The sequence below is a fragment of the Podarcis cretensis genome, assembly GCF_951804945.1.
Source record: "Podarcis cretensis genome assembly, chromosome: 5".
Classification (NCBI taxonomy): domain Eukaryota; kingdom Metazoa; phylum Chordata; class Lepidosauria; order Squamata; family Lacertidae; genus Podarcis; species Podarcis cretensis.
The window spans coordinates 57,881,674-57,936,968 of NC_137174.1; the positions used below are offsets into that span (position 1 = coordinate 57,881,674).

The following is a 55,295-nucleotide window of genomic DNA, read 5'->3' on the forward strand; positions in this document are numbered from 1 at the left end:
TTTAATAGTTAGGTCACCTGCACCTGCTGAAATACCCTCTTCTACCCTGCTATATTGAAAGAAGCAGGAGCCTTGTTGTCTTTTGCACTAGGTGGAGGTGAAGTGATGACACTGGACTAAAGCACTTCCTGGCATGCAGGCAAGACTGAACAGAGGTAAATCCCAACCAGAGTAGCATAGAGTTTTATTGAATTAGTCCATATCAACAGAAAATAAAACAGAATACAAATAGAGTCTGCATAAAAGTAAACTGCATTTAAAACTCTACATGAAAGGAAATGTTGTATTTGCTTTTGCTAAAACAGCTAAAAACCAAAACATTAAAAATAAAATAGAGTTAAATAGGGGAGAAGGACATCATACTAGTTTAGGTAGTCTGTTAACCCCCTGAAATAAAACCTGCCAGGGAGATTAGTTCATGTACCAAACTTGCTAGTTGCCTGTCTCTGATAGAGTGGGCTTTCTCAAGTTGATCATTCAGATGCTCCGTGGACTTCAGAGAGGGGGATAATCTGAGGAATGTGTGATTTGCTTGAAATGCTGGTTGGTGCAATAGGTAGATAGCTTTGCAACCCTCTCTTGTATAAAGGGCAGCTTCTTTTAGCTTCCCTCATGTGTGGGGGCACTTATGCTGCTCTCTCCATGATGTCAGGGTGCATTGGTGGTCCTAAGGCTGGCGGTGTTTTGCAGGTCTTGCAGTAAACTTCAAAGAGACTAGCCACAGAGTGCATGCGGTAAAAGATGCCCAGTGGCAGGGAGATCTTGACCACGATGGCCCATAGTGTGAAGCCATAGAAAGACTGCTCAATCTGGCTCACCAGGTGCGGGCGGGTCCCATAGGCATATAGAATCCACACCTAGTCAAACAAAGGAAACAGGGAAAGGAATAAAACCAAATTCAAACTGTTGGCATAAGTGGCCATTATTTTGGGGCAGCAGCATCCTTTCATGGGAGGGATGGGGAGCATGTGGCCCTCCATATTCTGTTGTTATTGTTGAACTACAACTCCCATCAGCCCCATCCAGCATCTGGTGGACCACCACTTCCCCATCCTTCCTGAAATGTCTCCCATACTTATTTAGCATTTGACGTGCCTATAGTGCACATGGAAAAGCTACGTTGTCTAGGATATACACCTGTTTTTCCACTGTCCCCTGTTCTGCTTTCTCAAGCACATGAACAACAATCAGAAGTTTTCATGTGCCGGATTAGAAGGTACTCTTTGAGCCAATCTACATGTTCAGAGAAAGAACATGGGGCAGCACTCCATGACCTGTTGTAGGTCAGAATGTGAGAGGTGTGTCACACAGCTATAGCTTCCCTTCCCTTTGCATGAACATAAACAAGCAGCAGGTCAGGAGTAAAGCTTGGTTAGAGCCTTTCTTTCTAAAACGCCAGATTTTTTGTGGTGGCAGGAGGGGAGTGGAATTAAATTTTGAAGACAGGGATAAAGTTCAGTTCCACTGCCTGGATTCCAAATTGGTACAGTCCCAGGGAAGTTGTAGCATTTGTGTGCCTCCTGAACATGTAGATCGACCATTATATAGATGGGGATGTTGTTCCACTTCACCCAACTTTCTTTGGCAAGAAGATATGCTTTCCATGCGGTGCCAGAATTCTTCAGTTACGTAACTCAGGTCTTTGAAAATTTCTGTAAGCATGACATTTTAAACAATGATGATGCGTTATGTTTTTAGATATGCGGGTTGTGTTCACTTCTGGATGCGAACGGGGCTCCAGAACGGATCCCATTGGCATCCAGAGGTACCAGTGTACCTACATGGGAGCTATAGGCTGCATAGGAATCCTCATTTATGTCACTGTTGTGCTGTTTCCTTGATACTGTTTGCAACAAAAAAGGGGTGGGGGATTTGCATAAAGGAGAAACTAACAAATATGTACATTTTTGGAATCAGGAGAAAAGGATTTGTGATAGCAAAGTTTGACTTGGTGTTGCAAATTACCAAATGCAGTTTGTTAGGTGACTAGAGTTACAAGCCAAATAACCATTTTATAAGTACCTATGTTAGCTTCCTGCTACTCCAACCATCAAATAGTATTGTGGCACCTTAAAGACAAACAAGTTTTATTATGGCAGAACCTTTATGAAGAAGAGTCCACTTCATTAGATGCATCTGATGAAATGGTCTCTGGTCCACATCTTGAAGGTGCCATAAGACTTTTTTGTTGATCTTGGTTCTAATCCACTACTGCCCTCTATGGGTCACATAGATTCTCTCACTTGGAACACGTTCAAGAACTGATTTTGCAAAGTTAGTTACAACAAATATTATTAGACAATCTTCTGCGTTTTCCATTTCTAATTTGGCATGATTAGAGCTCTAACAAAATCATCAACATCATGGCAAGATTCATGCATGTAACATAATGTGTGGTGGTGGGGTTCTTCAATAAGGAATTTGGTAGAGCAAATTGAAATTTGGCATTGATGAGTAAAAGTCTTCATATCAGCCTGGAAGACCTAAGGCAAATAAGTTCAAAGAAGACTGGGAATTGTTTGGGACATTTTTGAATGCAAAACAGGTTGCTATAAGAGGTACTCCCTTTCTTTTGCTCTGCAGTATCTATCTTGGAATTTCATGGTGTAAAATAGGTTTCTAATGCTGCTTCTTATTTAAAGACTACAATATTGAATTAAGGGTGAATTAACTTTTAATATCTTTTTATACCTTGTCATTAAACATTTATGACATATTTGTAATTTCTTTATGTAACTGATGTGTTGATGATAGCTTTAATCAATTTAATTATTTTTTAGAAAATGGTGTCATTCTATGTTGGTGTATAATGGGGATACCAACATGGTGCTTGAAGGCACCAGCGTTCCCGCCAGTACCTACTATGATGCCCACAAAAGGTCTCAGTAAACACTCTCTCAAAAATCCATAGTTCAAAGGAGACTGTTTGCTCTTCTTGCTCACTTCCTGATTGCATTGGCTCAGCTTCTCCTACATTGAACACACTTACACACCACTCTTAAACATGCCCACAGTTCATTGGATTATTGAATTGGATACCCATCCACTCATCTATTCTGAACACAGGAGAGGTGCAAAGAGCTTCTCTCTGGGGCAGCCCTGGGATGGATGATAAAAAGGCACCTGCATCAGCTACGTCATAGAAAAATCATAGAATCATAGAGTTGGAAGAGACCACAAGGGCCATCAAGTCCAACCCCCTGCCAAGCAGGAAACGCCATCAGAGCACTCCTGACATATGGTTGTCAAGCCTCTGCTTAAAGACCTCCAAAGAAGGAGACTCCACCACACTCCTTGGCAGCAAATTCCACTGTCGAACAGCTCTTACTGTCAGGAAGTTCTTCCTAATGTTTAATGTTCCTTGCAGTTCTCTGTTCAGAAATGAACTGCTCTTGGTGAGTGAGCACAATGTTGCCTGATAAAACAACTTTGCCAGATACACCTGGGTGTAGGACAGTGTCCAGTTCTGTAGGAACCTGTTTCCCATTCATGAGGTGGCTGGTGGTTGTGGACATGCCCTTACCATTTTGCAGTTGTGTCCCTCTTTCTGCTGTTTTAGATGTGGCAGCCATTTTGTGTCATGCCACGTTCCCCATGGCAGCCATGTTGTGTTGCGCCACACCCTCAAGATAGCCATTTCTAGACTGGTATCTGTGGCACTTTCTGGTATGTAATAACTTGGCCTGGGCCTAGTGAACACAAACCATTATTATTCCTACAGTGCACAAGTCTTCACTATGCCTGTGCTAAGACCTGGCATGCTGACATAGACTGATCATATTATCAAAACTAAGGCCAACAGAGACTACTGCCTCAATTATGTCATGGACAGCCTGGTTCCTGGTTGCAAAGGGTCTCCCTAGAAGCCCTTTCCACAAAATCTCCCACCCACTGCAATTTTGGTGCTACCTTTAGATCTGTCTTAAACCAAACCCAACTTACCGATATGTTGTAGAAGATGAGGAGAATTGAGATGTTTTGTAGGACCTTCCTTCTGATACTTTGTTTTTTAGGTTCTCTCTGAATGTGTGAAATCTGGAAGAGGGATGGGTCATCACCATGATCTGACAAGTGCATGGGCAGTTGATTTTCCAAACTGGCCATGATGTTGGTCAGTGTATGGGTTTTGGAGTAAGGTCTATTGCTGTCCTGTTCTGCAGGACCTCTGGAAATGGAAAAGATCCAGCTGGCAGCAGCAGAATTGCTGTTGTCTTGGCCATCTGGCTCTTGAGGGAGGCTTGAGTACAAAGCTTCAGTAATGAAGAGATTCTGTCCCAATATCTGGATGGTCTTGCAGAGGGAGAAGCAGAAGTCTAGGAGGTGGAGGCCACCATTGGTATGAAGAAATAAGATGGCAACCAAAGAGAAGATGGATACCGTGAGGGGACCACAGGAGCTGCCCAGAAGCAAGGTGACATCTAAGTTTCTTACCACACTTTTGTCAGAAGGGAGAGCCGCAGATTTTTTCTTCATTCTGTAGGTGGCAATGCCAATCAAAGTTGCCAGGAACATGGCAGACAAGAGCACAGAGTTGAAGATGTAGTATGTCCGTAGGGCTTCAGGAATGGTGTGGGGAGACTTGGCAAGCACTCCAAAGGAGATCATCACCCCAAATGTCGCTGAAATGGCCAAGGCCCCCAGCACTAGCCCCACAAAAGCCCCACTGAGATGGAAGTGTGCCTTGTGAGTAAGCTGGGGCTTTTGGCTGGGGCTTTGTCGCCCTGTGTTCTTCCAGATGATGTACAGCATTGTAGAAGAGAAGAGACTGAACTCAATATTGAAGGGATGCAGGTAGGCGGCGCCTTCTGAAAAGATGTGGCAAAGGCTGGTGGTACAGATGCAGCTGTTGGTGTGGGAACCACCTGTAGGAAGAATAGGATGCTTGTGCTAGAAGAGGGATAAATGTTTAGCAGAGGAACAACAGAAAAGGTTGTCTGGCAACTTCTAACTGGAAAAGAGGACAATTCTATCTGCTTAGGTCACACCCACAGCAAATATTTAAAGCATTCTTACACCACTTTAACACTCATGGAGAATCCTAAGAACTGTAGTTTGTTAAGGGTGCTGGGAATTGTAGCTTGGTGAGGTCAGCACTACAATTCCCAGGATTCTTTGGGGGAAGCCTGACTGTTAAAATGGTATTAAGAGCACTTTTTGGTGTGGCTGTGCCCCGTGTGCAGTTGAGAAACCGCACACAGTTCTTTTCCACCGGCTCATGTAAGACCAGCACAAACAGTTGGGCCTGGTGAGCACTCAATGTTCCCATCCCCTTTAGTTATAATCTGTGGGTTGCCATCTGATTTTATTCTGCTCCAAATTTGATTTTAAGCTGTATTTTAATTGATTGTTTGATTTATGTTTTTAATGTAACATACTTTGATGGTAGTCACCCTGAGCCTGGTCCTGGCTGCGGAGGGTGGGGTATAAATAAAATTATTATTATTATTATTATTATTATTATTATTATTATTATTATTATTATTTATTTTCTGCTTTCTTCATCCAATCATGACAACTTTATACCAAAACACGCTGTGGGAAGGGGAGCTGCAGGCTAACTGTATCTGTAAATAATTTCTTACCACTGAAAGGATGGGGTGCTTCAGAGGAATGGCATGAGATGGAACTTCATGTATAGGAATCACAGTGATCGTAGGGTGGATAGTTAAAGCATGGATGGGAAATGGCTCAATCCAGGGGGAAACTCAGGTGAAGTGGAGTGTTAGGGCTTTGCAGCACTGGGGAAGGGATGCAAAGGAGAAATATGGGGTGCGGCAGCTGCAGAGCTGCATTCTACAGGGGGTCTCTCCTTATGTTATTGGAGCCAAATATTTCCTTATATGCTGGGCTGAGTCTCAGCAGTTTCCCAGTCCCAGCCCCATGAGGGGCTCAAGAGTAAATGGCAAAGTAAGGGGGCACATCTGCCGGAAAGAAGGCCAGAGAACGGATGTGAATGCTCAGAGAACATACATTACTGGGCTACCATATAAGTACAGTATAGTAAGATAGCAAGTAAACAGAAGTCCCTTGGACAGGGTTGCCATACGTCCAGAATTTCCTGGACTTATTCGGAATACCACATTCCTCAGCAGAGTCTGGGTGGAAATAGGCCGAATGTCCGGGAAAATCCAGATGTATGGCAGCCTATGTCAGCAGCTTTACAACTTTGCTGTCCGGATTTCCCCTGTTTGAAATATGGCAACCCTACCCTTGGATTTGAACCATGCCTTTGGTCACTTTGAAAGACTTAGTTCCTAAGTTTGTCCCTGATCAAGCCAAGCCATTTGTAGACCTCTCTTTGAGAGCTCACTCCCCAGATGAGAAGGACGGTTTGTACCATGGGGGGCCTGTGAAGTCTCTCCCTTGTGAGCATCATAAAATTCTTCCAGCTGCTTCATGGACTCATCCAGCACCACACTCATCCACAGGAGCACGTTGGTGGCCAGAGTGTGCATCAGCCCAAACCTAGAAGTCACAAGGAGGAAGGAAGGAAGGGGATAAATGCAAAATCACTGCACTTCACCCTTCCCTACTCAATTTGGTTCAAAGTTAGATAGAGGCTCCCTGGCCCCAAGCCAAACATTCCTCCCAGCCATTATTAGCATCTTTGTAGTCATTTCATGCACTGGCATTCTTACGAGGCTGCCAAAAACCTGAGTTGCTTTTCCCTGCATGGTTGCCTCATCTGCAACATTCAGATTCTTCCAGGCGTCCTCATCCTTGCCAGAGGCAGAATTTTCATATTACAGCTACCCAATGCAAACACTCCTGAGGCGCAGTGGGTCAGCACATCTGCTTGTTAATTGGAAGGTGGGTGGTTCAAGCCCTCTCAGGGACAGCTGCAGGCAAAATATTCCTACATTGCAGGGGGTTAGACTAGATGACCCTTGGGGTCCCTTCTAACTCTATGTCTCTGATTCTCTGTGATTCTAATTGTACCCAGTGCAGTGCTAAGTGCGTGCCCTAGCAGTGCAATGATTACTGTTTGTGCAACAGGGCTTTCCTTCCCTGCCTGTGCACCCCTTAAATATGTTCTTGACTTTCCTTCACCTCTGGAGCACATTTAGGGAAAGGGCACAGGGTGGGGGTGAAGAGGAGGAGAGAGAGTCCTGCAGTGCAAACAGCAGTCTTCGTGCTGATGGGGCGCTTTCATTTATTGCATTTTTATCCCACCTTTGAAGAAAGATGGATGAAATAATAAAGAATCCCATAGGTTAGAAAAGACTGTACAAGTTCAAACCTTGGACCAGTGTGTATGCCTGGTAGCTGTATGGGTTGCTGATTTTACATAGCTCAAGAGAATACACCTACCTATTTAGATGCTGGTGTTCCTGGATGCAAACTTTAGCATTAAACAACAGCACTGAGACCTGTAAGAAGGGAAGGTGCCAGGGTGGGGAAAGAGAAAGAAGACCACATCACCATTTGCCACTAATAGTATAAACCAGTCTTCCCCAACCTGGTGCTCTCTGCGTTTATTGGACTCCCAACTCCCATTAGCCCCATCCAGGAAGGTCAATGGCCAGGGAGATTGGAAGTTGTAGTCCATGTGGGTTAAACCACAGAGCCTAGGACTTGCCGATCAGAAGGTCAGCGGTTCGAATCCCCGCGATGGGGTGAGCTCCCGTTGCTCGGTCCCTGCTCCTGCCAACCTAGCAGTTCAGAAACATGTCAAAGTGCAAGTAGATAAATAGGTACCGCTCTGGTGGGAAGGTAAACGGCATTTCCATGCGCTGCTCTGGTTTGCCAGAAGCGGCTTAGTCATGCTGGCCACATGACCCGGAAGCTGTACGCTGGCTCCCTTGGCCAATAAAGCGAGATGAGTGCCGCAACCCCAGAGGAGGCCACGACCGGACCTAACGGTCAGGTGTCCTTTTACCTTTAGCTTGACTATGGTTGCTGAAAGCCCACTAGGTTCGGGAAGCCTGGCACAAACTGTTCCTCCAGTACTCTGAAATTTTGCCTTATGCACTGCCTCTTTAACAGTAGTGAACATTTTGCAAGGAGAAAGAACACAGTGGAGAGAAGCAGAAGTGGCTGGGATCCTAGATGTATGGCAGAAAAGGAAGGAGAATAGCTAACTCCTCTAAGGCTGATCCTGCCTGTGCTGTGGCATCCCCACCAAATATCTGACCACATTTGACCTCACCTGGATGATGGTAAAAACAGCCTGCACGACAGGGAAGGTGGTGATGAGCATGGAGGCGCAGTGCTGCAGCTCGTAGCAGTACCCCAGGGAGAGGCAGTCCAGAACCAAGGTGGCCAGGGCAAAGAGAGAGAGACCGCCTGCCATGACAAGACAGCATGGTCACCACAAATGCGGCACAGAAAGCAGGCACTCTGATAATTTATTCAGGAAGCAGAAGGGGGCAGGAGGTCCATTCATATTAAGCCAAGACTGTGGGACCAGAGAGAGCAAGGGGAGCAGGCTTCCTGCTGATGAAGGAAAGCATCAGCATCCTGACAGTTCCATCCTGTCAATTCCAAAGTGAGTCCCCAGTGCCTTTCTCCACTGACCCATAAGACTACAGATTAAAAAACAACAACATGAGCTGCATGGAAGGGGAATTGTGAAACAGGACGGAGAAATCTGTGGTTTCATGGAAGTCCCCACCCTCGCCAATCATTGCGATGCTAATAGGGGTAGGCAGCTGATGCGAGTGGTTGTTTGTGAGAACAAATTGGCTGATATAACCAGTGCTTTCCCACCCTAAAACAGTGTTTAGGGGTACTCTCATTTTGACTCAAGAAAACCACCATTTTATAGTTCAAATCAGAGAAAATAAATACAGTATATGGACAAAGTACAGAGATTCACAAAATGTTTAGGGGTATGCGTACCCCTGCGTCCTCCCAGAAAAAAAGCACTGGATAGAACAATAGGTTCTCTGTCTCTCTGAAATGAAATTAAGTGCAAGTCAGGCTAATAGCAGAGTGGGCTGAAATTCTGAAATATCTTCTGGTTGGCTTGGATCTGTCAGACACCAGCAGATCCAAGAACCACATTTTCTCTGCAGGATTCAACTGTGATGATGTCTTGTGTGTCACAACTCCTCTAATTCACTTGTCTGAGTCCCCTTTTAGTAGAAATGCCAAAAGTTTGGAAGGGCAAGGAGGTTTCATTGCTAGTGATGGTCTTCGTTGTTTGAAGGATTGCACAATTTGCTTGGGCATGAGCATTTTGCAGTGGATCCTATCAGTGTTAACATCTCTACCTTTTAGCCAGCTTGCTCCTGCCTGGTGATCCTGGTGCCTTTTCAGCTGCTTGTTGCGAGAAGAGTGGCAGCCAAACCAGAGCATCCAGATGCAGGAAGAGATCATGAGCGCCTCCAGGAAAGCATGGACGTTGCGGCTCTGTGAGCTGTGCTGGTGCATCTCAGCAAGGAGCACCGCACTGCCCACAAACGTCAGAAGCACCAAATAGAGGAGGGAAAGCAGGGAACTGGAGAGCATGGTAGATGCCATGGCTAAGCAGGGTCTTTTTGCTGGGTATCTGCAGTGCAGCAAGGTATAGCTCAGCATTACAGGGAATATAACTGTAGACAGAAATAGACTCAAGAGAGAAAGGTCAGGAACACACATCCTATGCGCCATGCTAGATAACTATGTGGATCTTATAACACAGAGACATGCACACAGCTCAGTACGAGGGCTGTAATAGTGCATGCATTCCCTTCAGCCTGCCTTCAGTATGAGTCCAAATGACTACATTTTTGAACTGGCAGTGCTTTTCAACAGTTTATCCCAGGGGTCAGCAAACCTTTTCAGCAGGGTCCACTGTCCCTCAGACCTTGTGGGGGGCCAGACTATATTTTTGGAGAAAAAAATGAACAAATTCCTATGCCCCACAAATAACCAAGAGATGCATTTTAAATAAAAGAACACATTCTACTCCTGTAAAAACACCAGGCAGGCCCCACAAATAAGTGGTGCTTTTAAAATAAAAGGACACATTCTACTCATGTAAAAACACACTGATTCCCGGTCCGTCTGTGGGCCAGGTTTAGAAGGCAATTGAGCTGGATCCGGCCACTGGGCCTTAGTTTGCCTACCCATGGTTTATCCCATGGTAGTCCACTGCCAGGCTGCACGACTTCCAAAGGAGAATGTTAGGATGTTAGAGTTGGTTCCTTATTCTGCCTTTGATTCAGCTGCAGCTGTAGTGTGGGAAAGCTCTGGGCAATTAAACACTTTTGCACTATAAAAACAAGCCATCACAAATCGTATACATCCATGTCACCAGGAGAATGTGACCTAGCTGCGTGACTAGCCCACAGCTTCTGTCACGAAGAGGAAAATCCCAGGAACAAAGAACTCATCCGGCCTGGTGCTCAGTGCCAGGGAATCTGTCTTCCACAAATGGTTAACAATGCAATGCTTCCTAACCATGTTTATTCAGAACTAAATCCTACTGAATTAAGTGGGGTGTGATCCCAGGTTGTGCCGTTAGGATTGCAGCCTAAATCATCTGCCTCCACCCTCCTCTGCAGTCATCTACTACTACTACTACTACTACTACTAATTTTATTATTTATACCCCACCCATCTGACTGGGTTTCCCCAGCTACTCTGAGCGGCTTACAGCATATATAAAAAATTGTAAAACATCAGACATTAAAAATTTCCCGGTACATACCTAATGAAATCAAACCCCAAACCTATAAACACCCCCTTCCAATGTCTACTCATAGTTATGCTTGTATTCTCTGCAAGATGTATGAGAGATATATGGACACAACAGGAAATGTTTTTGGAGAGCATGGGGTCAGACTTAGGGGGCTAATAAATAAACTCTTCTCTTGTTAGGCTTTCCATGAACCCCATCTGCCTAGCGTACAGCCCTTCATATACTGTAACACAATTGCAAAATCAAGCTTTGGGCCAAAAACACAAAGTGAGGAATGTGAGGCTTGCTAACACGGGCTGGATCAGAGGAGTCAGAAGATTGATATTGTGTCCTGCAACCCAGGTGCTTTTTTTGGAAGCAATATGCCTCCCTCTAGGTTGGTGCACGGGACCCCTTTTCTTGGATAGTGGGAACCCTAACACCACATTTTGCAGCTGAAATAATGGGGTGATCCTGCATCACCAAGAACATTTCTTTTCACTCACCCTCCTGAGATAGTTGAAATTACTAAACAGACTTTCCTAGGGGGTAAAAAAGAAGGCAATATCATGAGTCTTTGCACATGAGCACAGAATCCACCAATTTTTGAAATGGAAAAATGATACCCCAAGCACTCCCTCCAGAATTCTTAGGGATGGAGCCCTTCCCCTTGGAACAGTGGAATCCTTGTGTACATGCTCATTATAAGATCTAGATTCCAAAGCACACCTTATTCTGCTCTAGGCCCTTTCCTTTGCAAGATCCTACTCACCTGGTTGTGTCATGATGCTGAGAGTCCAGTTCTCTCACATGCCTACCACAGATTTGGGATTTATCTCAAGGAACCAGCAAGGCGAGGGTATTAATATACCAGGAACGATGGCCCCAGGGGGCAACTTGGGACCACCCCTACCAGCATAATCAGGGGCAGGGAGATCAGGATTTCCATATCCTTTCTCCTCCACTCCCTGCTCTCATCCTCGCCTGGTGTTTAAATGTCTCTTTGTAAGCTAATGGGATTTGAATAGAAAGGGCTGGGGCTTTAATAATGTATACCATCTAGCAATGGATGGGAAAACAAGTACATTTCTTTTACATTAACTGTTGTGAGCAGAACAAACAAGTAAGCAATTTCCATGAGGTGGTTATATCCCACCAAAGAAACATTGGAATGTTTCCTTTTGAAATATATCCAAATAGTAGACATACATGTTTTAAATAATTTTATTTTTATTTAAAATAATATTTCCAAAAATATCTCATGGTCATCAGTACATGTTTCATGATTGTAGCCTAAATCACACTAGAACATAAATACCAACAAAGCAATAAATCACATTGTTTTTGGTCTATTTCAGCTGAAAAAGCTATTCATGCATAACAATGTAACAATTCATAGATTACCACTAAAGTAAAGGGTACTACAAGTATTAAGCATTTCTACCATGATATTGTGATTAATTCAGCTAAAGATATTTTCACATTGAGATGTCATGAATTCATACATGTTTGTCACACAGCATCTAAGAAATGTTCTGGCATTTGTTACAAATTCAGTAAACAGCAGCCCATTCCTGACATCTGATCTCAGATGGGATCCTATGCCATATCCCACTCTTTATAAGAATGTCTCCTTGGCCATCCTGGCTGGGGCTGAAAGGAGTTGTAGTCCAAAACGTCAACGCTTCTGCTTCTTCTGCCCTAATTTATGCTTCTCATGCGAGGCCATTCCATTCCACTGCACATGCAATAATATATTTTATCCATGGACTCTAGAGACTCAGCTAGCTCCTCTCGCAGGTCCTGTTATAGGTCACCTGTATCCTGACTGCCAGCTTACTCTGAGCAAGCTGTTAAGAAACAAAGCTGACCCCCCCCCACTCCGCCGCCCCTTCCAATCAAATTCTGCTGCGGGGGGTGGGTCGTACAATTGCCTGTTTTAAAGAGCAGCCAAGGAAGGAAATACTCTGCACATGTTCAAGGGCACTTTCCCCTAGCATCTCGCCCATTCCAGGGCCGGAGACGGGTTACTGGAGAAGCAGGCCCGCAGGGCTGCACCTGGGTCCTGCTACAGGTTTCATACTTAAAACATGGACAGCTCCGGCCGATTGCCAGTGAGTGAGCGGGGCAGGATCTGACCGCCAAAGCCTGTGTCAAGCGGCACGTAGTGCGCTCTGAAGGGGAGGCGCCCACCTTGCCTGCCGGGCGAGGAGCAAGGCAGGGAAAAGGCCGGCAGCCAGAGCAGCTGGCGCTGCCGCCGCCTCCTAATCCGATCCCCGCGAGGGCTGCCAGGGACAAGCCTCTTCCCTCCGCCCCTTCCAGGCAGCCCCACCCCGGCCAGCCTCCCGCCCGCTCCGCTCTGCTTCCCGGCAGGCTCCGAGGAACTGGCTAGGCCGTAGCCCTGCCTCTTGGCCGGCTCTCCCTCGCCGCTCATTGGCTCTCGCCTCGCCAGGGGGGCCGCGACGTTCGGGCGCCGTGACAAGCCAAGGAAGGGGCCGGCCTCGGGAAGCAGCCCAGCGCCGCCGTGTCACAGCCGCCGGGCGACAGGGTTGCAGCCGCCACCGCCACTGCCGCCGCTCGGAGGAACAAGTGAGTTTCCTCTCGCAGGGATCGCGACCCAGCCCGGCCCTCCCCTCGCGGGGCGGGGACGCCTCCCGGCTCCATCCTCCGCTCTGCCTCGGGGCTCCCGGCGCCAGGATCTCCCTCGCCTTCTCCTCGCTATGCAGCCTCTCCCTTTCTGCCTCCACAGCCTGCGGATTACTCATCACACGTTCCCATCTCTCTCTCTCTCTCTCTCTCTCCTCCCCACCCCATGCCGCCCACTCCGCGCGCGCTTTCCCTCCCTCCTCCTCCTCCCTCCGTTTTTATGAGTCACTCCGGGGTTTTGGGTGGGGGCCCATCCGCGTCACGAGCTCATGCACGCGCCGGCGGGTGACTCCCTGCGCGTACCGCGTGCCCAGGGGCTGCTGAGCATCTCGCCGGGCTCTGGGGAGTTGGCTGGGAGGGCGGCAGGCAGAGGATGCGAGCGACAGGTAGCGGCACATAGCGGGATACGCAGAGCAGCCCTCTCCAATCCACCTTCAACTCCCCGGGTTCTCTGGCGGGGTAGCCTTGAAAGACGGGAGTCTTTCTTTCTTTCTCTATCTATCTATCTATCTATCTATCTATCTATCTATCTATCTTCCTTGGCCTCAAGGTCCCAGGGTGGGTTGCAGCATTAAAACACAATATTAGAAACAATTGAGAACAACTAACAACCAGGAAAATAAGGTGAGCCTTGAAATTAGATGCCCCAGGTGTCAAAGTCAGAGGCAAGCATCCTGTGGCAGCTGTATGATGAAGGTACTGGATTTATCTTTGTGGGAAGGGGGATCCACGGCTTAGGGGCTGACCATAGAGAATTGCCCCTCTTGGGGCACCAGCACCCCAGACTCTGAGGGTGGAGGAAGTACCAAGAGGGCGCCCCCCCTCGTCTGCTAATCTCAGCACCCAGGAAGGTCTGTAGGGCTTCTTTCATCCGTGAGCTTCTTCGCATGCCTTCTGTTCGATGGCCCACTTTTTGTTTTCATTTTCTTGCATTTAATAGCCCACCCTTTTCTCCAAGGAGCTCAAGGTGCATGGATCTCCCTCCTCTCATTTAATCCCCTCAACCTCCCGGTGATTTAGGTTAGGCTGAGAGGAAATGAATGGCCCAAGGCCACCCTGTGAGTTTCATGGACCAATGGGGATTTAAACTCTGGTTTCCCAGGTCCCAGTTGGGCACACTGGCTCCCAAGAGGACTGCAGAGAGAGAGACGGAAGACTTCCCCGTTTTCTTTATTTTGGGGTCTCTCATTTGCTCAGACATACACCTCTTCTCTTGCAGGGCTTTTTTTTTTTTGCCAGATAATATATTTTATTTTTAAAACACCAGCTTTACTTCAGAGGCTTCTAACTAGTTTGAAACATCACAACTGCATATAAGCAAATGGGTCATCACTTAGGACCATAGAATTGTAGAGTTGGAAGGGACCCCAAGGGGCATCTAGTCCAACTCCCCGCAGTGCAGGAATCTCAGCTAAAGAATCCCTGACAGATGACTGGCCATGTTCTGCATGGATGGAGCGATGTGTGTGTAGACTTTTTGCATGGCTGGCATGTCACCTACAATACTTGTGCCAGGACAAACTGATCCATAAAGCATGCTGTGATTTCAGCAGACCATTGCTGGTTGTGGCATCTCCAGGGTTGCCTCCCATTTTTAACCTGGCCATGTCCTAGTTCTTTTATTTATTAATTTTCTTACATCTGTAGTCAGTAGTGGCTGGTGAGGTGGTGTGTGCACTCTTCAGGAAACGACTTGGCGCATGGCTGCAGGAGCATCAGATTGACTCTGCCGTCATGTGCCACACGAAGCTTTCCCATGCTGCTTCACTGGCCAGTGCTGTATATAGCTCACCTTGGTTCCATGTGGTCTACATGTGGTTCCTGGTGGTCAAACATCTAGGCACTGACCAGACCTGTTCCTGTTTAGCTGCAGCAAGGCAGTGGCCTCATATGCCTTCAGGCCATATCCTGGGTTCTAGGAGAAAAGTGCTGGCATATACTTAGTGTACTCTTGGCTGTGTGCTATAGTGCCAAACTGAATGCTTGGTAGGTTATAGACACACCAAGTATAGACACACTCATAGTATTAATGTGGATACAGTCTTAAGTAACGACTCAAGTCGAGGATTTCAGACTTGACTATTCCTCCTAACCCAGGAATTGTGTTGATCATCCAATGTTAGTACAAGCTAAATTGATAGAAGGTCTGAGGGAGAACCCAGTGGTGTGGCTTGCTTCTTGGAAATTAAAGTGATTTGCTGCATTTTAACATAGAACTGCGTCCTCCTTCTGCAGCTCTTTGGCCTCTTGGTAGACCAGCAGCAAGTACAGAAATAAAAAATGCTTGTGAAGCTTTTCAGGTTAAAGAGGAAAGGGGAGGTGACCTCTTGATACCTTGCTGGCCTCCAGATGAAATTGACTAATTTCCTTGTTCATGGCATTTTCACCCACTAATGAGAATAGAATTGAAATCCCTGAAATTTTATTAGGTTCAATCTGTATCTCTGCATGTTCTTTGTGTGCAGTCTCTGCAGGAAAGCTTCAGAGTATTTGTTCTAATAATACTGCAGATAAAGTCTTTATCGGCTTTTTATTTTTGAATATTACTGTTGTGCCTCACAGGGTTTCCATCCAAAAGGATTATTCCTTCCAGAGAGAATTTGTGAATATTGGAGGCTGACATTTTTCTTTGACGCAAGGAGTATGATGTTTGCTATTTTAATTATTGCCTGGGTAACAGTAGGGGCATGACAAATGGGATTTAAACGGCAACCAACATTTCCAGACGTGAATCTTGATGTGAGCCTTAGTGTTGATGTAACCTCTATAAGCTCAGCTTCAGGTTCTAGAAAATAAGCAACTTAACATGTATATTGATTTACCTGTTTTTATTGTACTGGCTAAATTTTGCTTAGGCACATATTCTGCTGTGTAGAAAGCTCAAGGGCTAGGAATCTCTCTAATGGGATGCAAAGAACCCTCTTGTGCTTAACAGGCAGGATCCCCTATGTATGTAAGGAGGAACTCAGGAGCAAAGCACCGGCATATCAGCAACTTGGGGAATGGTGGAGATGTGAGAAGATCACATCATCCTTGTATGCGAGTAAAAGCGAAAGTCGTGCTTTCAGATGGTACGAAAGTGACCTTGTACATATCTGATAACTTCCCCAGTTTTGCTTGTTCCTGCTTTGTTGGAGAGCATTGTGCACGAGTTCTAATGGTCTTTGAAAAACAAACTTTCAGCACATAAGCTTGGGCTCTAAGATAAGATAACTTAATCAAGTTCATGGGACGAATTCTTCCTGTCCCTTCCTCCCATTTGCAGCCACTCGCTTCCCTGAATAGAGAATGGAGAGAGACATTTGTATGGGTAGAAGCCTCTGACTTGAGCGTGGATGAAATTTAGCCTGCTATATAAAGATAAAGAGTCACATCCATTGCTCTGACTGCTTTTGCTTCCGGCCCCACCCACCACTGGCAATGCGGACCCAACCCTTCTGCTTAGCCTCACTGTGACATGAATTGAGTTTGCTCTCCCTCCTTTGTCTCCTTGCAGAAGATGTCTGGGGAACTGTCCTTGCACATCGACACCAAGGAGCCACGATGGGACCAGAGCAGCTTCACAGGGAGAGCAAAACACTTCTTCACGGTGACAGATCCTCGCAACCTTCTGCTCTCTAGCAAAACTCTGGAAGAGGCCCGGAGGGTGATTGAGGATTACAGGTTCTCTTGTTAGTCTGGGGATTGCTTTGGTCCTTAGAGAATGACAAGGAAGGCAGTGCCGGGAGTGAGGGGGTGAGGTTGTGGGGAATCCTGATGTTGTGCTATCTAGAGGCTTTTAAAGCAGTTGGTGTTAACTATGGCATTCAACTTCCTTAGCTCTCCTCTAGTTCCTGGAATTCATAGATTCTTCTTAGCACTCTGGAGTGGCTTGTTGACTTTCAATATAGTGGCTCTGGGAAAGCAGAAGCAGGGAGAACGAACTCCTAGGGAGAAGGATGCACTTTTAGAAGGGATGGAAAGGTGAAGCTTAGAGACTAAACCATCAAGTTTATTTATAGGCCACTTCCCAAAGGATGCTCCAAGTGGCTCACAAGAAAAGCAAACAAATCAATATATAGGTGCAAAGAAAACATAAATATATCATAAATGCAGTCTTTTATGTTCCCATTAGCAAACAAACATATTGGTATTAACGATTCCCTCATTAGTATTAATGTCTCCTCCAGTGGCTGCTGGCCATTTGGTGACAGAGCATTAGCATAATCGCAAACCATTGCCCTGTCTACACATCCTATTCCAAACCCAATATTTTGAATTAATCAGAACATTCAAAGGAACCCATCCAAGACGATCCACAGGGCAACTGGTTCATTTGAAGAGTCTCCTTGCATTTCACAGTGTACATGAATAGAGAGGAGTGTTGAGGGGTACCTCTGGTCATTGCTAATACAGCTATTCTTACCTCCCAAACTGACCCCGCCTCTTCCTAGTACAGTGCGTTGATACTTCCTGCCCCAGCAACCTCCACAGCAAATCTTCTCATTTCCCTAAACTGCCTCCAATCTTCTTTCCTTTTCTTGATTGTTTCAGGAAAGGGAAGGTGTCGCCAGGATTGACTGAGGACCAACTATGGCGGGCGAAATACATCTACGACTCGGCTTTCCACCCGGACACTGGCGAGAAGATGATCCTGATTGGGCGAATGTCGGCCCAGGTGCCCATGAACATGACCATCACTGGGTGCATGCTCACTTTCTACAGGCACGTGCACAACTTCTAAGGTCCTATTGGTGGCCACGCAAACTGCAGCGTGACAACAGCCTTACATTTAATGTAATGCAGCAATTTAGAGGCCTAATTTGAAGCAGTCGGCTGTGATAGGGGTTTAACACTGTTCCCCTCTCTCCCCTGCCTCAGTGTTCAAGTTGCTCTTAGCTGCAGGTTAGGGAAAAAAGATAAATACTATATGGGCAAGTACCCCTGAGGGAAATGCCAGCTTTGGGGCAGGAAGAGGGAGCAATCTAACATTGTGGCTGGGGGAAAGAATTAACCCCACTTTCCCCCTTGCCATGGACCTTACCTAGGGTTGCCATATTTCAAAAAGTGAAAATCCAGACACAAAAGTTGTTGAGTTTTCTATTTTTAAGGAAAATCGACACTGCCAACAAGGGTTGCCATACATCTGGATTTTCCCAGACATTTTAGCAATTTCTGCCGGGACACTGCTTCCGACTGCAATATCCTGGCTGTGTCTGGGAAATTCTGGACGTATAGCAACCCTACCTCACCCAAATTGCCCCCTAACATCAGCTAGTTTTAATGAAATAAAAAAGACAGAGATCTGTTCATGGATTTTCTGTGTTGGATGTAGTTTGGCCCTAAATCTGAAGGAGAAAGGAAGTGCTGTGTATGGCTTGGAACAGTGGCATTGAAACTGCATGCGTACCTCATTGAGTGCTTTTGTGTGTATGTATGGAGGAGGGGCTGCGAGAAGCACACACCAAATCAGTACATAGAGCTCGTTCGCTACTTCTTTGAGAATTAGCCTAACATTCTGGTTTTTGTCATATTTATGGGAGCCCTGACTTTTCTTTTTCCTTGCAGAACAACCCCTGCTGTTCTGTTCTGGCAATGGGTGAACCAGTCATTCAACGCCATTGTCAACTACACTAACCGGAGTGGAGATGCTCCCATAACCGTCAGGTAAGAAGACACTGAGTACTGCCCAAGAACCCTGGAAACGAATGCAGACATATTTGTGGGAAATTTGCCATGGGATTGCCTGATACCACTATAGGAGCTGCCTCTAAAGGGTAGCTTTTCAGGACCCATACCTGCCAAGGAAGCAGATCATCAGGCCCCTAAAATTCTGCTCCCTCATCCCAGATGGCTATAGGTGTGGACTCGGATTATTCCACATTTGTTCAGGAGCTCCTTCCTAATTACATTTCAAGTGGAAGCCATGACAAAACATTGCACTGTTGAGTAATCCTATTCAGGGTGCCAGCCAATTTTCAGAATACTCCATTTCATCCTCCTTCCTATCTGTTTCTCTTCCCCCCTACAACAGTCAGCATTTTATTGCTAGTGAGCATGCTCAGTCCTCAATGGGCTGTGTTTGGGCTCCTTCCCTTCGGTTCATAGTTTCCCTTAAGTTTTCTTTTGAACTTCTGCAAAACTTGAGATTCCTCCAAGTCTGCTGGTACCTCCCTCTTGTGCACGAATGGGTGCCATTTTTGGTGGGTGGGGATCCACACTGGGAGAATGAATTCACTCTTAGCCTTTTCCCATTGTGAATCCTAGGAAAACCCATGGGAGCTAATTCTTCAAAGTGGTGTGCCTAGGAAGCAGTGGTGGCCCCATTTGTGGGGTCAAGAGGCGATGATTGCAGGGGCTGGGCTTTCCAGGAGTCATGGAGGGAAAGCTTGAAGTCAAAAGCAAGGTAGACCATGGTGGAGACCTCCTGTGCAGAAACGGGTAGGGAATGAGGCAAGAAGGAACACTGGCAGTGCTAGGAAAGGTGGTGAAGATGTGTGACTGCTTAGTCTTTGTGGGGATTTTTAATGGTGGGAAGTAGGAATGTTCCTGCATGTCCCACCCATTGAGTACCTTTCCCAGGGCTGGGACTAGACAGAAGGAAGTTGAGAGTATCTTAGCCTCACCTGGTTGCCTGCTTCCTTTACAGCCAGCTGGGCACTGCCTACGTCAGTGCTACCACAGGAGCTGTGGTCACAGCACTGGGCCTCAAGTCCCTCACCAAGGTAAGGCAGCTGCCGGCTGTGTCTGCCCTGGCACAGCAAGGAGGATATGCCTGTTCTTTGAGATTAGGGTGTCACACTTTAGTGTTACAAACAAGACCTTGCATAGGACAAGTGACTCTCTTTCCTTATTTGGTTATCAGCATTCCCTGGCCACTGAGCACGCTCAGCATTCATTGAGATGTTTGGAAAGGTTTTCTTCCACTGGTTTTTGTATGTGTGTGTGTGCGTCTGTACTTCTGCAAATCTTTGGTTCCTCTTCCTGTTTTCTCTTGTGCATCGGTCAGGCCTGTGCAAGGGGGGTGGGCAGCTGGGTACACTTTCCCTGGGCCTATTCATCCTGCTGTTAATTCAAACTGTAACACATGTCTCCTCTCTCTTTCTCTTTCCCTTTCAACTCTTCCACCTCGGTAGCATCTTCCGCCCATCATTGGACGCTATGTGCCTTTTGCAGCTGTGGCAGCGGCTAACTGTATCAACATACCATTAATGAGGCAGAGGTAAGATAGGGCTGCGTGATGGGGAGAGGGTAGGAACCTAGGAAGATGCCTTGCACTGAGTTGATCTAGCACAGTATTGGGCCATCTAGCTCAGTATTGTCTACACTGACTGGCAGGGTCTCTCCTGGGTTTCAAGCAGGGGAGCTTCCTTTCCCTGCCTGGAGACACCAGTGACCTTTTGCCCCAGCAAAGCATGTCCTCTGACACTGAAACATAGCTCACCCTCCTGGGAAGGGGAAACCAAAGTCCAGGTCTTGGCCATTTCTTGCTAGTAGCATATTCTAAATTACTGCACCCCTGAGCATCTTTTCTCAGTCTTTTGACCTTGAAAGTATGAGGTGTTCACAGCTATGATAATATACGGAATCCACAATAACTGGCATCAGGCTAACAGCATAGCAGAGGGCTTTGCCATTATAGATCTATGAAGGGTGGGGTGGGGGGGACTTAGAACATAGTAAAAAGTAATACCAGATTGCGTAAGGGGAACTACCATCCCCACCCGCGGAATGAAGAGAGAAGCTTTCTAGCTACAGTCATACCTCATGTTACGTTTGCTTCATGTTACGTTCTTTCAGGTTACGTCCTGCGGCGACCTGGAAGTAACAGAAAGAGTTACTTCCGGGTTTCGCCGCTTGCGCATGCGCAGAAGTGCAAAATGACGTCATGCGCATGCACAGAAGCTTTTTTCATGTTGCAGATGGGCCTCTGGAACGGATCCCGTTCGCAACCAGAGGTACCACTGTATTTAAAAAGCAACGTCTACATTTCTGTGATAGTTTGTTACTGTAGATGAGAATATTGTTCCTTTTACTTATTTGTATCCCATCTTTTCCTACTTGGTAATTCAAGGCGATATACAAAGGTCTCCCATCCCGGCACCAACCGGACCGAGACCTGCTTAGCTTTATGAAGATTGCTGCATCATGTGCCAGAGCCAGGGTAGAGAGCTAGGGTTTTGAAGTAGGTGGAAGATGTTGGAGAGGAGGCAACATAATGAAGAGTAGAGAAAAAGTGTAATGAAGAGTGGAGCCATGGGTCTCACAATCTCCTGATGTGCCTTGTCCTCATGTCTGAACAGTGTCTGCTGTTGTGATGTTTATGTGGTTTTGGTTCATGGGGAGTGGTCAGGTGGGATAATGTGATGGAGCTACTCCACATCGTTCCATGGTCCTATACCACATTGTTCCAGACTATTCTTTTTTGGAGATCCAGCAGGACAGATGTAGTCCTGTGCTGGCTGGTGGGTGGGTGGGATTTGTAGTCCAAAACAACATCTGGAGTTGAAGCCTAGTTTAATACTTGTGTTCCCGGTCAAGAAAGACACGAAGCACAGACAACTAGGACTCAGAAGAATTGCTGCATTTCTGGCAGCAAGAGAAAGGAGAGGCTGAAAATGACAATAAAGGGTTGTATCATTATTTTCCCTCTTAACCATTTTTACAGGGAGCTAAAGCTTGGTATCCCCATTACAGACGAGAAAGGAAATCGGTTGGGTGAGTCAAAGGCAGCTGCTCAGCAAGCCATTGCACAAGTGGTGGTGTCTCGAATTGGCATGGCTGCACCTGCCATGGGTAAGTAGCTGCTGCATTGGCCCTTGGCTAGAGCGGAAGCAAATACTTGAAGTTCCAACTTTGCCAATAAGGGATGATACATTTTTTTATGGGTGGAAATGTGAATGATTTTGATTTGCTGGCTTCTCTCAATTTTTTTGTCAGATTCAGATATGAAATATTATAAATTGAGGAGTGTTTCTTATTAACTATTAATTAATTTGGATGCTTGATGTGCATTGATGTGCTCAGTGGCAGAGCACATGTTTGCATGTAGCAGAGCCCAGGTTAAACCTTTGGCACTTTTAATTTAAAAGGGCCCTGAGATCTGCTGTGATGGTACAGTGGTGTAGCCTGGGGGACCATTGTCCCAGGCACACAATTGGGGAGGTGTGAACCAGGCACCCTTCCCCCGAAGAGATCTGGCGCATGAGTGCCCGCCTGTCAGCAGGGGTTGGGGAGCACAGAGGATGAAGAGCACCCTTCATGCCCTGTTCCCCCATTTGAGCATTCACAGATTGCCTGGAGAATATTTGACATCAAAATTAAGCATTTTGAAGAGCCCATTAATTTTAGTTCTGCTTTTGGTGCATACATGCTGTGCTATTTTGTCATTATCTCCTGAAAGGTTCTACCAAGGTAGAAATCCTGTTTAAGTTGTGGCATTTGCAGGGCAAAAACAAATTGACAATTTGGGCTGCCTTTGCATGGCAGTTTATTCCATTCCTTTCCCCTAACTTCTAAGTTCTGCATTATATTTGAGCTTTCACATGATGTAAGAGTGACTTCTGGAACCGTAGTGGAACATAGTGCAAGTTAAGTGCTCATTTCCCCGTTTGCAAATAATATGGAAACCAGTGCTTAACCTGTGCTGTATTCCACTATAGTTCTGGAAGTGGCTTTTACATTGTGTGAAAGCATAAATATAATGTGGAAATTATCAGTTAGGGAAATGTCATGAAAATGAAATGAACTGCCATGTGAATGCAGTCATAAATCAAATTCCATTGCCAGTTGGGACACCTCTGAGCTTTTAAGTTTGTGAACTACTCATTGTGATGTTAGTTTCTGAGTATCCTCAATGGATTCCAGGAATTCCTAGAGAAATAAAACAACAACAACCCTAAAACCGATTCAAAACATGCAGGAGACATATGGCTGGTTGGGTGTGTCTTTAATATTCTCCTTCCTCATTTTCCTTATAGCCATCCCTCCTGTGATCATGAACGCACTAGAGAAGAGAGCATTTTTGAAGGTAGGTCCTTTTGGATCTTAGTTCAGCTCCCAGGCCTCCATTCCTATAGGCTGAGAAGGATGTGGTTGCTTTCCTGAGATGAGCCATATTTGTGTGTGTGTTCAGCTTACTTCTCAATCCTCATGAACAGGAGAGGGTTATTGGCCTCATGTCCTGGTTGTGGGCTTCCCAACAGCATTCAGTTGGTCAATCTGCAAACAGAATGCTAGATGAGATAGGCCTTTGGGTTGATCCAGCAGGGCTCTTCTTACGCTGGTCAGGAAGGGGAGTTTAATTTCTTAGAAGGTGTATTGACTGCCATCTTGGAAATGCTAGGGTCAATTGTTGACAATTACAAAAAAAAATTCAAAGCTTCTTAAGCAGGGGTGGTTAACCCTTGGCTCTCTAGATGTTGCCATCATCCCTGACCACTGACCATGCTAGCTGAGACTGTGTTGTAGTTTAGCACTACCTGGAGTGCCACATAGGGCTTTCCTCAAGAAACGTATGAGTGCTCCTGCTGGGTCAATGGCTGCACCTCTGTAAGCAACAAGCGACAACGGCTGCTTTGGAAATGGATGTAGATACTGAGCACGAACCAACGCCTTGTGTTTCCTTCCAGCGGTACCCTTGGATGAATGCTCCTCTGCAGGTTGGGCTGGTGGGCCTGTGGTAAGTGCGCTTCTTCCCTTGTGCAAATGGGAGTATTGTACGTCAAGAGGAGAGAACAGGTTGCCAGAGCTCTCTTAGAAGAATGTCAGTGCAAACCGTGGTCACATTCACACTGTATATTTATAAAGTGCCATGATACCACTTTAAACAGTCACGGCTTCCCCCAAAGGATTCTGGGAGCTTTAGTTTATCTACAGTTCTGAGTTTGTTAAAGGTAAAGGTAAAGGTACCCCTGCCTGTACAGGCCAGTCGTGTCTGACTCTAGGGTTGTGCGCCAATCTCACTTAAGAGGCCGGGGCCAGCGCTGTCCGGAGACACTTCCAGGTCATGTGGCCAGCATGACGAAGCTGCAGCTGGCGAGCCAGCACCAGCGCAGCACACAGAAACGCTGTTTACCTTCCTGCTATAAAGCGGTACCTATTTATCTACTTGCACTTAAGGGTGCTTTTGAACTGCTAGGTGGGCAGGAGCTGGGACTGAAAGACGGGAGCTCACCCCGCCGCGGGGATTCGAACCGCCGACCATGCGATCGGCAAGCCCTAGGCACTGAGGTTTTACCCACAGCGCCACCCGCGTCCCGAGTTTGTTAGGAGGCCCCTATTCCCCCCCCAAAAAAGCTACAGTTTCCAGAGTTCCCTGTGAAGAGGAATTGAATGTTAAATCACTCAGGGGACTGTAGTTCTGTGTGGGCAGCAGGGATCTCCTAACAACTTAACGAACCCTTAGCACCCTTAACGAGCTGCAGTTCCCAGAATACTTGGGGAAAGCCATGGCTGTTTAAATTGATACCATAGCGCTTTATATTTATGGTGTGAATCTGACCAGTGTGGGGAAGTAGAGTGCCTATGACTGAGGAGGCTCAGGTTCAAATCGTCTCTCAGCCAGAAAACTCACTTTCTCTCAGACCAACCTGGTTGTGGAGGCTAAAATTGGGGGTAGCTGGTTGGGCCATGATGACCTAGGAGCCTTGAGCTCCTGGGATGAAAGACAAGACAAGCATGGAATAAATAAATAATAAAGAAACTCGGCTTTTGACTAGAACCAGGTAGCACTTGGCTTATAGGAGCAAGTGAGGTAATCTCCTGAGAGGGTATGATTGTGGGAATCAGGCACGGGGACCCACATTCCATGGCCCTTCTGGATTTTCTTCCCTGGCAACTGTGACTTGACCTTTAGGCTGATCAGAAATTCTACCAGTTCCTATCAATGTATATCAGCTTGAAGGTGTTGAAATTTCTGAGTGGCAGCCTGTTCCATTCTGAATATTTCAACTTTTGTGGGTTGCCCCATTGAAATGACAATAACATGGTACCCAGCTTATTTGTAATGGATCAGGCAAGGTAGTTTTCATGACATAGTGCTATTCCTTTTGGAAATTTGACTAGATCCCCATTCCAGGAGATTTGGTTGGGGGCCCTTTGCCAACCTGGTGCCCTCCAGATGTTTTTGACGCTGAGTTGTAGTTGGGAGTTGTAGTCCAAAACATCTGGAGAGCTCCAGGTTGGTGAAGGAGGCACAAGAGAAAAGCTTTGATTGGGATGCAAGATACTGCACTCCATTGCGTGTTGTTCGGCACCTACAATTCTGACTGTGAGCTAGAAAGCAGCCTAAACCCCCAACACATAGAGCAACATGGGGGGGTGAGGGTTATTTCCCCCCACAGCGACTCCCTTGCCCATTCTCCAAGGCAGAAGTGACTCCTCTCCTGTCTTTGTTCTTCCAGTTTGGTGTTTGCTACCCCCCTTTGCTGTGCACTCTTCCCCCAGAAAAGGTAAGCATGTCATTGCATTTTATGATCTATGAGAGTAGTTCCTGGGGTCCATTTGGAGTCCAACCACCCAGGGGGCTCGTGGCACATACCCACCAACTGTCTGGGACATCCCGTTTGGAGGGGCTGTGCTCTCGTGTGAGATCTTGGTGCCCCAAAATGCTCCTTTTGGGGAACTGTGCTCTCGTGCATGGGTCACATAGACCTTAATGGACCTGTTAGTCATGGTTCATTAACTTCAGGCAGTCTATTCTGAGTTGACCTAGCACTGTGCTAAATCTATAAAATGTTGAATGGGGAGTTCCTCATAAGCTGTTTCTTTTCTTTTTAAAAAATATTTTGCTGTCCAAAGTCAACATTTTCACAACTGTTTACTTTCAATTCAAAATTTGAAAAGGTTTTTTTTTTTCCTTTTTTTTTGCTGGGGTGGGTGGGGGAAGAAGCATTATTTTGAAAAACATGGCCTTTTTAATGTTTGCTACGGTTTTCATGCCCTGCTGGTGTGTTACAGTCTTGAAGCCTGATCCTGTCTTAAGTATAGAAGCAATCCTACATTCTTTAGGAGTCACAGATGTTTCCCCTTTCTGCTTGGGATGTTTTCAAATGGGGGCAATGCCACAGTTGGGGGAAATGCCACACAGTGTGGGAAAGAGCATCCCACATGAAGTTTGAAGAAGACACCTTTGGTCACCACATGCTTGGGACCTGGTTTCTCCTTCAGCAACTGTGGTGTTTTCCAGAAGCATACATGGTGGACACACTGTAAGCATCTCTTTCCCATAATATACAGATTAGTCTACTGCTGATTTAAAACATGACATGGGAAGTCATAGCCCATTTTTCAGAGCATGGCTGTGCACCTCTTGAGATAGCCCTGCCCCATAACTTTGCTTTCCATTTCCTACTCTCTCCTTTGCCCTAAGAACTAGAAAAACATCTTGTTTTCCTTTTTCCAGCTCAATGCGGGTGAGCCGCCTGGAACCTGAAGTCCAAGCTCTGATCAGGGAGAAAAACTCTGACATTGAGGTTGTCTACTTTAATAAAGGGCTTTGAGAGAAGCTTCCTCATGCTGCCCTGGTATGGAGTAAAAAAAACAGGAAGAAGTAGAAGAACCAGGGATCCGGTGCTCCTGAGGAGGAATTTACACTTTGTAATAGTATAATCCCTTTTATATGCTGCTTTCTTATTGGCTGACAAGTCATGGCAGGCCCTATGTGTATGATATAACCTTCCTGAATTCAGGTGAACCCTAGGGTAGATTGTAATGTGGCAATGTGGCTGTTGCAGTGATGTATGTTCATACTCTGAACAAAGCAGAAACATTCCAGTGACGACCCATTTGGGTTTCAGGAGCAAAGAAGTCCTTAAGCCTAAATCCTTACATTACACATAGTTCTACAGTGGTATGTGTACAGGTGTGGATGTATGTGCACTATAATCTTAATGATGTATTATCCTAAGAATGATAACGTTGAGAAATGTTTGGGAAGAGGAGAAATCCATGGGACACCTGAGAATCAGTTGCTACATGGAAGGCAACTTGCTGTCCTGGTTAGTTGGAATTTCATGTATTCAGAGGTAAAGGAGATCACTCTCCTGCATAAGAGCATTATGTGTTTTTGCAATACCCACGTTCTTGAGATGTTTTTTCTCTAGACAACCTTTGTTTTTGCAACCAAAACATGTTTTTCCAAGAACCTCTGTGTTCTCTTGCTGTTTTGATACTTTGCTGATAAGAGAAATGTACGAGAATGACAGTATGTGCAGCCTTGAAACCACAAAACCCATGATGCAGGGTGAGCGCTAGTCAAATAAGCACAATGCTTCCTACTTAGGGAAGCAAGCAATTGACCATACTGAGTTAGCAGGAAACTGCTAAAATTCAAACAGGTTGGTGGATTTTCTATCAGCAATCTTCTATTCGGAGGTGAGCACATGCTTTGAAGATGAAGCAAAGATCTGGCGTTTGCATAATTATGTTATAGGAGATTGGATCATGGAAATCAGTTGATCCTAACATGCCCCTTATCTGCCCCTTGGAAACCACATAATTTCACATAAAGTGGGAAGGGATGTGTCTATATATGTAGAGGCTTCACCCCTTATGTTCTGCTTAGCTGTTTTAGCATAACCACAGCAATATTTTGTACGGTTGCATAGCTTGCTTGAAGGCCCAGGGCAATTGATAGGGATGGCATCCAAATGGAGCATCACTTCTGCCAGCTTCATTGGATCAGGTGAGGGTTGTGACAGCAGCAAACCCATGCTTATGGGGCCTGATGGTTTCACCTCCCAGACTGAGAAAGAAATTTGTTCTGCTTACCCTTTCCACGCACTCACTCCCCCAAACCTTTCATTAATACCATGGGTGGTATCCAACTAAGTGGTTCCACATTTTAAGAACGCAATACAAGCCTACTGGATCATGCCAATGGCCTATTCTCATAGTTGCAGACAAATGCCAATGGGGAGCCTGCAAGCAGGACATGAGCCTAACAGTACTCTGCCCACCTGGGTTTTCCAGCAACTGGTATTAAGAGGCATAATGTCTCTGACAGTGGAGCTGGAACATACTTATTGTTGTGCAAAGGAACTTATGCTCCCTCTCCTCTCCCTGTGTGTCCCCCACCCCCTGAATCTGTCCCAACCCTCAGGAGCGAATGGGGGGGGGGGGCTTGGGGGCACATGGAGAGGGAAGAGCAATATGAAGAATTCTGTTGCCCAAGTAGAAATCTCACCATTTAGTTGGAGAATTCTTAACCCCACTCCCCAAATTTCTAAGCACATACCTTGTTGCTCCAAGTGAATACTTACTTGGGTGAATTTGTCAAGTAGAAAAGGGTCACATCTGCCTGAGAGCATAAATGACTCTCTTTGGTGCATGTGGCTGTGACTCAATAGTGGTACACATAAGTATCTCTTCTTTATCTGGACCTGTACTTTACCAGAACAGTTGAGACAACCACTCTGAGGTTTTGTTTTTTACAATCAAGCAGTACATAAAATCTTACAAAATAAATAAAATAATAAATGATGTTCCAGCGTTTGGGGAGGTGTGTCTGCACAAAAGCTCTTGGGTATCTGGTTTGATGCTTTACTTGCTAAAGCAGTATCCAATACTCAGAGTGTGCACTAACCACAAGGTTTGTTTTGGACCCTGATTCAGCACTTTGGAAATTACTCCAGCTTGGCTCAGACAGTTTGAAGGCTGCCTGGTTCATCTTGGCACCGTATCAGAATACTGATCTGGGAAAAGCTGAAGCTTTGTGTCTCCCCATTGGCTGTCATGAGGAAATCAACGAATTATTATAGCCTCTTTCCATTTGACAGAATTGTATGCAATTTGCAAGCATAGCAAACCCTTTGGACTGGAAGAAGCCTGCCATAATTCCAGTCAAAAAGGTGCAGGTTTGTTTGCGCTAGACTTCTTCCACCCTCTTCCCACCTTGGCTTTCTTCTTAAATGGAAAGCTTGAGGAGAGATGTTGTCATTTTTTTGCAAATACACTTTCTGACTCTGAATCAACATTTGCTCCTAATAAAGAAAGTAATGTGGGCAGGAGGTTTTCTGCAGTATTACCCTGTGTTGATTATGGTACCTGCCTTGTAACCCTACAATTCCTTCTGTCTGCCATGTAGACGTAACTGGTCAGTGCTAGGATCAGATTTGTGTGTAGTGATTAGGTGCACTGAATCAGCGCATCCATAAGATGCCTTTGGGTGGATTTGACCCATAAAAATTCTCTTTGCTGATGGTCTGAAGGGATATAATGCTCTACAGCAATGTCCATCCCTATAGTCCATGCTGTTGCATATTCTGCACAATCTAGCATCAGATTCCATTTGCTCAGAACGTTTAGTTCAATGTCATTTTTGCCCTTCAGCAGCAGCAGCAGCAGCAGCAGCGTCCATAGCACTTATTTGATCTAAGCAACACGCACACAGAGCTAAACTGGAACAAGTGTGTGTGATGACACATGATGTTTGGCCTGCAAAGTAGAATAAAGAACTGCCAGAACTGCCTTCTCCAAAGGTGGATGAAGGTCAGTGGCTTAATCCAGTTTTATGTACTTTTTATCCCTGGAGCAAATCATTTATTTTAATCTGAGCAGAACCGCCTGGGTTTGCATGCTTGCTTCCTTTGTTAAATGTCATCTTTGCTGGAGCCTCAGAGTTCCATCAGGGGTTACTATATATGCTCTTTATCACACTAGCTTAATGAGACCTCATCTGATCCAACTCTTACAAGCTTAAAATGGTTTGAGTCAGCTTATTTTTCTTTTACTGTGTTGGGTTATGTTTGAGGCTTATTTTACCAAATGCAAAGCAATGTCTGTGCAGGAATCCTCATTGATTCCATGTTATACCTCTTGTATAGCTTTAAATAAGGCATTTGTTTCCAAATAAAGAATATAATTTCTGTCTCTTGCACATGTCTGCTGTTTTCTTCAACTGACAGGTAAAATGCATTGCTATGTTTCTTGCTCACATACAGCAGATTTTAATGCAGAGTTTTGTTATAAGGAAATGTGACCAAAATTACTCCTACTGGCGATGAAGGCAAAAAGCTTCCTGCTAACTTCCAAGTGTGGGTCCCCTAATTCCCACCCACATTCTTCAAAGGTTAATCTGTTTATGATTACAGTGATTATTCCTGTTCATGGAAGGGCTATGCTGTCATTTGAGCAAAGAAATCAGTATACTCTCCAAGATGTGTCCCACATTCCAGGCCATTTTTCACTTTACAAAATTCCTACACAAAATACAACCTGTATGTAGCGCATCATGTCATGATTTATTCTGAGAGCACTTAAATGTTACTAAGCACTATGCAAAGCTAATTTAAAACCACAGGGGCTTCCTTGCAGGCCTACAGTCTTAAAGCTTTCTGATGTACCAAGCAACAAAAAGTGGGAGAGCGAATGTGATCTAGACAAGAAGGGAAAGGAAACAAAAAACTTGTGCATGTGTTAGGAGGTTGTGGGCCACTTTTGAGCTCCCACTGCGTGTATAAACAGCAAAAACTCAATGTGTGATAATCATGCATAACAATCTACATATTTCTTCCACAGCAGAGGAAGCACATGCTGAAGAATACTTAGGCTCTGATCTAGAAGTCTTTTGACTGAAGATCAAACATGGGAACTTACAAGTTCTCAAAGCATGTATTTGTATCACTGAGGAATTGTGTGCTCAGGGCTTGTCACTTTCTGCAGGGATGTACAGACTTGCAGAATCCACTTTGGTGTTTTTTTACTAGAGATTCACCAACCAGAGTCTGGTGTAAAAGACATACACATGGAATGAGAGTATTCTGAGCCTTGGAATTTGTTTTGAATACCAGAATGGAATGAAGTTTGCAGTTCTTCTGCACAAAAATCCACTCCCAGTTACTGCAGTCTTCCTTCATTTCATTTCAGTGGTACTTCGGGTTAAGAACTTAATTCGTTCTGGAGGTCTGTTCTTAACCTGAAACTGTTCTTAACCTGAGGTACCACTTTAGCTAATGGGGCCTCCCACCGCTGCCCCCACACAATTTCTGTTCTCATCCTGAAGCAAAGTTCTTAACCCGAGGTACTATTTCTGGGTTAGCGGAGTCTATAACATGAAGCATATGTAACCTGAAGTGTATGTTACCCGAGGTACCACTGTACTATGTATGTTTGTGTGTGTGTGTGTGTGAGAGAGAGAGAGAGAGAGAGAGAGATTTTGTTGCTGCTATTGTTAACTTATTTGGAGTCGGAAATCATTGCCATTCTACAGCAGATCACCCAGAGTTCTATCAGTTGATCCAGATCTTTCTCCCCACCTCTGATCAATAGTGACTTAACCAAGAGAACCAAGTCTCTGGCCAACATTGGACATATATTTGAAAAATATATATATGACATATATATGAAAAATCCACTTGCACGACATGCCCTGAATGGAGTGAGAAAAGAATTGAGCCCAAAGCCAAGGGAAGAGGGGCAGGTGCTGCCTGCAAAGGCTCTCATCCCCATCTGCTTGCCATGTGAGCCTTCTGCCCTGTTCCCTCCCGCCTCCTCCAGCTTAGCATATTGCACGGATGGATCTGGGATGAGCCATCAATCAATGGCTGATAAATAATGTAGGAGTCTGCGGTGCAATAAGACTTGTCAATTGCAAAGCTGCCCTCATAAATTAAAGATGAAAAGGTACAAGGCTCTTGCCAGAAAAATGAAGACAAATTTTTAATAGCTTGCCAAGATGCTGCGAGATGGAATGCTCAAGAAAAATGAATTACGTTTTTATTATATGTTTTATTATGCTGTGATGAGCGGGATTAGTTGAGAAAACAATACATTTCTAATGCATTTGAGTGGAAGGAGAACCCCAGGCACACTTTTGCAACCCTCCCCTCACTTTGCCTCCTCATGCAGACAATCTGAGCATATCCCACGGAACTTGCAGCGAAAGGGAAACTTGCTCTGACATGGGAGCAGCCTGGGGATAAAGTTTGGGGTGGCGGAGGATTATTTTTGATGGAATGGGATAGTAAACTGGGTCCTAGGCTACACAATTGCCATGCAGAGGTCAACAGGTAGAAAGCAGTGGCGGCAGATGTTGCTGGGGAAATAAATAAATACTTGAGGCTTGTAACCAAATACTTGACTGACTATGTGAAAGCAGTATGCAACAATTCCAGACCGCCTTACATTTGAAGTTCGTTCTATGCACACCTTGTTAGAATTCCTGCTCCATGATTGCAGTCATGGGATTGTTGTCTATCATATGACGGTGTATGTTTTGACTCCACAGAGTGGGAAGTGTGGATGGGAAGAGTGGGAAGACAGGATGTTTGTGTTACTGTGTTCCGTGAAGTGGGACTATTGTCCTTTGTTCTTTTTTTCTTTGCTGTCTGATGCTAGAGAGAGAGGGAGCCATGTTGCAGTGCTCCGTGTGTGTTTATATGTAAATAAAGTAGCTTAGCCAAAATGTTGAGTTGCTGAGGTCTGTCACAAGGTGCGCAAACTCTGTGGATCCCTAAGTGTGCCGGTGTCTGTTGGCATCGGTCACTGTGATGTTCAGGCAGAAGAAAGCTTTTGAAGCTCCTGAACAATCAACCAGGAGGGAGGGAACATGTCAGTCGGGCATGTGTCTCTGCCAGGGTCCTACTCGAATGTAGGCTGAACTCCTGACACATCTCACTAATGATTTTCTCATTCCTCACACTCTATTCATTCCTATGAACCAGTGTTCTTCAGTCTTAGGTCCTCAAATGTTGTTGGACTACAATTCCTATCATTCTTGACTATTGACTAAGCTGACTGAGGATAATAGGAGTCCAACAACATCTGGTGACCCAAGATTGAAAACCACTGCTCTGGACCATTTTCTAAGCCCACTCTTTGTCTCGCCACACAGCCTTCCCATGCCCTCTGCTTCCCCCTTTTCTAGGTCACTGCAATGCTCTGCCTCCTTCCTGCAACCTTCATGTCTGTCTCTTTGCTGTCTCTTCAGTCAATGGCTGCCAGAAATCTCTGCCCACCTCCCTCTCTGTAACATTAGGACAACTCAGCCAGTCAGTGCTAGAGGTTTCATCTCCATCAACTTTCGGAAAACCCCATCAGTGTATTGGGATGAGACATACAATTACATAACTTAACTTCCAGAACAGCTGTGTTCTTTTTGGATCCACATGGCCTCACAGAATAAATACCCCTCCTATAAAACCAGTTCACGAGCTTTGAAGAATCCCACAGAGCACACATATGTGATTAGAGACCCTCGGCTTAATAAACTCACTTAATGCCACTTCTTAGTACAGCTCTCATAATGTTCCAGGAAAGGTCAGATAAACTGAAATGTACTGAGAGAAAAACAATCTGAAGTCACTCAAGTGGGAGGCTGTTTATGTAAAACAAGGTTCAAATAAATGTGAATTGCAAACTGCAGGAAACGGCATTTTACGTCATGAGTAGACTTATTATTTGATGTAGTCCACCTCCAGACTGCCACCGTTTTGTGGGAAGGATTCCACTGCGTACCAGAAAGTTACCGGTAGCTTTGTACTGTTACAAAGTGGATTAATTTGCTGTGGTGTTCTGATGCAAGAAATTCCCTTTTTAATGGACTTCTGGTTAGGAAAGTGATGGGAAAATACGCTAAAAACTTTATGATAAGAATTTATTGATAGGAAGATGTATAAGTTCTCATCAAACAAACTGGGATGAATGCTCATTGTCGTATAACCTCCCTGCAAATAAATGAGAACGAATGTTCAGTAAAGAATGGGCATCATATAATTTCTGCATACGTTTTATGCAAGCAAATCAGAATGACCGCTCTCCACATCAAATGGAGGGCGCCCTTTGCGTTCCCTCACGAGCAGCAGCACTCCCCCCCCCATCCTACATGACTCCCGGCAGAGCACTCCTGGACTGCCTCCCCAAGTCGTAAACCTTGAGGTTCCTGCCAAACCTCAGTTCAAAGAACCAGTCGCAACTGAGGAGGCACAGCCAGGGTAACGGACCAAGTAGAAGAGAAGAAGAGTTTGGATTTGATATCCCTCTTTATCACTACCCGAACGAGTCTCAGTGGCTAACGTTCTCCTTTCCCTTCCTCCCCCACAACAAACACTCTGTGAGGTGAGTGGGGCTGAGAGACTTCAGAGAAGTGTGACTAGCCCAAGGTCACCCAGCAGTTGCATGTGGAGGAGCGGAGACATGAACCCGGTCCACTGCTCTTAACCACTACGCCACACACCCAGCCCAAGTAAGGGTTGGGTTCACTCTTTAAGCATAACGTCACAACTTTGGTGGTTATAGGCCTTGGGCGGAATTCTTTAGTCTATCTTCCCTAAATGGGAGGGCATGAAGCGGTGACACACGCCCCCCCCCCCGTGGTGGCAATCCCAGTGTTCCCCGTTAAAGAGGTTGTGTTGAGGGCAGCGGCGTAGCGTGGGTTGTCAGCACCCGGGGCAAGGCAAATAATTTGCGCCCCTAACCCAGTGGGCTCGACGGCTCCTTGGCGACGGCGCCTACATGCTCTTTCTTCCCTGGCGAGAGCCCCGCGTCCTGGCGGTGGCGGTGGTGGCATGTGCGTGTGTGTGGCTGGACTGGCTCTGGGGATTTAATCCACCGGGAAAGCCGCTCTTCCTCACCTTGCCGCTGGGAGAGCAGGGGCTCCGTCTGCTGCACGCTGCCCCCCTTCGCCTCCTCCTCCTTCCCTTCCCCGCCCTCTCCTCTTTCCCCTCCCCTCCCCCCGGCGGGCTCAGCACTCAGGGAGCCGCCGCTAGTAGAGGCAGCGGCCGCGGCCGCGGCAGCACAGCCACCTCCACTCCACTCTCCCAAGCAGCAGCAGCGAGGCTTCTCTTTCCCCCGCGCTCTCCCGGAGCTGCCTCTTTTCTTTCCTTTTTTTCCTTTCTCCAAGGCTTTTCGCTTTCTCTCCTTAATTTATTCCCCCTCCACACCGCGGCGTTTCCTGGCTGCTCCCCCCCCTTCCCCTCTCTCTCCTCCTCGCTCTGCTTGCCTTGCCCTGCCCTGCCTGAGGGCGCCATGAGGAGACTCCGCTCTCCTTTTTGACCAGGCGAGGTAGAAAAAAGGGGGGAAAGCCTCTTCCCGCCCCCTCGCCAGACTCCCTGCTCGGCTCGGCTCACTACCCAGAAGGCCAGTGGAGAGAGAGCCGCAATTACCATAAAGCTCCTCTCCCTCCGCTTTGCCAAGCTGTCAAAGCCCGGCAGCAGCGGCAACGGCAGCAGGAGGCGCAGCCAGACCCCCACCAGCCCGCCCGCCCGCCCGCCCGGCTTCCTCTCCTTTTTTCACCCACGGCAGAAGGCTTCGCTCTCCCCCTTCCGCGACCTCCTCGCCAAGCCGAGCGAGCGCGCGCGGGCTCCCTAACCCATGGATTTTAGTAGGGGCAGAGAGCTGCTAGTGCGAGCGCCCCCCCCATGTTGCGCCCGGTGCGGCCGTCCCCCCCTGCGCCCCCCACGCTATGCCACTGGTTGAGGGGAGTCACTGGCCATACGCTGAAAGGTTGTCAGTGCACTCCCCTGTGTTGCAGTGAAATGGGAGGTGGGCTCTCTGCTTAAACATACGTCTTCCAGAGCCAGGCCAATCTCCAAACAGATTGGATAACCCTGATGTGCCCCAGATCCCTGGCTGGGGACTGGGAGGGATAAATGCCCAATGCCTAAGCCAAGGTCTTCCTACATCTGAAAGTTTAATAAAGTTGTGGTCAATTTTAGTCCCATAACACGCTGTCACAAGTCATTATTCCACCCGGGTGTCGCCTAGAGTTGGGAGGGGGGTCTCTGCCTGGCCACGTAATGAATGTTCAATTAACAGGTCATCTGGAGGAGCCCCAAGAAACTACAGTAAAATGCATCAAGACACCCCTTCCCAATATTGAAGGAATCATTATACACCTGTTGCTATAATTGTATGTATGTATGTATGTATGTATGTATGTATGTATGTATTTATGTTTGTATGTATAGCTTGACTCACCTAGGGAGAGGGCTGGGGTAGAATTTCAGTTTGGTTCTGATTTTAATGCAAACCTACCTAATTTGTACTTTTCAAAACAATATGTGCAGTAAAAAGCAGCCTATCCTTTGGAATTTGTGCAACTCTGAATTTTGTGAAGCCTAACTCCAACCAAATAATGTATACACAAATGTGTCTATTGGGGGAAGGGTAAATGTGCATTAAAAATCATATATTAGTGAAAATGGCATATAAAATGTGTTATATTAAGGAAGATCGCTTGCAAAGGATGTGTATATCTGGCAAAATTGCATCCAAAAACGCTACTGTCAGGGGTTCAGGAGCAGAGGCACAGGGAAGAGAGGAGATGGAGAGCGAAGGGGAAGAATCCGAGGGGAGCGTAGGAGAAGAGGACAGTGGACCGAGGGATTCCACGAGCTTCTCCAGCAAATCAGAAGATTCACAGAAGGGGGCGCCAGTGGCCAGGGGTAGGGGGTTCCCAAGGGGAATGCCCCAGGAGCAAGGGGGCAGCAGGGACTCCCAGAGCAGTAGTTGGAAATCAGGACCAGCTTCCCCACCAGAGCAGAGTGGGGGGGAAGAGTCCCAAGGATCGGGGCCAGTGCATTCCCCACCAGGGAGAGAAGATAAGGCAGGGCTGACCACACCTCCATCGGAGAGTCAGACAACGGAGGGGAGGTCAGATCCGGCCAGTATCCCGGAAGAGGGAAGCAGTGACAGAAGTAGTGTAACGGTCAGGAGGAAGGTCACTGGGTTGGCGCGAGAGGCAAGTTCAAATGTACAGGAGCGCGGGACAGCAGAGAATGAGGATTGGGAACCGGGTCCTAAAGCCCGCCGGAGGGAGGGGGAGGAGCTAAGCGACTCAGCGTCGGAAGAGTCCAGAAAGGGCAATGCCCCAGCGGGCAGGAGGACCCAGAGGAGGAGAGAGCAGCGTAAAAGGTGGAGCAGGGCTAGGATCTTAAACTGGTGTCATAGGGGAGGAGACTCAGACGGTACTTCGCCGGTCTAGGGTTTAAGACGTAGAGCTGCGCGCTGCGGCTTTGAAATGGAAACTGAACCTCAATAAAGACTTTTGTACATAACGACAGCCTCGCGTTGGTCCTCTGTGAGCTGGGACCTAGGGGCAGCTCTGACAGCTACATTTGAGGGAAAGGCTGAAAGATGAGGCACACTTAGCCTATAAAGGAGAAATATAAAAATCCTCCTCTGATTCCACTTGTTTTATTACGTATTTATTTATTTAAAGCATTTATAAGCCTCTTGATGTACTATATATTTAAAATCCCTACATAATTGCTGCTATGTAATTGTTCCCAGAGGCTATTCAGCCAGATTTTAACTTCTCCCTGCAATAGTATTCTGATTTTGAAGTAATTAGCAAGAAAGTAAAAGGTTTGTTACTGTCTGTCAGTGACAAAGTGAAAATAGTAAATTAAAGAGGAGTATGCAGAGGGAATGGAAGGGGACCAAATGGAACTGCCTGTACATGTCTTACTGTACAAGCACGTGGAACATCTGTGGAACAAAATAAGGAACCACCTGCCCTGGTTTAAAGGCAGTGTAGGGTAGTTCCACAAACCCCAACCTAATATTCTCTCTCTGTGAGAACTCTCTCTAATCCTTCAGAAATCTCCTTGCATACAGCTAGTGCTCTACAAGGAAAAGCACACCAAACTTCCCTTTCTGCTTGCCCCACTATTCTGCCCCCAGACAAACGTATTACCATTTTCTGTTTCCTCCCCTTTCTAGCCTCATTAGTGGGTTCTCTTTCTCACCTGCTGTAATCTATTACCTCCTTCTCCTTGCCTCTCCCAGGGATCCCAGCGCTTGGTTATGATTAAGCAGGCCATTAAGTGGAGAGTGTTTTTACCTTTAGGGCTGGATCGTCTGCTATCTAACTTCTCAATTAGTATTTTGGAAAACGTCAACCAAGATTAATAGTTGCATTGCTCCGGGACAGGGTAAATGAACACTGGGAGAGGCAAGTTGCAACTGGCAGGAATGTGGTTGGCATGGAGGCGAACTCCTGCCAGGAAAGGTGAAAGATTCCAGTTTGGCAAGCTCAAATTGGTTTGGCAAGGGCCAAAGATATTGTCCGTGGATGAGAGATGAACCAGTGGGGGCAGAGAACAAGCAGGGAGCAAAACGCCTGGGGATTTAAGCTGCTTTTTATTTGCTTAGTGTGAAATGATTGGCATGCATATTAAATGTTTGTGAAGTTACATGACGCAACTTCTCCCCCACCCACAAACATTTTAATGTCATTCCACCTCCACTAAACCCTATTTCATTGTACTTTGCAAAACTGTGTTACCGGAAAAAGTTGTAAAACACATGTGTCCAAGGTAGAACACATTTCCTGCTCTGATGGCATGAAGAATTACTATGAGTGAGTTGTCTGTTACTTTCCACTTTTAGGTTCACAATAGGAGAGAAGAGGGGCAGTCAAATTGAGTTCCAAAGTTCCTGGGCTCCTATAGAAGAGACCCTTTAAAGATATCAGTTTTCAAGAAGTGCTTATTGACTGGTCTCCAATCTTGGAGAAAGTGTTCCCTGAGATAATCAGGGCCTAGACCATTTAGTCAAACTGTTGCTCAGAAAACCCAGCACCTTCAGCTGAGCCCAGAAACAAGCTGGCGAAGGGCTTCACAATTCTGTTGGTATTAGAATCCACACCATACAATGATAGTACTTTCAGAGATATTGGACATTCATGTACTATTCGTTATATTTCTTGATTATGAGAATAATTTATATCCCATCTTTCAAGGTACAAGTCTCCTCCAGGTGGCTTACCAACACCCTTCAAGCAACAACTATAAAATAATATTAATACACCAAAGCAAATAGGGTGAAACATATTAAAACCAGCAGCCATCTTCACGAAAGGATTTGGAAAGCAGGTAAATCTTCAAAGCCCATTTAAAAGCAGCAAGACTGTAAGCACAGTGAGGGAGGCCTACAGCTGAGAGACAGTGTGGTGTAGTGGTTAGAGTGTTGTATTAAGACCAGGGAGACCCAGATTTAAGTCCTCACTTGGGTATAAAGCTCATGGAGTGACTGGGCCAGTTGCACCAGCTGTGTCTAACCTACCTCACAAGAGTTTTGTCCCTCTCCTTCTTGGGAGCAGCAGGAAAGCATGTGGTGGAGAAGGCAGGTCACCAGCGCAGCCTTACCCATGCTTCCCTGCTGGCCAATACTGCATAGAATAAAACAACTTGTGAAGCCACCACTGAAAAGCCCTGTCACTGGCAGCCATCAATCTGATCTTCCTTACTGGTGAGCTAGAGAATGCACTCGCTACGAGAAGCCAAGTTACAGGGAACCAGGCAGAGGGCCTTCTCGGTAGTGGCACCCGCCCTGTGGAACGCCCTCCCACCAGATGTCAAAGATAAAAATAACTACCAAACTTTTAGAAGACATCTGAAGGCAGCCCTGTTTAGGGAAGCTTTTAATGTTTAATAGGTTATTGTATTTTAGTGTTCTGTTGGAAGCTGCCCAGAGTGGCTGGGGAAACCCAGCCTGTTGAGCGGGGTATAAATAACAATAAATTATTATTATTATTATTATTATTATTATTATTATTATTATTATTACTACTATTACTACTACTACTCCAAATCAGGCCTGAGGCACGGTCAGAATTCAAGCTGGTGGAATCGAGTCATTCTCAGCTGCACACTTCATCTACAAAGCAGGCTGGCTTCACCTGCAGTTTCTCAAGATCTTGAGACCTTCCATCTTGCTGCTGCCGCTGCTCATTTCTTCCTCATTTCAATCCCAGTTCAACACACCTGATGTCAGCTTCTTCGAGCAAAGGATGGAGGGCAGGGGAAGAAGAGGGAGCCAGGACTCTGCCATTCCAACATTTCAGAACAATTACAGAGAGACCCCTGGGCAAGGGAGGGGAGGGGCAGGGATCGATTAATCTCTGGGATATTTAATGAGGAGCCCCCAACCGCAGACTTTAACCTTGCAGATAATGGGGTTAGCGCTGGTAATTCCTATCGACAGAGTAGGTTCCCCGTCCTTAATGAGCTAATCAATACTTGTTCTCAGCTTAATTTCCATCTAATTGCTCTTTAACGACGCCTGATAATGGCCAGTCTCCTGTGAGTGCATGGGGTGGGGAGAGATGTTTTAGGTAGGGTTGTCATCATGGAGGGACGGCAAATTCTCCTGTCCCTTCTCCTCAGTTATGCTCCTAAGAAGGAGACATTGTCACTTCCCAAAAGGAACTGGGACTAAGAGTTGCCATCCTTTCTTCCTTGCCCTTCATCTCCTCCTGTGGTTGCCTGCCTGCTTGCTTTATTTAGGATCTGTACAATCTTGAGAAGACCGATGTGGACTTTCACCCATGACCAAAAATGAATTTATTTTACAGTTTCCCTGGGCTTTTTGGCCATGTATCCCTTGGCAAATGGTCAGATCTAATGTTCTACCCTACCTCAGCAACTGAACCTCTTCTAGGCAAGCTACCATCTTGCTTCCCATATTGGTCTCACATTCACTAGCTGCTGCTGAAATTTCCCAAGGGCCTCTTGAGAGGGGTTCCTTAAAGGATGCTCTGATCTTTACAATACTCCTGCAAGTGATGTCGCCATGACAATAGCATGATGGCTCACTTGCATACATTGCACACTTGTATGTGTGTGTGCTTATTTTTTTTATAATAATATTTATTAAATTTTATATAACCAATAAAAGACATTCATAATAACATAATATTTTCCATTATCCACATTTCATTCTCCACTTTGGACTTCCTCACATCTCTTGTTCCTGCTTTCTAAACATAAATTTTACCAGCAAGTTATTAACTTGATTTAATTCATATAATATAATTTTCCAATATTTAATGTCTCAAATTTTGGGGTTTAACATACTCTTATTGAAGCTTAATCATAAAATATTAATTATCCCAAATTTATCTTTTCATCTTCCAATTGAATTTAAATTTATATTCTTTATAACTAATTTGTTGAAGCCATGTTTTTGCTAATCTTACATCTTTCTTAGCAATCATACAATTTACAATATTTTTGTAGATAGTCCTTGAATTTCTTCCAGTCTTCCTCCACCAGTTCTTCTCCCAGGTCTCGGATTCTGCCCGTCATCTCCGCCAGTTCCATATAGTCTATCAGTTGCATCTGCCATTCTTCCAGTGTGGGTAGTTCTTGAGTTTTCCAGCTTTTAGCGATGAGTATCCTTGCTGCTGTTGTAGCGTACATAAAAAAGGTTCGATCCTTCTTTTGCACACTCTGACCAACAATGCCCAAGAGAAAGGCCTCTGGTTTCTTAGGGAAGGTATACTTAAATACCTTTTTCAGTTCATTATACATCATTTCCCAGAAAACCTTCACTCTAGGGCAAGTCCACCAGAGGTGAAAGAATGTTCCTTCAGCTTCTTTACACTTCCAACATTTATTATCAGAAACATGGTATATCCTTGCAAGCTTGACTGGGGTCATGTACCATCTGTATATCATTTTCATAATATTTTCTTTCAAGGCATTACATGCCGTAAATCTCAAACCTGTGGTCCATAACTTTTCCCAGTCAGCAAACATGATGTTATACCCTATGTCCTGTGCCCATTTTATCATGGCTGATTTGACCATTTCATCCTGTGTATTCCATTTTAACAGCAAATTATACATTCTTGAAAGTATCTTAGAGCTGGGTTCTAACAGTTCAGTTTCTAACTTTGATTTTTCCACCTGGAATCCTACCTTTTTATCAAACTTAAAAACTTCTTTAATCTGAGCATAATGTAGCCAATCTCGCACTTTATCTTTTATTTTATCCATACTCTGCAACCTCCAATTATCTCCATCTTTTTCTATTATTTCCCAATATTTCGGCCATTTGGCCTCCATATTGAGTTTTTTCACGGCCTTGGCCTCCATTGGTGATAAGCACCTTGGGGTCTTATTTTCCAATAAGTCTTTATATTTCAACCAGACATTAAATACTGCTTTTCTGACAACATGGTTCTTAAAATTCTTATGTATTTTAGCCTTGTCATACCACAGATATGCATGCCACCCAAACGCATTGTTGAATCCTTCCAAATCTAAAACATCAGTGTTCTCAAGAAGTAGCCAGTCTTTCAACCAGCAGAAAGCTGCTGATTCATAATACAACTTTAGGTCTGGCAGGGCAAATCCCCCTCTTTCTTTAGCATCAGTTAATATCTTAAACTTGATTCTGGGCTTTTTGCCCTGCCAGACAAATCTTGAAATATCTCTCTGCCACCTCCCAAAACACTCCATTTTGTCCACAATCTGCAAAGTTTGAAACAAAAATAACATTTTTGGCAATACATTCATCTTAATTGCAGCAATACGTCCTGTCAAAGAAAGTTTCAATCTTGACCAAGCATCTAAGTCCCTTTTAATTTCAGACCCACATTTTTCATAATTGTCCTTAAATAAGTTCCTGTTCTTCGCTGTTATATTTACCCCTAGGTATCTCACTTTTTTAACCACATTTAATTCTGTCTCTTTCTGAAACCTTTCTGATTCTGAAGAAGTCAAATTTTTTTCCAAAACCTTAGTTTTTTGCTTATTAAGTTTAAATCCCGCCACTCGACCAAACTCATAAATCAGTTGTAATACCCTTTTAGTACTGGGCTCTGGCTCCTGTAGGGTCAAAACTAGGTCATCTGCAAATGCTTTCAGTTTGTATTGTTTCGCTCCGACCTGGATACCTTCCACCCACCGGTCTCCTCTAATCATATTCAAGAGCACCTCCAGGACCGATATAAATAACAAAGGGGATATAGGGCAATCTTGTCGTGTTCCTTTTTCAATTCTAAACTCTTCTGTCACCACACCATTAACTATCAGTTTTGCCTTTTGCTCTGAATAAATTGCCTCTATCCCATTATAAAACCCCCGCCCCACTCCCATTCCTTCCAAATTTTTCTTCATAAACTTCCAGGAGATATTATCAAAGGCCTTCTCCGCATCTATAAATATCAAAACTGCTTTTGTATTAATATTTGTTTGCAGGAGTTCCAAAATATCAATAATGTTCCTTGTATTTGCAAACATATGTCTACCTGGGAGAAAGCCTGCCTGGTCCTTGTGAATTACTTCATTTAAAACTTTTTAAAATCTACTTGCTAAGATGTCTGCAAATATTTTGTAATCCAGGTTTAGGAGGGAGATGGGGCGGTAGTTCTTAAGTTGTGTCTTTTCAGCTTCTAGTTTAGGTATCAATGTGATGAAAGCTTCTTTCCACGACTCCGGTGCCTTCTTCCCCTCCATAATCTCATTGCAAACCTCCATTAATGGGTGTATCAAATAGTCTTTCAATGTCTTATAATATTTGGAGGTAAGCCCATCTGGCCCTGGAGACTTGCCCAATTGCATGTTCTGAATGGCCTCCTCGATCTCTAATTGTGTTATTTTATAATTCAGGATTGTTCTATTCCGGAGAGTCAACTTTGGTAAACCATTCTTCTTTAGAAACTGTTCTATCTCTGATTCATTTTGCGGCCCTTGAGTATATAATTGTTTGAAGTATCTCTGGAAGGACTTTCTGATTTCCACAGGGTTCTGAATATTTCTTCCCTCAATTTCTAAATTTGTTACTGTATTCAGCTTTTGTCTCTTTTTCAGCTGCCATGCTAGCAGCTTTCCACATTTATTTGCCGATTCAAAGGATCTTTGTTTCATTAACTTAACTTTCCATTCCACTTCCTGGTTTATCAATTTTGAATATTGTGCTTGATAATGTTTGATTTCTCTTAATATTTCCTTTGATTTCGGTCTCGATCTTAACTTCTTCTCGCCTTCTTTAATTTTCTCCAAGATCTTATCTTTCTTATCATTCTGTACTTTTTTCTTGATAGTATTCTGTTGTATCAGAAACCCCCTCATGACCGCCTTACTTGCGTCCCATACAGTTCTTTTTTCCACCGTAGTATTCAGGTTTATCTCAAAATAGTCCTTCAAAGCTTTTTGGGCCTTTTTAATAATGTCCTGATCTCTGAACAAGTTGTCATTCATCCTCCATCTAAAGGAACCGGTTGGCGTTAATCTCATATCCATCTTCACCGCATTATGGTCGGAGCAAGTCTTTGGGCAGATTTCCACTTTTTTTATCTTGGGTGCCAGGCCTCTAGTTATCCAAATTTGATCAATTCTTGTCCATGTCAGTTGGGCTTCAGAAAAGAATGTTCCTTCTCTTCCTAGAGGGTTCTTTGTTCTTGTATGTGTGTGTGTTTAACTGCACTTAGGTCTCTGGCAAATTCTCCAGGTTGGGGTTGGAGAGCACCCCTGCCTGAAACCCTGGAGAGCTACTGCCAGACAGTGTAGACAATATGGAGCTAGGTGGACTAATGATCTGATTCAGGATAAGGCAGCTTCCTATGCTTCTCTTGACGAATCTTAGAGCAGTTAAACTGGGTTTCCATCCTGTGTCCCAGGCAGGCACTGACCAGAATGCAGACTGTTTAGTTGTCACAAGATGAACGCAACAAGCACCCTCAGGCACAATGCTCTGTGTGCCTGTATGTCACTGTGTGTTGTGTGGGTCAAGGAGGAGGACACTAACCTTGCAACATTTAAAAACCACCTATTTCTTGGCAGCTTTCTTGCACAGGAGCTGTTCGGCAGAGAGAGAGTGCACAGTCTCTGCACTAAAGCATCCAGAAGATGACCCGCTTGAATAATGAAAGCAATATTCCTGGAGGGCAGGGGAGAGAGTGGGAAAAGTTTCATAGAGTCAGAGAATTTTAGAGTTGGAAAGGATCCTGGGGGTCATCTAGTCCAACCCCCTGCAAGGCACAAATATCAAACCTGTAACCATAACGTTATCAGCACCATGCTCTAACCAACTGAGCTATCCAGGCTTGTTGCCATCAAAAACTGTATTTGATTGGTGCCCATGGGTGTAGCCAGGATTTTTGTTAGGGTGTGCAGGACTTTTGTTGAGGGGGGGGGCAGAACCAACGTGATTGGTCAGTTAGTTAAGTATTTCTATTGTTTTACTTGATCTAGGGGAGGGCAGCTGCCCCCCCCTTGTCTACACCCATGTTGGTGCCTGCAACGTGTTCAGAACAATGGTCCATAATATGATGGTAACAAATACGCAAAAATTTTATTGCATTTCTGACTTGCTTTCCTGATTGCAACAGGTCACACAACACTTGTAATCATCCAGCGATTCTTATTTCTACAAGCAACATTTTATTTGTTTCCTTCAGAGGACTTCTATGCAGACATACAATCACCCTTTCAAGTTTCTTTTTTAAAGGATTTAAGTTTTGTAAAGTTTTGAAAGTGTTTCAGGCATTGGGATGATGGTGGAAGAACATGCTGCTCACAAAAGGCACTGTCAAATATAAGCACAGTTGCTTATAAATCAGAGAAGCATTTTTCCTGGAAGCATCCAGAGGAGATTTCTGCACTGCTTCTTTGACTCTCTGTATCTCCAAGAAAGCTCTTCAGTCCCAGCCTGAGAAATTTGATTCAGTTCACATTCAGAGGTGATTCTACCACAGAGGAACCAAATTGCCCCTAAGATTGAGGGGCCTGGTGCGCGTTTTGCGTGTGTGACATCACATGAGCATGTGTGTGATGTCATGCAACATTGAGGGGCCCTGGCCCATTCAAAACAATTACTGAGGGGCTGCCTGCTCTACCAAATCCACACCTTCTGAAATATGTGAAGCAAAACACAGCTGCCCTTTGGAATTCACACTTATTCAAAATTTGTGATGCAGTTCTCCAATCAAATGGTGTTTGCAAAAATGCCATGTGTTAGGGGAAATTGTGTATAAAAGTGAATATATTAGTGAAATTTACATACACACATGCATTATATTAGGGGAAATTGCTTTCCAAAATCAAAGCAGCATACAAAAATGTGTTTATCAGCAGAAATTCACAGTAAAATGCTGGTGAATTTTATTGAGGATTTAAAAAAACAACAATAAAATTCTCAAATTGTTGCAAAAAATGTGGAGAATTGAAATTCACAGGTCCTTCTAAGCTTACTTCCATTCTCTCATCCTTTTCTTTCTCTTCTATGGAGAATCCATAAGCAGTTGTTTACTTTCAAAAAGACTTTTCAAAGAGGAGCCAGTCCCCAGTAGAGACTGTAGCATGGCCAGCTAACACTTGTCCTCTAGATGGCAGCAGAAGGTCCTATATTTTACCTATTGCATAGAATTCAAGGTAAATAACTGCCCTGTTAACTCTTGCTAAACTGACAGGCGGTTGCCTCTGATAGGTGAAGACTATGGTTTCAGGAAGTGAAATCAACAAGTATCAGATCCCCAGAGAGAAAACAGAGGCCAGAACTGGGCCAGCATGCTTTAGACACAGATGCTGAGCTTGCAAAAGATAAAACAAATCTCAAGTCTAGGGGGGATTTTAACTTTCTGTCCCAGAAACTGGTTTTACTGCCTCTCTTTAAATTGTGGGAGAAGTGACTTCTTAAGCAGTGAGTGATTTATTCTGGGTGCAAGTCTTTACTTGAATTATAGTTAATATTATACTATGTAAAGGGTGGTTTAAAGTCTTTCCTTTTTGCACTTCAAATATTGGTTCTGCTAAATGCTACTGGGAATATCTGAGGTGCGTCTGGCATCTATGCTCAGGTGTCCTGGGAAAATTACACTTCCCAAAATCCTTGGTGCCTAAGTCACTGTTCTAGCACTAGGGCACTAGGGAGGGAGGCCCACCAACTTGGATCACAATTGGAGACAAAGTGTTCAGACAAAACGTGCTTGCTTTGTAATGCAGGGAAGTATTCTTATCTGGCCAAGTTTGTATCCCAAGGCAGGTGGGTATGGACTTCAGCAGCAGCAGTAGCAAAAGACTGTCTGGGCAATGTGGTGGGTGGTGTCTTGCCAGCCCTTGTAAATATAGATTGGCCTTCTAGCCATGAAGCAGACATTACCAAGATGTTTATTCATCTTATGTTTCATGATAAGGATAAAGGTAAAGGGACCCCTGACCATTAGGTCCAGTTGTGACCGACTCTGGGGTTGCGGCGCTCATCTCGCTTTACTGGCCGAGGGAGCCGGTGTACAGCTTCCGGGTCATGGGGCCAGCATGTCTAAGCCGCTTCAGAGCAGTGCATGCAAACAACATTTACCTTCCCGCTAGAGCGGTACCTATTTATCTACTTGCACTTTGACGTGCTTTCGAACTGCTAGGTTGGCAGGAGCATGATAAGGATATCAGAGGGCAATTCTTTCACAAAAGACAAGTTCAGTTCAAAAATGCTTGCAAACTTTTTTTTTTAAGGAAGTAATTGACATAAATCCAGTCTTCTTCTGAACAGAAGTCTACTGTGACAATTGCTCTTGTTTCTGGCACTTTGCAACCTTTATACATTTATCTTAATGTGTTATGTGCAATCATCTGCACATTAATATAGACCTTTTAGCATGTTTGGGCTACAGCAATAATATTCTATATTATTGTGATATTTCTATTCTTATGATATTTTAAAATTGTTGTATGCCATCTGTCTCCTATAATATATACTAAAATCCAACAAAATCATTAAAACTCATGAAAGCTATCCTGATTCCAAAGTCTCTAGATTTCTACACCTGAAAGAGATGTGCTATTCTGCAGTGTACCTTGAAAATAATGATGGTGCCAATTTTGAAAATACACCATTATCTGGATTGCTATGAATGATGTGACGATACCAGGTGACCAGCTGGTAAGTATCAGCCTGGCTTTTATTGGGTAAGTTTTATATCTATTTAGGTCATTTCTTCCCATTGGTTCTTACAATTTGTGTGTGTGTGTGTGGTTGCTGCTCTCCATCCAATGTAAGCCCCTCTCTTTATCTTAGGTGAGCTTGTGTGGAGTGGGCAGTTGTGTTTTCAAGCAGATTTCCAGCCTGTTTGGTCCCCTGGGGTGGATGCAGGGCAAGTGAAACAGCCAAGCTACAATTATTGTGGAAACTGAACTATCAGAATACAGTGGTACCTTGGTTCTCAAACTTAATCCGTTCTGGAAGTACGTTCCAAAACCAAAGCGTTCCAAAACCAAGGCACGCTTTCCCATAGAAAGTAATGCAAAATGGATTAATCCGCTCCAGACTTTTAAAAACAAACCCTAAAACAGCAATTTAACATGAATTTTACTATTTAATGAGACCACTGATTCATAAAATGAAAGCAATAATCAATGTACTGTACTATAAAATAAATAAGACAGTATTGTAGATGATGAAAATTAAAATTAATTTTTTTTCTTACCTGCACTGATGATAGTCATTGTTTGCATGGGGGGCTTTTATCTATTTCTACAGTCACACAATCAACCAACCAACCAATCAATCAATCAATCAATCAATCAATCAATCAATAGCTGAACTGGGTTCCACACAGTCACAAAAACAAATTAACTGAAAAAGCCTCAAAAATGCAAAATAAATAGCAAAAACAAAAGCGCCAAACTTAGTCCGTTCTGGAAGTCCATTTGACTTCCAAAACATTCGAAAACCAAGGCGCAGCTTCTGACTGGTGCAGGCGCCCCGGAAACAATAGCCAACAGCCGCATTGGACATTTGGCTTCCGAAAAACGTTCAAAAACCAGAACAGTTACTTCCAGGTTTTCAGCATTTGGGAACCAAGGCATTTGAGTACCAAGGTGTTTGAGAACCAAGGTACCACTGTACATGCACCAATGTTGCTAGTTGGAGGGATGACAGCCAGAGAACAGGCGAGCTTGTAAATACCAAACTGATTCTGAACTTAGCCAGAGAGAGTTTGCCTATTACTGCTTGGAAATATACATGCACATGGAGTCATGAAACCAGGGGCAGCTCAACAATAGAGGCGGACTAGGTGCTTGCCGTAAGCAACATGCTAGCCTTTGCTCTTGTGCTGCTTCCAGTCCCCTATAAATACTGAGAATGTACTCCAGGTGTTTTTTGTGTGTGATGGTAGCAAAAAACCTTGAGCTGTCCTGTGTGAACCACAACAATTTTGTAGTCTCACTTCATGAAGAATACAAACATTGGTCCTCTACTGTGACTAATCAGATATGCCTGTACAAAAAAATGGATGCACGGAAGATCACACCTCCAGTTTTTCCACATTCAGAGAGAGAGAGAGAGAGAGAGAGAGAGAGAGAGAGAGAGAGAGAGAGAGATGAATCAAGTGAATTTCATTAGAAACTCACACATACCAGAGGAAATCTACTCCCTGGTTTCAGTGATCAAGAACAGAAATACATTTCACAGGGGAGGTATGTGTGTCCCGTTTAACTAGAGATTACCTTGCTTGAGCTTCACATTTGAGGCCAGGGCACAGATTGCACATGAGCCGAGCTACATAGCCTGCCCTAGCTCAGGATGGTAAGACTCCTTTTTTGTTTAGACTGTTTCTGGCTCAGAACAGCGAACATTACAGAGGCATAATTAACAACAGGAATGGCGAGGAGCTTCCCCCACCCTTTTGTCTCTGCTGAGCTACAGAATGGGCTTTGCATCCCTTTTCACGTTTGGAAACCAGATGTTTGATTATCGGAGACCCTGCAGCAGTCATCCCTAGGAGCCAAGCACACTGGGCTGCCAGATGTTGGGAATGGGGCCAGTTTTGATGTCTTCCTGTTCTGTCCAATTTTGCTGGGTGCGTCACTTGTCTGGTTAAGTAATGAGATGTTTAGGTTTGATGGCAGAAAAATAAATGGCAAGCGCAGTTGCATGATGGTAACTGACTGATCAGCGAGGCTACTTGTGAAGAGGGCGGTCGCCTAGGTTTATAAAGCCAAAAGTGTGCACTGCTTGATAGTTTTCTCTGCCTGGCTACATTTGGGGGTTGGATCAGCCTCAGATTAGACAATGGACAATCAGATTTGGGCTCCTTTAAATGAATAATGTAGTTGAAAATGAAATTTGCAAAAAGAAAAAGAAAGTGAGCAGCAAGACTATTTGTGGACACTGAGTAAGGCCACAGTAACACCAAATATTGAAAACACTATGATACCACTTCAAATTGGGCTTCCCCCAAAGAATTCTGGGAGCTGTAGTTTGCTAAGTATGGCAAGGGTTGCTAGGAGACCCCTATTCCCCTATCATTTCCAGAGTTTCCTGCGAAGAGGGAATGATTGTTAAGCCACTCTGGGAATCGTAGCTCTGTGAGGGGAATAGGGATCTCCTAACAAGTCTGAGCACCTTTAACAAACTACAGCTCCCAGAATTCTTTTAAAGTGGTATCATAGTGCTTCAAACATGTGGTGTGAATGTAGACAGGGTGAGAGAACCAACAGGATGGAAATATGTTGAATGCTGAGGGAATAATAGGAGGAGGCATGGATTCCTAGAAGGCACAGTTACTGTTTGTTAGTACAGTCATACTTCGGGTTGCGAACGTGATCTGTGCGGGAGGCATATTCACAACCCGCAGTGTTCGCAACCTGCAGCACTGCGTCTGCGCACGCGCCTGACGTGATTTGGTGCTTCTGCGCATGCACAAATCATGATTTAGAATTTCTGCGCATGCGCGCACGCCGAAACTCAGAAGTAACCCGTTCTATTACTTCCAGGTTTGGCGCGGTCCGTAACCTGAAAACACGCAACCCGCAGCGTTCACAACCCAAGGTATGACTGTACTAACCTGGAAGAGTGCAGCAAATAATGTCAACTGTCCAGAAATACTTCTCTTGTGTTCACTGAGCTCAGGTCAATATTCTGGCCTAGCAAAACGGAGGAAGTGTGGAAGTCCTTGGGACCTTGAAGGAAGTTCTGGATCAGCAGGGATGCGGATGGCTTTCCAAGAAGTTCAGGTGCTCTGGCTTTGTGAGAATGGGAGACCTCACAAGATCCCTTCTATTGCTCTTGGCTTCATCTTCCCACCAACTGCTGAGTTGGCTGGAAAAGCACAAACCACAACACAACCACATATCTCGGGAGAGAAACTGGGCTCAAGATTCTTCTTGTAACTATTTTATCAGTCTTGAGGAACTGCTATTATACACAGGGGAACCCCCCTCGAGACTGCTGGTCTCCTTAGCCTTTAAGGCCAGAGCTCAGGGATGGTGGGAGTTGTAGTCCAACAACATCTGGGGACCCACAGGCTGAGAACCGCTGCTTTAAGGAATCCGCTACACCCAATTTCAGATATTTAGGAAGCAGGGGGACAAAAGGCAGGATTGAAGTGCAGTTACCTGGCTGCTTTAAAGTCCACCTCATTTTTCCTGCCTCCCAATAGTGTTGTGCTTTGACTGGTTATTAAGCAATAAGCATTTTAAAATTAGATCCACTTAAATGGATTAATGTATGACTGGCACATCTTTGAGAAAGAGCAAACCTAGTCTAGGCTAGACAAATCTAAGGAATCTACATTGAAAGATGTCCTGCAAGTTGGTTGCGCTGGTCAGTAATCTCTGCCAGGCTAGGGAGAGAGGTGAAAGCTGTTTCCTGCTTCTGCTGGATCTCTCTGTGACTTCTGATACCATTGACCAGGCATAGGGCAAACTCAGCCCTCCAAAAGTTTTGGGACTACAACTCCCATCATCCCTAGCTAACAGGACCAGTGGTCAGGGATGATGGGAATTGTAGTCCCAAAACATCTGGAGGGCCGAGTTTGGGGATGCCTGCCATTGACCATAACATCCTTCTGGACCATCTAGAGGAGTTGGGATCTGGGGGCACTGTTATGCAGTGGTTCTGCTCCTTCCTCCCAGGCCATGTCCAGAAAGTGGTGTTGGGGGGGATGAGTGTTTGGACCCCTGGGCTCTCACTTGTGGGGTGCCTCAGGGCTCCGTCCCCTCCCCCATGCTTTTTAACATCTATATGAAGCTGATGGGAGAGATAATCAGGGGGCTTGGCTGGGTGGATGATACCCAGCTCTACCTCTCCTTTAAATCACAACCAGTGAAGGTGGTGAATGTTCTGTGTGACTGTCTGGAGGTGGTTGGAGAATAGTTGGCAGTTAATGGATTGAGGTTGACTCCTGACAAGACAGAGGTTTTGAGGGATATGGGGTGGGTGGGTGGGGGTAGAGGACTCCCTGATCCTGAATGGTGTAACTGTTCCCCTGAAGGACCAGTTGCGCAACCTGGGAGTCATTCTGGACTCACAGCTGTCCATGGAGGCACAGCTCAATTCTGTGTGCAGGGCAGCTGTGTACCAGCTCCATCTGGTACACAGGCTGAGACTCTACTTGCCCAGAGACTGTCTCTCCAGAGTGGTACATGTCCTGGTTATCTCCTGCTTGGATTGCTGCAATGCGCTCTACGTGCAGCTACCTTTGAAGGTGACTTGGAAACACCAGCTAATCCAGAGTGTGGCAGGTAGACTGGTGACTGGGAGTGGCCACAGGGACCATATATCACTGGTCCTAAAGGATCTATACTAGCTTTCCAAGGACATTTTAAAATGTTGGTGCTGACCTTTAAAGCCCTAAACTGCTTCGGCCCTGTATACCTGAAGGAGTGTCTCCACCCCCCACCCCCCATTGTTCAGCCCAGACACTGAGTTCCAGCTCCAAGGGCCTTCTGGCGGTTCCCTCACCATGCGAAGTGAAGTTACATGGAACCAAGCAGAGGGTCTTCTCTCCAGTGGCGCCCTCCCTGTGCCACATCCTCTCCCATCAGATGTCAAGGAGATAAAGAACTACACAACTTTTAGAAGGCATTTAAAGGCAGCCCTGTATTGATAAGTTTTTAATGTTTGGTGTTTTATTACATTTTTATATGTGTCGGGACTGGAGTCCCTCAGAGTGACTTGGGCGCCTCAGCCAGATGGGCAGGGTATAAATAATAAAATTATGGTTATTATTGTTACTGTTGTTGCTGTTATTTTGCAGATCTGCCAGGCACATTGGCTAGCCCCTGTGTACCACCATTACAGCCCTTCTAAATGCACAGATTTCCATGGAGCACTGCATTGTCCGGGTTTTTTGCTTGCTCTGGAGATTCTGCTTTGCCTTCAGGAATTTCCATGGTTCTGTGTTTTTGGTTTTTTTTAAAGACACGCCACAAAACAAAACAAAAAGCTTCCTTTCAGGACAGCAATAGGCCTATTTACGTTTCCCATTTTCTTTGGAGTGGATAGGAACGGAAGGGCTGGGGTGGGGGGAAGGGGTCCTGTAACTGGCTCCTTCCCTCCCAGCTATAATGCTTTTAGCAGCAGTCATGGCGGGACTGCGGATCAAAATGCCATAGCTGTGGTCTCACCAGCAGCTGCCTGGACTCCTGAATCAGCATTTCTGCAACACGGCATTAACAAGACTAGCACATCTCAAGTGTGCACAGATCTCACGGTAAGTATCTGAATAAGCAGAGGAGATTTGAATAATGTCTCCGTAAGCGACCATGAAAAAAATGTGGGTTAAATGTGGGGAGCTGTGTGGTGCATGTGTGAACTTTCTATGTACATACTTTAACTGAAGTGGATTAATGCTAGAGGTAGGTATCAATTTAAATCCAGTGTGTTTAATATGTGCATATCTGTGAAAGCTCATAGTAGTAATTCCCAAGCTGTGTTCCAGAGCATGCTAGGGAACTTTGAGTGTGCTTCAGGCTTCAATCCTGACTTTGCACACTTACCTGGGAGTAAACCCCACTGAACACAGTGGGACTTAGTTCTAAGTCAACATACATAGGACTGCACTGTCAATAAATAAAATGAAGGATGTGGATCAGCCTAATGAACCCACCCACACAGAAACCCGCCTGCTGTTTCTCTGCAAGATTAACAGCTTTGGCCTTTCTTTCTTCTAGTTACCCGCTTTTATTACAGGGTCATTGTCTACATATGCACCTACTGAGATACTCAAAATGCACATGCATTTTGGGGTCTTGAGCTCAGAGGAACCATGCACCACTGGGCAAGCTGCACTTATCGAAGACTTAACAAGGGGGACAAACAACCAAGAGGCTAGAGCTTAGAATGAAATAATTTACAAACCTCACACAAATTAAAGCAATTAAAACAGTAAAAACAAGTAAAAATGGTTAAAACAATTGTAGCAGCAGCTCTGTCTCTGTTTTGTAGCTGGTGCTGCAGCCAGGAGATACGGATTGACTGCAGGTGCAGGGGTCACAAGACTACTGCTAATTGTGGCTAATTGGTTTACAAATTGGAGATGCACATTTGAATCACATTACCCCACCCTGCAAAGAATTCTTGGCATTATAGTTTGTTAAGGGTTGCAGGGAATTGTAACTCTCTGAGGAGTAAACCACAGTGCCCAGAATTCTTTGAGGGAAAGAATGTGCTTTGGATGTGCTTTAAAGGTATAGCGTGTACAGGCAGCAACCATTCTAGGTGTGTCCAACTGATGTGTGACTGCCAACATGCGGGTCCTTTTGGATCCAGAAGAAGGCAGAATGGGGTGGGGTGCGATTATACCTGCTCCACCAATGCTCACAAGGACCAGGAACTGAACCCCCACACAATATAATCGCTGCCTGTACTCTGATCGGAACAAGCAAGACAGAATGCAGGTGTAGCTTTTTGTTATGTATTAAGCTTGGATCCTAGAACAATAGGCAAGTAGGATCCTAGAATGTAACAACTGATTGGCTTGCAGGAAAAGACCAATCAGGCTCCAGGAGGGAAGCAGAATTGGCCAATCAGATGGGACTCATTGTGTAAATAATGTATATAAAAGCCTGAGGTATGGGGGGGGGGATTCAATCACTGTTTTAATCACTACAGGACTCCGAGTATATTTCACTTTTCCTGGGAAAGAAGGCTTTTTCTATGGGGGATCCTTGCAGATCATCTTGAGGGCTAAGTCACCAGTGTTGTTTTGGTGTTTTGCAATGGGCTGCTGAGGGAAACATATGAATTCACAGTCTCTAACCTCTGCCCCCACGTTCAGTGCGGCAAGAGCAAATCAAAGCACTCTCCAATCCAATAGGGGCAAGCAGAGGCATAAGGACCGAATGGAAATAGCCACTGAGTGTTATGACAAACTCATAATGCCAATGTAGGGTGGACCTCCAGCTTGCCTAAGATGACTGATGTTTCCTTTGGGACTCTGAAGATGACAACCACATGTCATCCTTGTCAACCTTGCAAACCCTGGCAGACCCTTCATAGACAGTGAGGGTTTGTTTGTTTGTTTAGTTACATGTAAAAACTGAGTGTAATCAGAGTTTAATAACCAGTGTCCACAGTACACTTCATGATACTGTGCAGACAGAAAAGCATT

The 55,295-nt window shown here is 45.1% G+C and overlaps 2 protein-coding genes across 4 annotated transcripts; one reads left to right on the forward strand and one right to left on the reverse strand.

Moving 5' to 3' along the window:
* Nucleotides 1-215: 215 nt before the first annotated feature.
* On the reverse strand, nucleotides 216-11,423 carry LOC307216830 (proton channel OTOP1-like). 2 transcript variants are annotated; one of them, XM_079977459.1, is made up of 8 exons: nucleotides 11,379-11,423; nucleotides 11,113-11,148; nucleotides 9,216-9,493; nucleotides 8,150-8,286; nucleotides 7,312-7,370; nucleotides 6,338-6,465; nucleotides 3,943-4,862; nucleotides 216-857 (listed from the first exon to the last, which is right to left on the reverse strand). In XM_079977459.1, the coding sequence occupies exons 3-8, from the start codon at nucleotides 9,463-9,465 to the stop codon at nucleotides 627-629; spliced, it is 1,725 nt and encodes a 574-aa protein (XP_079833585.1). In that variant the 5' UTR covers nucleotides 9,466-9,493; nucleotides 11,113-11,148; nucleotides 11,379-11,423; the 3' UTR covers nucleotides 216-626. The 2 variants fall into 2 exon arrangements, with proteins under 2 accessions (XP_079833585.1, XP_079833584.1); XM_079977458.1 differs by lacking the exons at nucleotides 11,113-11,148; nucleotides 11,379-11,423 and having other exon boundaries at nucleotides 9,216-9,529.
* Nucleotides 11,424-13,040: 1,617 nt separating this feature from the next.
* Nucleotides 13,041-30,110, forward strand: SFXN3 (sideroflexin 3). 2 transcript variants are annotated; one of them, XM_079977492.1, is made up of 11 exons: nucleotides 13,041-13,195; nucleotides 16,749-16,915; nucleotides 17,786-17,956; nucleotides 18,800-18,898; nucleotides 19,881-19,956; nucleotides 20,368-20,453; nucleotides 21,900-22,027; nucleotides 23,212-23,261; nucleotides 23,863-23,912; nucleotides 25,636-25,683; nucleotides 26,637-30,110. In XM_079977492.1, the coding sequence occupies exons 2-11, from the start codon at nucleotides 16,752-16,754 to the stop codon at nucleotides 26,731-26,733; spliced, it is 969 nt and encodes a 322-aa protein (XP_079833618.1). In that variant the 5' UTR covers nucleotides 13,041-13,195; nucleotides 16,749-16,751; the 3' UTR covers nucleotides 26,734-30,110. The 2 variants fall into 2 exon arrangements, with proteins under 2 accessions (XP_079833618.1, XP_079833617.1); XM_079977491.1 differs by lacking the exon at nucleotides 13,041-13,195 and adding an exon at nucleotides 13,507-13,638.
* Nucleotides 30,111-55,295: the final 25,185 nt, after the last annotated feature.

Coding starts and splice junctions, on each gene's coding strand:
- LOC307216830 (XM_079977458.1), bottom strand. CDS start 9,522: ATGCTGAGCTATACCTTGCTGCACTGCAGATACCCAGCAAAAAGACCC. Junction 7,371..8,149: donor CTGTTTTTACCATCATCCAG/GTGAGGTCAAAT, acceptor CCCTTCTTACAG/GTCTCAGTGCTGTTGTTTAA. Junction 4,863..6,337: donor GACTTCACAGGCCCCCCATG/GTACAAACCGTC, acceptor TTCTTCCTACAG/GTGGTTCCCACACCAACAGC.
- SFXN3 (XM_079977491.1), top strand. CDS start 13,522: ATGCACGCGCCGGCGGGTGACTCCCTGCGCGTACCGCGTGCCCAGGGG. Junction 23,262..23,862: donor AGAAGAGAGCATTTTTGAAG/GTAGGTCCTTTT, acceptor GTTTCCTTCCAG/CGGTACCCTTGGATGAATGC. Junction 25,684..26,636: donor GCACTCTTCCCCCAGAAAAG/GTAAGCATGTCA, acceptor TCCTTTTTCCAG/CTCAATGCGGGTGAGCCGCC.